Genomic DNA, 71,551 nt, shown 5'->3' on the forward strand with positions numbered 1-71,551 from the left:
CTGATACCAATTGTAGGTCCCAAAACCGCCGGATCCACAACGAACGGCTTTGTTCTTGACAAACGCTCGAGACGGGTGCGGTATAAACAAACGACCGAACATAAATAATATAACGATAATATAAAGGAACGATCTCGTAGCAGGTACAAAAGATTGATAACATTAAAACGGACCGATCCCACCCAAGGTGAGCTCCCCTTGGGTGGTTGTTTACACCATCAAAACACACACTCATAAGAACATACAAATGTCCTATATATAGCCAAATAAAAAACATTCTAGAAACATTCTCCCGTTGAAGTTAAACGCGCGTCCCGAAGCTCTCATCTCGTGTCTGGACCTCTCGTCGACATTATTTTCTTGACCATAAATATATAACGGGTTTCATACTTTGATATCGTAAGTCACATTTTTGGCCTTACAATCACCCCCTTGACTTGTGATCTCAAAACATCGTCGAACCGTGTCTCTCATTTTTGCAAATCAACCCGATAGCCGAGGCTTCTTCAATCACCCCATCAAGGTATGATCCACCTAATTCATTCATGAAGACGTTCCCGCTTCTTTATCCATCTCCGATTTTAAGCAATATAGGTTCAGAAGAGCTTGACGAAATACCGAGGACAACGATCAAATGGCAAAGCTTATTATTTCCGTGAATGAAATTATTTAAGTAACTCACCCCTAATAAATAAGTATCCCAGATACTGGTATCCCACATTTTCAGGGTGAGAACTTAAACAATTTAATTCCCTATTAAATCCAACTTGTTCAAAAATTATCACCTTAATAAATAAGCATCTCGGATGCTCGTAGCCCGCATTTTCAGGATTCAATTCTCAAACGCTTTGAAAATAATATATAAATAATATGCTTTGAACACGGTCAAATAATGACGAAAAAGCCAAACTAGTTTGACTTTCTTCAGATTGGTCAACACGAAAAATAATACTTTCTCGCCCTAAAAAAATTCTCATAGCCGGCCCAACTTTCAGCTCATAAGCCCAATTAGATTAGTAAGTAACCCAAATTCAACTAAGCCCATATCCCATAACTAAAAATAGGCCTAACCCAACTTTCATCATAAGTTTGGATCAATATTCAACCTTAAAACATACCCGGAAGGCTGAAATGGCTTGAATGTAATGTAAATTAGTTAAGCATGAGTGGAATTAAAAGAAACATCATCTGAGCCCAATTAACATTAACAGCCCAAAACTCATGCTCCATTACACCAAATGTTAAGCCCAAAACTCACATTCATGTAAAGTAGGCCCATCAAGAAAAATTATGTGATGCACGTAATACCCTAGCCATCATCAAGTCTCAGCAGCCACCATGTTCACAACATTCAGCCAGTAACCACTATACCGGAAAGTCATCTGACCCACCAACTGTATTCCGACGAAGCTGTCATCCTTCACCACCGAAAACATGCTACAACGGGGAACAATCAAACATCATCATCACTACGTATCCGGAGACCAACCTACCAGAAAATGCCAACCGTCGCGGTCTCCACCGCCGGAAAACGAGCTCCGAGCAGTCACTCCTCAAACACCACCGCCACTTACGGTCACTGGTCAACTGTTGCCGGAAATCTGAGTCTCATCACCACCGCCGACCACATCGGTCGCATCGGTCGCCATTCATAACCACCCGGCCACCAACCCTTAACGAAATACCGAAATACCGACCTCCTTTGAACAAGAGATAACCGACACTCATGTCGGAGTTTGATGTACATCTTCAATCTCTAGATTCGTCGCCAGAGAAGAACCCGGTTCGCCGGAATTTCGGCGTATGGCAGAACGGTTCCCGAAACGCCCAAATCTGGCACTTGTAGATCCCGAACATCCCGATCTACATGGAGAAGCTTCAAACACGCTTATTTCCCACTTTATTTCCAACTTTATTTTCAAACTTCAACGAGTCTTTAACGTCTCGGTTCGGGTAATAGCGGAAATAGAATCCGAATATCAAGAACAAAGTTGAATCATAAGATTCGACCCGCTCTGATACCAATTGTAGGTCCCGGAGTGGATGGATCTAACAACGTGTCTTGGATCAACCAAACTTAGTGCTAGTGGAAATCACACTAAGTCACCTAAGAGGTCTCGGATCTTGAAATTGTTATTTGCGGGTGAAAAAGAAAGAGAAAGAGAAAGAGTTTGAGGAATTGCCAAAAGTCTTAGTTTCTCATGGCATGCACCCTATTTATAGGGATGCATGCATGAGAAGCATATTTCATATACACCAAGGCCCAATGGGCTTCTTTACAATAGACCGTGGCCCAACTACGTACAAAATGACCTATTGACCCAAATACATAACCGGATCAATACAAAAAACTAAATATACAAGACGGGGCCTAACACTTAGCTCATCGTCTTTGTCGTTGTCTCAAAATCTCAAGTCCAGATCGGTAATCAAACAAGAATTAAACGACTAACTCTCGTTTATATTAATCAGAAAACATAACTTAAAAAACTGATTGCAAACTCTCAAAACCTATCTTAGTTTGACTCTTGATGAACCCTAACTCGATCGGTTGCATCTCATGTGTTTTCTCTTGATAAACTCTAACTCGATTGCATTTCGCATATTCTATAATCTAACAATAACTCAGTTTATATAGACTAGCCTAGCTTGTTAGCCAAGACATTACCGATTATAATTACAAAACAATTAAGAAACATAACCAACTATGACCGGCTTGTTAACATTAGTCCCTCAAGTTCACCGACTTATGACTTGGAGTCTGATATTATGGGCAATAGAATCTACACGACCTTTGTATAGTTTCATCATCTTGTTTAGATCTATTAGAATGATGTTGTTCATCTAGTTTCATTCTATTTTATTGTATTTGTCTTTGTTTGGATCTATTAGGATTGGCGAATCTGTCTTGCATGCAACAACTGCATACAAATTGTACACAATTCTAAAACCGTCTAATCTAAAAATATAATACAAATTTGATAATCGAATAGATTACTCGCACAGAGATTCAAACAATCCTGATATCACACGCCTTGTTTCTTAAACTATGTAGCAGTAAGCTAGGAATAAACACATTGAAACCATTTGCTTTGTGAGTGACTGCTCTTTAAGTGTTCTATCAAGTGAGGGTTTGAACACTGGTAGTGCTGATATATTATCCTTATTAAATTTCTTAACATCTTCAAGTGATCCTCTTCATTATCATCGTCAAGCAAATCCATGAAAAGCTTTCTCCAAATGTCAACTTTTTGGTATCTAGAAAACAACCAAAGTTTCAAGTCCAAATTCATTATTTTGGACCACTTTTTTCCAGCCCAAAAAATTTCAATCCCAAACGGCAAAACCGTATAAACAAAACCAAACCCATTGTGAAAACAGAAAACTTAAGCCAGTGTAGGTTTTTGGCTTGATATGAGCCTAAAACTTGTGTCGTGTTCGGGCGAACTGGAACCTTTGCACATAGTGATGTATGTATAGTAGCTGTGTCCATAAATTGCTGAAACCATCCAAACCGAAGACATCGGCCGGTTTGAAATATGGGATCCGATTCATGGTTCAGTTTAACAACTTTATGAGTTACAGTCCGGTTTACGATTTGGAACTTGAAACCGGCCGTTTAACATTTAGTATCTGATTAATTGTTTTAGGAACATATAGTTAGTTATGTACATGTATTAGACTAGATTAGAAACATATGCATTAAATGGGTTGAATAAAGAAAATATTAAAAAGTTAGTAATGAACATTTACGAATTATAAAACGTAAAAGTGTGTAAGTGAGATGGAAATCAACGCTCTTTTTTAACTCAATTTGTTTCAAAATCAAATTTCTTTAACTTTGTGAGTAGTAATTTATATATTACGAAGAAGTGAATGGTGAAATTAGATGAGCGCGAAAAAGTAAGTTGGGCTCACAGAACTGTGACATGTGGCAGTGGATAGTTACTTAGCTATCAGGTATATAGTCATGGACAATCCTCATCACTTTTTAACATTTAATACAAAGTTATTCTTAAAAAACTTGTATAAAACCACCAACTCGTGAAAACCGGCCAGCTCGGTTTGTCTTTCCCAAAACTGTAGTTAGTCGTCAAGCCCAAAATTTTCATCAAAACCTTTCAAACCAGACTAGGAACATCCCTAATTTGTACAGTTACTTTAAAAATAAGACAGATTCAGAATATATGAGATATTGGTAGTAGAGCAGCTATTTTAGAACATATTTTAAGCGTTATGAGCATCTCAATTGTGTAATATATACCCAGAACTTTGTCTATGAAGGTTCCGATACTGTCACAAAAACACATTGAAATTGAAATAGATAGAGACAGAAAGTTGATATTATTCTTATATGAAAATTAGTATTCACTCCATTAAAAGTATATATATACAGAAACAATTGAATAGATGCCAGTGGTATATAAGATCCATTATTTTGAGTTTTTCTTACCTAAGGCAACATAAAGGCATAAGATGCAGTGAATGTCAAAGAAAATACCAAGTCTCTGCAGATTATCAAGTAGTAGTAGCAAGTTGTCTAGATTTATTATTATTAGTCTCCTGTTACTATAAATAGGTGCTACATGTTAAGAGTTTGATTTGAGAAATACCAAATAAATTATTCTCCATGTCTAGAATCTGAATACCACTTTACATGGTATCAGAGCCAACACCGTCTAAATCAATCGGTTCAAATCCAGGTAAATAGTTCTCCCTGCTTTAACCAGTCACGGGGCCGCCCGTTATGCAAGGCATAATATAAAAATTGTTGCAACCTACAACTCAGATTTTCCACCAGCAGCAATAGCAGTTGAAAGCAGATACCACAACCTATCAACAAGCACTTGCAGGGCCGGCTTCGAGAATTTAAATGCCTCGGCCGAGCCAAAATAAAAAGGCCTATATGTCCTATAAGAAATAACGAAATATATAAGCTAATTTTTTTTATGACGATTAATGTTAAGGATAAAAAAAAGTTTGGGCCCAATATACCTTATCCTTTTCACGGTATAACCGGCCGGTACGTACCGGTTTTTAAAACATTGCTCTTCGGTCACCGGAAAATTTTCCAACTTGTCTTTTTCATTTTTTTTCTCTTAGTTCTGCTACTTTGTCAACAATAGATTGAAAGATCAAACTACCATAACGATGTTAAATCTCCGGTGGTTCCAACGTACCCTCGAAAAAGCCGTGCCCCAGCCGGGTGTCCGGCTTGCACCACCCTAGAGCCGGCCATGAGCACTTGTATAACATTCTCTCAATAACCTACTAAATCTATAAGTTAGAATATTGCATAACTCACCCAATGTAACTATGTGAAGCCAATAGTTGAATCACATATATCATTATGTGTAGTTCCTGTAACTAATCATATTGGGTTGAGAACATAAGAAATTAAGCTAAAGCAACAATATTCCTAGCAGAATTCATAATTACCGGTAAATGTGAGACTAAAATTGAAACTACTAAGTTCATACAAGATAATATTCATTAAAAACTATCAATTGTACACAAGTTTTCAAAATTAACCTTATTAATGTAAGAGCATCTTCAAATCCTCCAGTTAGAGTTATATTTGTGCCGAAGAGACGAAGTACGAAACTGAAATTGTCCCCATAAGAAGAAATAATTAACCAAAAACGATAAGTAGTAACCACGGCAAAAAGGGCAAGAAAAATGTTTTTGGACCATTTCTCGATTTGTGCATGTCATCCTTGCGCAAGGACCTAACTAATGTTCTCTATATCGTTCCAATTTAATCGGATGTCCCCGAAGGGACAATAATGTATCCTCAGGCAGTAGTGTATCTAAAGTACCCAACTTACGCCCCGTTGGACACTCTTAATTTGAGATTAAAATTGAAACAACCAAGTTTAACTCAAAAAAATTGTACACAATAGATGATTTATGAAAGCGAACACGAAACAGAAACTATGGCTCCGGCAAAAAGGATAGGAAATAGTGTATCTAAAGTACCCAACTTACGCCCCGTTGGACACTCTTAATTTGAGATTAAAATTGAAACAACCAAGTTTAACTCAAAAAAATTGTACACAATATATGATTTATGAAAGCGAACACGAAACAGAAACTATGGCTCCGGCAAAAAGGATAGGAAAAAAATTTGGACCATTTCTTGATTTGTGCATGTCATCCTTGTGCAGGGGCCATGCTAATCTTCTCTGTATCATTCCAATTTTATCGGATGTCCCCGAAGGGACAATGTTGATTGCCGAGCCGTGCTATATAAACTAGGAGAGGCTTTGGCTTCTGGTCGATGTGGGAGAATTTGATTTGACATATTTAGTTAGATGAACTAGTTTCTTAAGTATTCTAGTTCTTTTAACTTTATTTATCCGACTAGTGTAAATGTAGGTGCCTAAAGCTGAGTTATATTCTGTATAATGGGTTTTTTAAGTTAGTTTGTTTGCTTCAGTAGGAGTCAAACGACCTTGATCGCAAGATAACACGTTTTGGAACTGAAGAAACACTAATTGACCCCGGGCAGATTACGGATAATCTGGGGGTTAAATAGATGTTTCCCACGAGGGGTTAGGTCCCGGCAAAGATGGTTCTTCTGATGACCTGCAAAACAGGCACCGTGAGCTCGTCACTGAGAAGGGGGGGTACCTCCTTGTGACCACCCTCCGGTTGAAGAAACACTAATTGACCCCGGGCAGATTACGGATAATCTGGGGGTTAAATAGATGTTTCCCACGAGGGGTTAGGTCCGGAAAAGATGGTTCTTCTGATGACCTGCAAAACAGACACCGTGAGCTCGTCACTGAGAAGGGGGGGTACCTCCTTGTGACCACCCTTCGGCGTGAGAATCAGACTAGATTGCTCTTGAATATAAGTGTATATTAAGAGATTGCTAGAAAAGATAAGATGTGATAAGGTAATGTAATCTGTCCATACCATTCCAAGGTGTTGGAGTATTTATAGCCGAAGGTAGGTTTCCAAGAAGGTACAGCCGGCTGAATAGTATTCCTGTTCTGCCAACTGTGGACTACGCACGTGCCATGCTGGTGGTTGGTGGGTAGGCAGCGGCTGATAGGGACCAGGCCGGCTGTGTACTATTCCTGTTCCACCAACTGCAGGCTACGCACGTCCTCCGACAGGTTGGTGAGTAGGCAGCGGCTGATAGTGACATACAGTACAAGAGCGTGCTGCTCGTCATACTGTTGTCAGTGAGCTGTCGTATCTTTGGTCAGATCTTTTGTCCATACCTCGTCAGGTACGGTACAAAAGATCCTCCAGTATCGTACGGACTGGCTCATTTGTGCGGGAGTGTCCCCGGCTTTGTGCGGGAGTGTTCCCGGCTTTGTGCGGGAGTGTTCCCGGCTTGCTCACTCCTTCCTCAGGTGACATTACTGAATTATTTAAGAGTTAAGTGCCTTGTGCGTGTAGCCTTGCTGCGCGGGTAGCCTTCCCTGATGGCTAGTATCCGTTGCTGCGGGAACAGGCGGAGTACGTCGACCATTGGGAGGCTTTTCCTGCGGGACAGCTTGCGTACTGCGCGTAAGGACGTCACGTCTCTGAGCATGGTGGGTCCTGCGGATCCAGTTGGTTTCTGCGCAGACTTCTCTTCAAGGTGAGTCTTGCGAGTTTAGCCTTTGCGCAGACGTCCCTGTTGAAGGTGAGTCCTGCGGGTTCAACTGCGCAGACGTCCCTCTTTGAGATGAGTCTTGCGGGTCCAACTGGGCTCTGCTGGGACCTACCTCTTCAAGTCCCCCCAGTCCAATGTTCTTCTCATGAATTGTTAATAAGTGAGGTGAACTTTTGGACTTAAGCAAAGGGTTTTGAAAAAGGTTTTAGTTTTAAGGTTTTCCATGGGGATTCTTCCCGCGGAAGTCCTAATGTCACGTGCAGAAATTCCTGACTTTTCTGCTTGATCTTTGGGTATGATGCGGGTAGGTCTGTAACCTCCTCGCAAGTCAGGAGCGTTGAGTTCCACTTGTATAGATTCTCCCTGAGGTTTTGGTAGTTTTGAACATAGTGATCAATTATGTTAAAACAACCAATTCCATCTTGGAGCTTCAAACAATCTATTTCTCGACATTCCCGCTATGCGGGGATGTTATTCCCGTTTCCGCAAGCATGGCCCAGAAGATCCTTCTTGGTTTCAATTCCCTGCGGAGTGCTAGGTATGTGAAGGGTTTCGCCTTGACACTGTACCCGCACTCGTCTTATAGTTACTTTACTTCCAAGATATTCCTGGCTTCAATTCCCTGCGGGTGCTAAGTATGTGAAGGGTTTTGCCTTGACACTGTACCCGCACCCGTCTTATAGTTACTTGGTTGCCGAGGTATTCTTGGCTTCAATTCCCTGCAGGTGCTAAGTATGTGAAGGGTTTTGCCTTAACACTGTACTCGCACCTGTCTTATAGTTACTTGGTTGCCAAGGTAAGGGGCATAGTCCCGCTTACTTTTGAATCTTTTTGAATCTTTTTGAAATTCGAAGAGTTGGTGAAAGGATAAGAACAGTCCAAACTGTTGAAACGTCGTCCGACGGTTTCTTCTGGCAGTGTCAGGACGTGCAGGAAGTTATGACGACGTGACAGTATATGGTCATTCCAGACGCTTTTTCAGGCGCGTGGGCGCGAGTTTTCGGGCGCGCGGCCGCGAAGTTTACGGCACGCGTCCTGTCAACAGCTATTGCCAACTTGCTTTTTCCACGTGTCATAGTTTCATTGCACCAGTATTTTCCTCTCTCTTCCGCATTAAATTCATCGCATTCATTGCGATGAGTATATAAAGGGAGGAGAGGTTGCATCTCAACTCACAGTTTCACCTCTCTTCTTCTTCTAAACGATTTCCGGCGAATACTCTAACTTTTCTGTCGAGCATTCTCCTGAAATCGTTCTTTACATCCAAAACATGTCTTCTGTTCATGATCTTGAGGCTACCGCCGAGGAGTCTGACGTGTATGCCGAGAATCCGTCGTCCACGTCGGACAAGGATGACAAGAGTACTGCTGGCGAGTGCCAGTATGCTCTTCCGGCCGACCTCTATCAGTACGTCGTCAGGAAGTTCATGCTCGAGCCTTTCGAGCCTGAGTTTCCTGCACCTCATCAGACGGTGTACGATGCCCCCAAGGGCAAGATAGGGGTGTACGCTGCATTCTTCGTCTATGGGAATCTCAGGTTCCCATTGACGAAGTTTGTATACCGTGTTCTGGAGAGACACGGTGTGCATCTGACTGAGGTACACCCAATGGCGATCGCCAAGATCCGCCATTTCGAGTGGGTGTGTCTCATTCTGGGTGTGGAGCCCCATGTTGACCGCCTGATGACCTTCTATTCCTGGAGGTGCATCCAGGGGTGGTATACCTTGGTCAATCGGATCAAGGGTTTGAAGATCTGCGCTACCGAGCGCAGTCTTCGATCTTGGAAGCGGGAGTTCTTCTATATCTCCGCTCGCGTCGTCCCTATTGCGATGACATTCAAGAACGGGAGAGCACTCCCTAGCCTTCACGCCTCCAACTACCAGGAGGCGGAATGGTTCTCCAAGGTTTCCCGGATCCAGTCTCCGGTTTACCGCTTTGCGGAGTCCGGGATGGTGATGCTCGGGATGAGCCGGGTGTGGAAGGAGGCGTCACAGATTCCCATCGTCCTCGAATACGGTTTGAACTCTGTCCCTTACGGTATACTTCATATTATCCGTTAATTTAGGGTTTTTGTTCTAACCGTTTTTTCTTTTTGTTTTCAGAGGGAAACGACTTGCAGTCTCTCCTGCAGCCGCGGGAGAGTGATGGTCCCGCTCGGATGGGTACTCGTGCTCTAGATGAGAACGAGTTGCCCATCCTTGAGCAAACGGCGGATCGGTTCGTGGAGGTCTACCCGCCGGGCCACCCGATTCTAAGCGTCACGCGGCCAGGTAAGGAGTTGTTTAACCCTCGACCTGTCAATGCTCAAACCTCTGCTGGAATTCCTCTAATCTTGTCATCTTCTGATGAGGAATCCGCAGATGGTCCATTCTTCGTGAGGAAGAAGAAGGCTGCTGGCGGGAAGGGGAAGGCGAAGGTTGCCTCCACTGCTGATCCGGTGCATCGGTCTGACTCAGAGACCGAAAGCGAGGAGGTGGCGGGGAACCCTGGTGGTGTTGAGACCACTGCTCCGGAGGTTGAGACGGCTGTCACCTCCGGGCAGCCCAGTACAGCGACGGTGACCGGCGTAAAGAGGCCGGTTCCATCGGGTTCGTCCCCGCCTGTTCGTACCTTCAAGCTCAAGAGGACTCGTAAGTACAAACTTCCTTTACTTTTAACTTCATATCTTTCCGCCATTATACTTATCTTGTCTTCGTGTAGGCGTGGATGCTACCGCATTCCAGGGTGGAGCGAGGAGGAGCACCTCCGGACCCATGATGGTAGGTTTGGTCAACCTACCTGAGGCGATGACCCAGGCGGCTGCGCCTGCTTCAGTTGGTTCAGTTGCTCACTCGGTTGAGGCAACTGCTCCAACTGTGACAACGTCTCCGCCGGTTGTCAGTGCCATATTCACTGATTCTTTCACTGAGCCGGCGGTGAGTTTTTCTGTGGTCTCTTCCGCAGCAACGACCGCGGTTGTGAGTTCACCTCCGTTGGTCTCTACCACGGCGGCCTCCGCCATGCCTCCTCCGGCGCCGACGACTACGGCCGGTCCTTCAGGTATGTCCGGGGTTGCGGCGTCTAGCCAATCTCTGCCTCCTTCCCATCTGCCTGACCTCTTGGATGGATATCCGTTAGGTTCGGGCGATGGGTTTGGCGGCTACAGGCCTGCCGTCGACCCTACAGGTGCGTAGGGTTATTTTGGCCTTTTTATATATATTTTTATTTTTTATCATATTTTCCTAACTGCTTTTTGTTTTTGCAGTGTCGGATTCAAATGAGGTGTTTGTTCCGCGGTGGAACATCCGCCGGGGAACCACCCTTCGGACGGCTGTGGATTGCGTCGAGTGGGCGCGCCACGCCGCCCCAAGTGGGGCGCTGGGGGAAGCAATGTCAAGCTACCAGGAGGGTAGGCTGACAAATGAGCTCCGGATTCTCCTAGCTCGGATGCAGCCGCGCGTCGAGCTGCTTTGTCGTGAAAACGACAAGTTAAAGGAAGCTCGTATCCAAGAAGTAGCTCAGGCGCGGGCTGTCCGAGAGGAGAACAGGAGGCTCTCCGCTGTTGCTGTGGAGAAGGAGAAGGCCTTCAAGGCCTTCGAGGTTGAAGTTCAGGCCCGTCTCGAGGCCCGTTCCAAGGCTGCCCAAGCTGTTAACGAACAGCTTCGGCTGGCTAAGGAAACTGCACGGAACGCAACTGAGAGGGCCACCAAGACTGAAGCTGTTGCTGAGCCTCTACGCCTCGAGAATGAGGAACTTAAAGCCAAACTAGAGAGGCTCCAACAGGCTCATGATGCCTTGGCCATGGAAGACGCCAAGAAGCTCCAAGAGATCTTGGACCAGAGGGGCGTGCTTGACCATACTGAGCGTAAGCTAAAGGGCGTCGAAGAGGCTGCGGCTAAAGAAGTGTTGTTTGCCAACCTTAACAAAAGTGAAGCCGAACGCGCCCGTAACCAAGCTCAAGCTGCCCTCCAGGAGGCTCTGGTTACCAAGGAATGGCTTCTACGAGAAGCGTTGTCGCAGGTAAGCTTAGCTTCATAACGTCTTTACGCTTTTCTTTGTACTAAGAAAAGGTTTTGATACTTGTATTTTTTCTTGTAGGTTGTGCATCGGGTTTTCACGGACACATCATATGACGATGCCATGAGCGCAGCCCTCAACGCTTCTCATGAGGATGGGGAAAAGGCTGGCTTCCTGCTTGGTCTAGGGTTCGTTGAGAAGGGCATCCCGCCTTCCAACTTCCCTTTATATGATGTGGATACTGAAGCTGCTTATGACCAAGCAGTGAACCAGTATGCTGCCTTCCCGCATCCAGTGGTAGAGAAGGTGAACGAAGTTGCTGCTGCTGATGATGGGTTAACCATTCTCAAGACCTTCCTTGAACCGCCACAGCCAACTGATGGTGCGGGTACAAGTGGGTTTGGAGTAAGTGGTCCTGAAGCTTGAACCTTTAGATCCCTTCCCACTGTTAGGATAGGTTTATGTTTTTGTATAGATTTACACTCTTGTAGGCGGGTAGATACCCGGCCATTCTTATAACACTTGAATTTTTATGGAATGTAAATCTTTTGTGCGGGTAGGACCGTCACTCTTGCTTTATAAACGTTATACGACATGCTCATGCATATTATAGTTTAATTTGGCACTTGTTTTGCCGCATAAACAATATATGATTCGCTTGTGCATATTTTAGTTTAACTTAGCAATTTCTTAAGTACTTTGGATAAGTTAACCTATCAACGTGGCAGATAATAGGTTAAAGTTTTGCTTCCTCTTTCGTGATTGTGCGGGTAAGACCGTCACTTGCACTTAGTAGGATGGCTAAACTTTACCTATATCTGACCTGCGTGGAGGTTTTCCTCATTTTTTCCTTGAAGATATTTTCTAAGTGTTCTGAATAAGTTAACCGTTCGACGCGCGGTTGTCAATAGGTTAAAGTTCCGTTTCCTCTATCATGATTGTGCGGGTAAGACCGTCACTTGCATTTAGTAGGATGACCAAACTTTACCTATGACTGACCTGCGTGAAGGTTTTCCTCATCTTTTCCTTAGAAATTGTTGCCGTTTTTTGTGTTTATGCGGGTTTTGCCGCCTTCCACACGCAACGACTTCTCTTCACATTTATGCGGTGAAAACCGGCATCAGTGTTTTGAATAATTAACCGTTCGACGCGCGGTTGTCAATAGGTTAGTTCGGTTTCCTCTATCATGATTTGTGCGGGTAGGACCGACACTTTCATTTAGTGGGATGACCCAACTTTACCTTTGACTGACCTGCGTGAAGGTTTGCCGTTTTTTGTGTTTATGCAGGTTTTGCCGCCTTCCACACGCAACGACTTGTTTTCCCACTTATGTATGCGGTGAAGACCGGCATATCAGTGCGGAAAGTTCATTAAGTATAAATGTAAGACCATCAGCGTCAATGTGATAAGGAGAATCATTTCCATTAGAAGTGGCTCTGGGCCTTTTCTTTTACAAGTTTGGAATTGATCTACATGCAGACTGTGTAATTGAGCTCCCTTCCATGTTCTTGGGAGTGTCATCGAGCCTTTCGAGCCGATATGCACTTGGTTCGGAATCTCGTTGTTTACACAGTATGTAGTCTCCGACATTGAAGCTGCAGTTTTATTCGTGTTTTCCCCAACTGGGGTTCTACACGCATTAGCCTGCTCAGCGTTCATTACGCCACGAGGTGCGTGAGCGTCCCATCTCTGACAAATGCTTCGACGATGTCCTTCAAGTCTACGCATTCCTCGGTGTTGTGGCCTCTTGTCCTGTGGAAGTCACAGAATTTGCTCTGATCAGCGTTGTGACGCTCTCGGATTATTGGAGCCTTTGGCCATGGGAGTCTCTCGGTGTCGAATATCTCGGTGACGCTTTTGGTGAGTGGCGTCCATCTGGAGTTCCGGTTTGACGACGGCATGTTGTCCTTTCCGCCTAACCGAGGGTGCGAGCAGGATGAGGTGTCGAAGTTTACCCTTGACTGCCAAATACATAGCTTCCTCTTTTTGTTTAGTCGGGCGGTAAGGACGTTATTTTCTCTTGTTTTATGGTGTAAAGGTTTGTGCTTTGGGGAAGATCTCTACCCAGTTGCTTTTCCGTTTCCGCGAAGCGTTTAGCTGTTGTCATGATGGCATCCCATGTGGATGGCATGCCATCTTTACCCGTTAAGGTGCGGATGAGCTCTGGGTCTTTCGCGCCCTGGATGAAAGCAGCGCGAACAAGATCTTCGCTAATACTACCCAGACTTAGCTTTTTTGAGTTGAAGCGAGTGATGAAGTCTAGCAAGGATTCATCTTCCTCTCGAATGCAATTGAGGATTGTCCGTTGCTCTTCGGTATACTTTCTTTGTTGGCTGAAGTGTTGGCTAAACTTCTGTTGGAAGTCTGCCCAATCGTAGATGTGGTGGACCGGTAGACGGTCGAACCACGCTCTGGCTGCTCCAACCAGCGTCATCTGGAACATATAACACCACGTGGGTTCCGTCCAGTTGCTGACGGTTGCCCCCGCTATGAATCTGTTCAAATGATCGTCTGTGTCAGATATACCATCATAAGTGCCGATGTTGGACATCTGTTTGGCACTTCTTGGGGCGATTGCTTCCGCAATGTCCCTTGCAAACTTGGAGGTTCCCGCATTTGCAGCGGTTGGTCTGAAGGTTTTATAGAAGTCACGTGGGTTTCCACCCGCGTTTTTTGGTTTGAAGGTTTCTCCAAAATTCCTTCTCGGTTTGAAGTCCGTTTCCTTACGCTTCCCTTTCGCCCTATGGCAAGGGTTTACGTCAGTGTCGGATTTCTCCGAATCATCGTCCAAGTACTCGCACTCATTGCTCATGTTGAGTTGTTGTCGAGTGCTTCCGAATTCGTCAGCCTGCTGGAGTGAACGTAAGCGTTCATCCAACTCAGCTTGGAATTCCCTTTGACGTTTTTCCGCCCACGCTTTAACTTGTTCAAGAGTTTGGCGGGGGGGCCTCGTCTGTTGTCTTTCCACCTGGGTATCAATGAATCCCAGGGGAGGATTGTTTACTGCACTTGCCCCGGCTCGGGTAACCGGGGGTAGTGTTCGTAAAATTTACTGCACTTGCCCCGGTTTGAGTAACCGGGGTAGTGTTCGTAAAATTTATGTGCTCGCCGGTGTTCCTCCCAGTAGCTGGGGTTGTGGTTACCGGGATTTCTTGGTTACTCCCTGGCCTGGGGACCTGAGTAACGTTAACCATCTTTTCAGAGGTTTTGAAAAAAACTGAGAATTAGTTTTAGCTTTTATGCACGGATGGCGCCAATGATGAAACACTAATTGACCCCGGGCAGATTACGGATAATCTGGGGGTTAAATAGATGTTTCCCACGAGGGGTTAGGTCCGGCAAAGATGGTTCTTCTGATGACCTGCAAAACAGACACCGTGAGCTCGTCACTGAGAAGGGGGGTACCTCCTTGTGACCACCCTCCGGTTGAAGAAACACTAATTGACCCCGGGCAGATTATGGATAATCTGGGGGTTAAATATATGTTTCTCACGAGGGGTTAGGTCCGGCAAAGATGGTTCTTCTGATGACCTGCAAAACAGACACCGTGAGCTCGTCACTGAGAATGGGAAGTACCTCCTTGTGACCACCCTCCGGCGTGAGAATCAGACTAGATTGCTCTTGAATATAAGTGTATATTAAGAGATTGCTAGAAAAGATAAGATGTGATAAGGTAATGTAATCTGTCCATACCATTCCAAGGTGTTGGAGTATTTATAGCCGAAGGTAGGTTTCCAAGAAGGTACAGCCGGCTAAATAGTATTCCTGTTCTGCCAACTGTGGACTACGCACGTGCCATGCTGGTGGTTGGTGGGTAGGCAGCGGCTGATAGGGACCAGGCCGGCTGTGTACTATTCCTGTTCCACCAACTGCAGGCTACGCACGTCCTCCGACAGGTTGGTGAGTAGGCAGCGGCTGATAGTGACATACAGTACAAGAGCGTGCTGCTTGTCATACTGTTGTCAGTGAGCTGTCGTATCTTTGGTCAGATCTTTTGTCCATACCTCGTCAGGTACAGTACAAAAGATCCTCCAGTATCGTACGGACTGGCTCATTTGTGCGGGAGTGTCCCCGGCTTTGTGCGGGAGTGTTCCCGGCTTTGTGCGGCAGTGTTCCCGGCTTGCTCACTCCTTCTTCAGGTGACATTACTGAATTATTTAAGAGTTAAGTGCCTTGTGCGTGTAGCCTTGCTGCGCGGGTAGCCTTCCCTGATGGCTAGTATCCGTTGCTGCGGGAACAGGCGGAGTACGTCTACCATTGGGAGGCTTTTCCTGCGGGACAGCTTGCGTACTGCGCGTAAGGACGTCACGTTTCTGAGCATGGTGGGTCCTGCGGATCCAGTTGGTTTCTGCGCAGACGTCTCTTCAAGGTGAGTCTTGCGAGTTTAGCCTTTGCGCAGACGTCCCTATTGAAGGTGAGTCTTGCGGGTTCAACTGCGCAGACGTCCCTCTTTGAGGTGAGTCTTGCGGGTCCAACTGGGCTTTGCTGGGACCTACCTCTTCAGGAACCTACACAAGCAGCATTGCAACTTGCGTATGCTTTAGTTCAAATGTCTAAGTACTTCAGTTTTCAAAGGCAAACACTGAAAATCATCATCCATCGCAACTTCAAAAAATCTAGCGTGAACATCTGACCCTTGACATCTGGAATTCTTACTTGGTAAGTTTTGCAAAATTACAACTTAATTGAAGTTCTAAATTGTTTCTCTTTTATCCGAAGTGTTCACCGAAAGACTAGTTGTAAGATTAAATATATAATTATATATATTTATGTGTGGCCATCATTATCATTTATATTATAATGGATTAAAACAATTAACTATACCTTATCATATATTAGTTGAGTAATTGTTGATGGACCATATTACTCTTAATTAACTAATAAAGGGTTTCCTCTTAGATGTATATAAAGAGAGATAAAAATTAACATCATAACCTAACCTAATAAAAATCACACACACATACAATTTTGTGTGCCTCCTCTCTCCTAAACCGGGTTCCTCTCAAGAACCCTAACACCATCCTTAACTATACATCCTAAAGGGAAACTCAATCAAGATGACAAACATGTCGACTACATCATACTCCGTATACGGTTACCACTCTCTCTGCTGTAACAGGTACTCATAAAAATATAGGTTTATTATATTATCATGTTTTTTCATTACTAACATGAAGAATTGATCAAGACTACTATATTGCATCATCTTCTTTTCTAGTGATAAAATGAGTTAATTCGTTTCAATATTCAGAAATTAACCATGTACACATTTTTGGCTATTTGGATTAAGATTAAAAACCAAAAAAAAAAATACTATTACAGATTGACGATTCATATATAGTATGTACAATAACCATTGTTTCATGTTGTATACAATGAAGCCGTCAACATTTTCTGTGATAAGAGATTTTGTTTCACTCAACGTCTTTGTTCCGTTCACTCTGTTTATACTTGCTTATTTTCAAAAATAAAATCATCTATCTTTTTACTGCCATTGTGAAGCTCTGCTAGAAGAACTTAGAGATAAAAAATGGCCTACAGGAAAACCCGTGTTGTTTTCAACTTCGTTCTCTTGCTTTCATTTACTCTCCTTATCTCTATGGGAGAAAGTAGAATGACCTTTAGCAATAGTAAGTTTCATGATTATTTTGTATTAATAATGACGTGTACTTACTATTATTTTGGTCGTTGCGTTATGGCTTATTGTGTTTGTGTTATGTTATAACTTATAGGGAATGGGACACAAGATCTATGGGACACAAGACGGGGACACATGCTTCAGTATCATAGAGGCGTTCCACCTCGCTACTAGTGCCTTTGAGACGTTTAATCCCAATTTGAACTGCGACAAGGTCTTTGTTGGAGAATGGTTGTGTCTCGATGCATCGCGATTTGAGTGCAGACTTATGGAAAACATTTTCTCTCAGTGTCGCATTTTCATTGGCTATCTCATAGTAATTTCTTAAATAAAAAGGTTTGGTGAATTATGAAGTTTTCTTCCAATGATTATGTTATGGACATGCATCATCATTTTTCATTTTGGGTTATTTTTTATTTCCTATGGGCCTATGGTGGATGATAATAGAAATTTATTGTATGCCCATGCATTCTAACTAGAGAAATCTAATATCAAAGATTCAAAGCATATGTACTTGTTTTAGATAACAAGATTGATTGAAAGTAATATATTCTTATAATTTTTTAGTGTTATTACAAAAAGAAACGAAGGGACCTTAGAATGATCTCTTTACTCAAAACCAAACAACTGAAAGCTTATTAGAAAACACAAACTCAAAGCATAGGTGGTAATTAATTTAGACGGTGTCAATGATTTAACCGAAATACAAGCGACCCATGATAATGAAAATGATATAGGTAGTGTTAGTAGCAATAGCAGCAACAATAACAATAATAACAACACCACCATCACTAGTGTCCTTAGGGATATATCATAGGTATTCAAGTGCAAAAGAGTTACGCTACATTTGATACAAATACTTACTAAAACATTCTGGGTATAAAGTCTCGTAGTCACTATCACTTTTGAAGGGAAGTGATAAACCTTAAATTGCTTCAAAGTGCTTACGAGTTAAAACAATTGATGTTAGACTATACCTACATGAATACATCTTTTTAATAATGTAATATTTAAAAAAATAATTAATAGAGTTAACAGATCGTAAAAGACGTGTTAGAGGCTAACAGATCGTAAAAGGCGCACGTTGTAAGTTAACAAGTCGTTAAAGACGCATTGAGGCCTAACGCGTCGTCAAATACGTGTTTGCGGGAACACTTCTGGAAACTTTTATTTATAGAGAAAAAATTAAATCTCTCTACATTAATGAAACATTTTAAGAATTTTCTCTTAATTTTAAACTATAGAAAAGTATCAAGACACACCATAATTTGTCAAACAAACCAGTGTTTTAAAAAACGGTATGAACCGGCAGGTTCAACCGGTATTACCGGATTTTGTATGGATGCCCGGTATTTTAAGCCCGGTTTTATTGGGCAGTTTACTAGATCTTTGAACCGCCGGTTTTTTCCAAAATACCGGTTTGAACCATCAAACCAGTTTTAGCCCAATATTTTTGTATTATTTTAGAATATGGATTTATTCTTGGATTATATTTTATAATGGAATCGTATATTTTTGGGTTATATTTGAGTTAAAGTTGCATTTATATAAAATTATAGGGTAAACTATACAACCCGGTTAAACCTTCCGGTACAACCCGGTTCAACCGGTTGTACCATTTTTTAGTCAAATCCGGTACGCATAAAATACCGGTTTTTAAAACATCGAAACAAACCAACTTTATGTAATCACTTTTAACATGAGTTACTTGAGGACTAATATTGCAATTTATAAAACCCGAAGGGTCCAACAAGACCAAAACTTAACAATATTACAAACCCTGTATGTAATTTAACCCTTTAAATCTCATTGGAGCGTATGATTGTGGAGCGCATAAACCCAAACGTCTAATTTTCTCCAACGGTCATAAAATCAATACATTCCAATTTAACCTCCACCATTCACCAAACCCTAATCATAATCAAAAGCCCCAATTCTCCCAATCCCCTGTCTCAATTTCAATTCTTGAGTAACAATGAGTGTTCTTAACGAATACCCAGAAGTAATCAGCAACAACAAAGATCTCCAGATATGGAACAACTCTGCTTTCGACGATGGCGGTGAGTCCAAGACCTTCAATTCGTGTAGTAATCAGACCAAGTCACCATCTTGGTTGACCAAGAAACCGGTTTCTTCTGATTCTTTGGATTCTTCATTTTCCAGTAAGGAAAATCAAAGCCCGATTGGGTATTCGAAACCCAAATCCTCTGTTCTTGTTAACCCGCTTCACGAATCGAAGCTTTTTAACAATTGTTCGGTCAAGATCGGTTCTTTGAAACCCGGTTTGGAAGATGGTGACAAGACTAATGAGGAGGTAGAGATTGAGAATGAGATTAGAAGATTGGTTGCTAAATTGGAGTTGATTTGGGCCGAAAGAGCCGAGAAGAATGAGAAAGTTGTTGAAAAACCGGGGAAATTAGTGGTTAAAAAGATTCAAGAATCAAGAAACAAGATTCAAGAATCAAGCTTTTCAGGAAACAAGATTCAGAGAAGAGGGTTTAGTCTGGGCCCGGGCGAGATCATGTCGGCCACAAATTCGAAATCAAAGCAATCGGGTACGACTCCAATGACACAAAACCGAAGGAAGTCTTGTTTTTGGAAATTAGATGATATTGAAGAAGAAAAGTCTAGGGTTTCAAGAGGGAAGAATTCTAATCTGAGGCAAGCGGTTACGACCATTGGATCACGAAAGATGATCAAAAAGGACAATTCGATTATGGGAAGTATTCAACCGAAGAAGTTGTTTGGTGACCAATCGGTTCCTGCCAAGAAGCCTGTAAAACCGGGTCGGGTTGTTCCAAGTCGGTACAACCAGGCTACGGTCAACTCATCGATGAAGAAAAAGTCGTTCACCGAGAATGTTGACCGGAAACCGTGTGGTGGGACCGAGGGTCGAGTGAAGAAGAAGTGGGACATCCCGAGTGTGATTGTGATTCCTAAAAGATTGAATCTTGATGATAATATGGATGAGGGTGAGAATGTGGATGAGGAATGTGTGGATCATGTTGTTGATGTGGTGAAGCCTGAGGTGACATTGCCTCGGATTCGGGTGGTTCGGTATGTGGAAGAGGCGGGTCGGGATTCGGGTCCTGCGAAACGGGTGGCTGAGTTAGTTGGGAAGAAGTCTTACTTTGGTGAAGCAGCAGATTGTCAAAAGTTGAGTTTTGATGAGGATTGAGATTTTGTTAGTAAATGTTTTGTTGGTTTTTTTGGTTTATTTGTGAATTGTGACGAATTGGTTGATGAAGAAAGCAAAGCTTGATTTTGCTTTCCTGAATGTTAATGATGATAATAAGGTGAGTATATACCCTCACTACTTGTGTCAACTTTGAAGTTACTTTGCTGCTTGTTGAGTTATTGCATAAATTTTTAAAAGTTTCCTTAAAGTTCTAGAAATCTTTGACAAAATTTGTATAAAGTAATAAACTTTGTTTTGTAAAAATATATAAAGCTTTGGATAAAATATTAAGTTTTGTTTTTGTAAATTGCATTATCATGTGGACTTGTCTTGTTCTAAGCCCATTAATAAAGCATCTATGAACAAATAGATAATATTTTGTTGTATAATGTGCGTGTCTTGATGATGAATTCGATCAAATATTCAAACCTACGATTTTGTTTTTAATCTTAATGAATAATAAATTATCAATGGCCTAGATAAATCTTTGAATCTTTGCGAACTTTCAGATAAGTCTATTTCACAAGTTACATCCGATTGATTTATCGGATAAGACAAAAATTTCTCTTTATTGGGAGCGAGGGCCGTGTATGGCCTCCATCCTCTTAATTAAGATTGATATGATGGGTTTTAAACCAAAACCCAATTAATTAGTAGCCCACTATATAATATTAAGGCCCAAGTTATTATTTTAATAACAAAACCCAAATAACATTTAGAATTAAATCGAGTCCGCACTCCCGTGTCACCAAACTCGTTTAATCTCTAATATTACTAGATCGAAAATTTAATCCAATATACTAAAATACACGTTAAAAACACTAAAATTACCAGCACATTAAGAGTTGTGATTAGGATATGTTTCAGACTGTTAACATGATGATAAAAGATCCTTGCACGGAAATAGATTGATTTAATATTTAGTTGTTGTACGTGTTATGGACCGGGATAGTAGCAAAATGAGCACACGTGAAATGCAACTGATTATTTTACGTGTCTTATTTTGATGCTTATTTAGTATTTAGTTTTTATTAGAACGGCGACTTTCTTACATTTAGGCTACCGCACCCTCTAAATTTGGAGAGCCCCGATGCCCCACTCTGACCAAGCCCGGGCCCACGCTGGCTTCAGAGTTTGGCTTGGGCGTTCCCCTGGGAAACCATACCGCCGACTGCCACTTGATAGCCATTGTGCCACCAGAATAGCAGAACTCTCTGGCGTAACACACGGTGGGACGAAAACTCGGGTGGGCTCAGGATTCGAACTGACAACCTTTGCACAATGCCTAGCTCAAATCTATCATTACCAATATCCACCCAAATATGACACAAGTGGGATTTAAACTTGAGTCTCCATTGAAGAACCGGCACCGATTTGGTACCGTTGGTATCGAATCGGTGTTAAGGTTTTGAGTTTTCGGGACCGGTACGATACTGGACCGATTTGGTACCGTATGGTACGGTACCGGTATTTTCTGAATTTTACCTTAAATATCGGTACCGTTACGGTAAGATATCGGTACTGAACCGAACATTTCGGTTCCGGTACTGTTACCAAAAATTTGCGATTTTCGGGATCGGGATTTTCGGTACCGTACCGAACTCTCAGTCTCAGAAAATAAATAAAATAAATAAATAAAATCAGTCAAATAAAATAAGTATGCAGGCAAACAGGGAGGCAATTGGTTTGGCAATGTAATGTTGTTGTTAAACCCTCCTCCTCCTCCTCCATAAACCCTAAATTAATTAGAATCGAAATCGAAATCGAAATAGATGCTTTCCAATCAATTCCGATGGAAAACCCCCAATTTATTATTATTATTATTATTTTGCATTTTCAATCGAAGAAATTCGGACTTGGGATCAATCTCTCAACTCTTAAACACTGTAAGTCGCCGTTCTTTGCATTTACCATTTCAATCTAGGCTTTCTATTCATTCAATTTAGGGTTTCATTGTATCTATTATATTCATTTCCACCAAATACAAATCTTCATATCTCTATAATTAGTTAGGGCTCTAAGTAAGCGAACCGAAGGTCTTGTTCATGCTCATTCGTTAAGCTTTTATTATTATCAGACAAGCGAACGGTTCACTTCTTATTAATTCGTTATGCAACTTATATTTGCAGAAACACATGACAACAACCGCGCTAACACTTCAAGTTTCATCGATACATTCACCATATTCCATATTCGAAACCCGATCATTTGTAACAAAACCGTCAACCAAGGATGAAGAAGCCGCCCGTCAAGCATTCGATGAAATCAGTTTTCAGTTACTAAAATATCCCGCTTCCATCAAAGACCTATGCACCAACCGCATCAATAAGCTCTGTCAAAACAGAAATCTACACGCAGCGGTTATCCTACTACAGTTAATACGCGATAAGCACGCCATCAACAGTCTTCCAGCTTATAACCTTCTTCTAGCTGCAGCGTACGAAAACAATAATACGCAAATTGCGTTACGTGTGTTTAAAGACATGTTAGTAAACCACCTACCGATGAACTCAACGACCTTTTTCAATATTGCAAAAGCTGTTTCCAAGAGCAATGATTTAACGTTGGTTCAGTCTTTCATCAAGGAAGTCTCGCAACTGGTTAATGAAGCAAGTGTTATTATTATTGTTAACCGAATCATCTATGCGTTTGCAGACTGTGGGCATGTTCATAACGCTTTGCTTGTATTTGATCTTATGAAGAGATTTAAACTAACCCCGGATTTGGTTACGTATAATACCGTGTTGGGGATATTGGGAAAAAGTGGACGGGTGGATGAGATGGTCAATGTGTTTGGGTCAATGGAAAAGGCGGGTCAACACCCTGACATCTTTTCTTATAATACTTTATTGCATAGTTTGAGGAGGGTCGGTAGATTTGATTTGTGTGTCGAGGTTGTTAAAGAAATGGGGGAAGTAGGGTTGCAGGCGGATTTGATAACTTACACTGCATTGATCGAGTGTTTTTTTAAATCGGGTAATATTGAAGAGTCGTTGAGATTGTTTGAACATATGAAGAGTGTGGATGTTCGCCCTTCGGTTTATGTTTATCGGTCGGTAGTTAATAATTTGAAGAAGTTGGGTAAGTCGGATTTAGCACTAAAGTTCTTGGAAGAGATGAATGAATGTAAGGAGGATCTTGTCGGTCCAAAAGATTTTAAAAAGAAAAACAGATAATAGAAAAAGAAAATGTATATTTTCTTGTTAACGGGTCTTGGTTTTTCATCAATGGAAGGAGTATTTATTTGACTTTGTAAGGTTTTATTCATTCTTTGGTTGTACCTGTGTCTTTATACAGTGACAAGTTTTTGTAGGTTGAATCCGACACTGCAGCAAGAAATGTTGGTGCAGTGCTAATAGATGATGGCCAGCAAGAAATGTTGTATGTAGATCCCAACGATATCTATTCTTTTCTTTATTAGTTTCAACCTTGTTGCTTTCGCATTTTGTGATTTTGCATCATCATATCTTTGTAGACAAACTATGTGAAATGTTCTGCATATAAAGTTAAATTGTTTAGTTTGATCATATATATATAGGGTCCCATTTAGGCCCATTATAGTTGATGGTTGGTAATTGTTTGATGAATGTGATTTGATTTCTTTATATGCTTGATTTAAATTTATGCGGCGTTTTAGGTCTCAAAAGCCAAGCTGCACACCCCACATACGCGAGGAATTGCTGTACAAACCGGTTATATGGTCTTTAGAAGAGGGTTATATGATCTCCAACTAAACACACTAGTCGTTTAGATAGTTTAAGTAGGCATAAGCCTTGTGAGTTGCAACGAGTTTCTACTGAAATCAGCACAGCTGGTGCAGAACTTAATACTTTATATAAACATTTTAAACCACAGTTCTTAATTGATTTTGTATATGACTTTGCTATATGAGAACACGCAAAATAATACTTTATATAAACATTTTAAACCACAGTTCTTAATTGATTTTGTATATGACTTGCTATATGAGAACACGCAAAATGCCTCAATTTTACACGCCAATATTTGAGTTAAAAACATGACAAATAACCAAATATAATTGTGAACTGGTCTCTACTTGAATATCTACTTGTTAAGTTTAGATCACGGATAGTGTGAAACATTACTTATCACAGAATATTTCAGGGGCACATAACTAACTAGTAAATTACAATCAACATGGTAAAAGTCGGGTGGTTTTAGTTTTGACCAAAGCAATTAACATGGTTAAAGGCGCATTTGTTGCCCGTTTGTCCTTTACAGTTCTCTCTATTTAAATGTAAAAAATTCTTTTACTTATGTAGTCAATGTTCATATGGTTTTGCATCAAGAGTGGCTTATAATTTGTAGCTAAGAGTTGGTGTAGAGAATGAGAAACCTTATAGAAGGTGCTAGTTTTATAACCACCCGTGGTAGTACAAGGAACTCGGGATGGTACCGGTGCCGTACCAGTACCGATCCCGAAAATTCGAAATATTTGGTACGGTACCAGTATTTTGTGTAAAATTCGGGAAATACCGGTACCGTAGCGGTACCATACGGATACCGACAACTAAAAAGTAGGTACCGATTCGGAATTCGGTACCGATACCGAAAATACTCATCCCTAATTAGTTCTAACTCTTAACAACCAAGTATTTAACAACTTAAGCAAATATATATTCTATCAACTTAGAGAGATTTGTCACTTATATTCTCTTTTGTTAACTTTAGTTTGATTCATATAATAAACTTTGGCAACCTCTTCATAAAAGAAACATCTATAAATTATAAAATCGAGTATTGAAAATCAATAGAATAACTATAATACTTTATAATCATTTAACCTCAGGTTGATACTGAATTTCATAAACAAACTATTGTTTTACCCCGCGTATTGCGTCAGGGCAGGGCAGGTCCGTAAACACAGGCGGTGATAAACCCAAGCGTTGTCACACCTGGGCGGTGAGTCGACGCGAATTCAGACATTATCGGTTACGCTACCGTTGGTTAAACCTAAACGTTAAAACCCAAAAAATAAATTCGTCAAAGTAAAATAAAAAAAGATTAACATATCAACAAATATAATATCAGACGCTTATTTGGTCGGTAAACCCAGGTGGTGGGAAAACCCAAGCGTTGCCGGTCCCCGGCATTGAGGCGGTAACCCAATATGAGTTCGGTTACTTTCGTTATGATACCCGAGCTAACAAGACGGAAAAATATAAAAATTGAAGTGGAACAACGAGGTTGATGGGCGTTAGTTGAGTTGAGGGTATTATAATTGTATAGTTGAAATATTTTGAAGACGAAAGTTATATGGGCTAAAACGTAATGGGCTGGGCCTCCTAAACAGAAAATAAACCCTAGCTAGCTAGCGCCATTTAACGATAAAGCTTTACGTTGCGGCGGACGGCCTTTCATCGTTTGTTTCTGCAATCAACCACAATGGTAATCATTCTAAGATTTGTTTTATTTGTATGTGGTTTATATTATATGATGATTTTGTGGTAAAATGTAGGCTTCAGACAGGAAACAGGGGAACCCAATGAGGGAAATCAAGGTTCAGAAGCTCGTTTTGAACATTTCTGTCGGAGAAAGTGGTGATCGTCTCACACGTGCTGCTAAGGTCTTTATTTCTTTCATTATTTGTTGTTATTTTTATTAAGTTTTGATTTTGGTGGGTTGTGTTTGTTGAATATGATTTATTTAGGTTTTGGAGCAATTGAGCGGCCAATCTCCTGTCTTCTCCAAGGGTAATTATTTTTATTATTATTATTATTATTATTATTATTATTTTGTTTTGGTTAATTTTTACTGTATGCTGCTTTTTTTAAATTGATTGGATGAATGGCAAATTATAGAATAATAAATGATGGTTTTCTTTAGTTTTAGGAAAAAAAACAAAATATTGGATTTGGTTGTTTGATTATTTGATGTTCAATACCTGAGTCTAGCTAGGTGGTTCATGCCCGGATTGGTTTGTAAACAAGTCGAGTCAGCTTGCTTGATAACTGTTCTGAACCAAGCTAGCTAGGTTTGTAAATGAGCTGATTTTAAGCTAGTTTTTTCCTAGCCACGAGCTATTTAAACATATCTAGACTTAGCAATAGCAAGCAGGCTGTATGTGTCTGTGCGTGCGTGTGTGTGTGTTTATAATTATATATATATTGGAAATAAATATTTGAGCTGAGCCGAGCTGGCTTGGTTTGTGAACGAGCCGATTTTTAGCTAGCTTCAGGCTATTTGAACATCTTTTATTATTAATATTATCTCACTTTAATACCGTCTTTCATTTAAGAACACTATTCCGAGTTTTATGTTCTGGGATTCCCTTTACCAGGGTACCTAAATGGCCAAATGCATAAAATCTTATATTATGGATGATACTGCATAAAATAATACCCTTTTAATTTCCTATGGCTATTATGTATAAATATTTGTATGCTTGGTAATATCGTGTTCTTCGTGTCTGCTGTGTGCTTTTCTTGTGTCTTGTGACTTTGACTACTATGGATAACTTTTTAGGATTTAGGAATGTTAAGTTAAAGGTTTATCCAACATGGGTACACTTGATGCAACAATTGTTTTGGTAATGGTTGTATAATATGTTTGTAACTGTTATTGTTTTGATAAAACAGCAAGGTACACCGTGAGATCTTTTGGTATCAGGCGTAATGAGAAGATCGCGTGCTATGTCACCGTCAGAGGAGACAAGGCCATGCAGCTTTTGGAGAGCGGTTTGAAGGTTAAGGAATATGAGTTGTTGAGGCGCAACTTTAGTGACACCGGATGCTTTGGATTCGGTATTCAGGAGCACATTGATCTTGGGATCAAGTAAGTCGTTATTTTAACCTGAATTCTTTGCAAGTTAGAACATTTGCAGCCCAACCGAACTGGATTTTGACTATTGTAGCGTTAGATATTACTAAAAGTTGTATTAACACTTTCAACATACGAATATTCATTTTTTTCTTTTTGATAACCATTAATGTGTTTGTAGGTATGACCCGTCAACTGGCATTTACGGTATGGATTTCTTTGTGGTTCTAGAACGCCCGGGTTACCGTGTGGGGCGTCGCCGTCGATGCAAGGCTCGTGTCGGGATTCAGCACAGGGTAACCAAGGAAGATGCTATGAAGTGGTTTCAAGTGAAGTATGAGGGTGTCATCCTTAACAAGTCTCAGCAAATTGGGGCTTAGATTATTGTTGGTTTTGTAAAAGTTTCTACTTGAAAACAGGGTTTTATAGTTTTATCATTAAGGTTATCTGGCAGACTTGTGCTTTTGGTTAGACTCTTGAAACCCAGTACCATTAGTTTTATTCAAGTTGTAATGCAAAATATGGTGAGTTATTAGTTGATCCCATTAAGATACTAAGCTTTCTATTAACGGTTTGGAATGATTTTAAATAACCGTTTGGAAAGATTTTAAATAGTTGGCTTATATTCAGTCAAAGCAAATTAACATAAGGGAATTCCACGTCAGTTATTTATTTTTTTAAAATAATAATACCAGTTAAAAACTCTATAATTTGGCAGCACTTAGCATCAATTATAGTATTGAAGGCTCCCCTTTGTTGTATGTTTACATAAAATCTTACTACATTTATAATAGGCCTATAATCGCAATACATTTATATATTATTGGAGAAACGATCAACTTATCTTCGAACGACAGTGGCATGAATACAAGACGATCCAAACCCAAAAGAGTAGAACCAGGAAACAAAAACCAACTTTAGGCTAGAGTCGACTCATATTTAGTGAAAAGTATTTATCATCTAACACCTACTATAATACCTTTTCCAAGTCATTATTTTATAAGTATGTGCATAAGTATTTGACTTGTTTGCAAGTCAAGGATAAACACCAAAAGCTTTGTCGCAATATTCAACCATTGAATATTCTGTCATGGAGATGGGAACACGTTAACATGGATCATAGCCCCTTGTTTAGAACAACAAATGTCATCCCACGTGACCCGAGCTTTACCGGAAAGAGTTAAACTAGGAAACCGATAAGTATAATGTCACACCCCCCCCCCGGCTGAAGGCGGAAACGCCGGGGCGTGCATAGATTGAAATCATGCACATGGTATTAAATGTAAAAACTCCTATTAAAAGATCAACGAATTATTCAAATATAATCCAAATAGAAAATATGACATAACACTTTATTCATTCAACTTCTAAGTCTGACTCATGCCCTATATGAAACTTCAAGAATCTTCATAACTTAATTTCCATCACCTGAAAAACATGCGAGAGTGTCAACTAAAAATAGTTGGTGAGAACATAGGTTTTGAAAAAAATAAGTTTTATGTTGAAAACATTCCATATGTGTTAAGTTACTTTGTATACTTTGTGATTACAACCAAACCTCTGACACGTTTAGCGAGTCGTCTAATCCACGATTAGACTATTATGTTTAATGTTTAACGATCGTCGGATTCTGAACACACAAGCCTCTACCTAAGGCCTGCGTGGGCGGGTCGGGCCAATAGATCTATCATCATACTACCACGTGCTTAACAAGTTAATGGTTGTACATGCGATTAAGTATACACTTGTAATGATCACACATAACGAATATTATGAAATAAAGCTTGAATCAAATAGCATGTATAAAACAAATTGATTATGCATGTTTCCACCCCGAATTATAAAACGTTTAAAAGCATGTAAAAGGGGCTATGAACTCACCTTGCTTGACGGATGAACACGAGCAAGAGTTTGTTGAACCGGTTACGGGATGCCCTAGATTAAGTTTGATTTTTAAATTAGTTAGAGTGTCGCATACTAGAATGTTCTAAACCAAGAGCATGACCTCCAGCAAGTTGATTCCCAGGTAAGAGTCACGGGTCCAATGGGATTATTTACTCCACTCTTGCCTTAGACAGAACCGTTTGCTTGTCAGATACATACATACCCGGTTTATACTCTATTTGTATACTAACTCAAAATGTTTTAGAATGGTTTTCATAAATAATAAAGTACGAGGTTAAAAGTGTAATATCATATAGTTTGGGTGTTTATTGGCATTTAAGAAAGTGTAGGGTTCAAAGTGTAAATATTATAGTTTAGGATATTTATTAACATTTATGAAAGTATAGGGTTTAAAGTGTAAATATTATAATTTAGGATATTTATTAACATTTATGAAAGTATAAGGACTAATTATGTAAATATAATTTTTAGTTATGATAACTTTATGAGTTTTTTTGAAGATCATAAGAATATTCATAGTTGTTCATGGAAAAATTATAATTTAATCCAAGATTATGAGAAAACAATTATGATTTATTGGAATAACATGATCATTATAATCTTTTAGAGAAAAAAGGGTTTATTAACAATTTATGATGATCATGGTGAGAGTATATGAACAATTATGAAGATTCAAAAGAAAACTCAAGAACATAGGAACAAACTAAAAGAAATTCAAAAGAACAAGATCAAAATCAAAGATATATGAAGAACAACAAAGAAAAATATGTAAAACTTACTTGATTATGCTTAGAAAGAAAAGAGAGAATGAGATTTGGTGTGAAAAATAATGAGAACGAGAGGCTCTATTTATAGTGAAGGATGGAAGGTTTGAATACAATTGAGATAGAGATAAAGATAAAACTTGTTTGAAACTTAAGAGATACCTTAAAGATAATGATAATAACAACAACAATAATAATATATACCATAATAATAGTAAAAAAAATATGTGTGTTTGCATGTGTTAAAAAAATGCACGGCACTTTTGCATTTATTATTTTTTCTTTTTTTTTTCAAAATTAAAAGAACTAGATAAATTAATTTGAGAAACAAGGTTAAGATACAAGGTTCTAGAATGCTCCAGTTTTTTTATCACATGATTAATTTAATTACTTAGGATAAAATTAATAATAACAAAATATTTTGTTACATGTTATAAAATATTAATCTAGGCATTCCGGTTCAACGTGTTATATTAATGATTAAGCATGGTTATGATGAAATGAACATAGGATCATATAATTACGCATATAAAGAAAATGTTATTCAATAAATGACACATAATTCAACACTAATAAATGTAGACGATGAAATTAATACGAGCACAAAAGACTAGCTTTTTTGCAAGAAAAATTCATAGATGTTACATATAATAATTACAAGATAATATATATGCAATATATATTACAGGTTGCCTAGTTTAACACTTTCCAGATTTGTTTCATCTTGTATATATAGTTTTATACACCTATATGAGAAGTAGAAAACGACAAAGTCTTGCTCGGTCATCAAGAATGTGACGACGTCATTCAAAGCGTACGACAATGGTGACCGAATAAAGTGGTGGCAACTAGGATGGCAGGAACACCTATATTGTCATACAATAGGCCTATAATCGCAACATTCAAATGTGTCCCTTGTAAAGTATTGGAGAATTAAGCGATCAACTTATCTTCAAACAATATAGGCGTAAATAAAAGACTACAAACCCAAGAGAGTTAAAGTTGAAAGCCGATAAGTACAGTAATTACAAAATAATATATATAACAAAATATATACGTATCATCCGTTTCTTAGTTTAACTTTTTTGGGTTTGTATCATCTTGCATTTATACACCTATATGCGAAGTTGAAAACGACCTAGTCTTCCTCGGCGATCAAGAATGCAACGGCAGGTCAAAGAGTACGATGGCGGTGATCGAATAATGTGGTGGCGAGACTATAGTCGACATCTTTTAAAGAAGTCTTAAACCGCCTCCACAAGCATCATTTATATACCGGCCACATTTATAATAACTTTGAATGATTTGTAGCATCCGAAGATCTTTAGGTTGGATTTTAATATTAATTTTAAATGATGTCACAGCATGCGAAAATCTTTTAAGTTTAAATTTCAAAATTTAAATTTAATTTATTTAATCACTTTTAGTTGATGTTATGCTCATGTTTATAGTTGTTATGATTTTATATCTTTGATAATCATAAAAGTATTAATTTATAAATATGATATTTCGATTGTTATAGATTTGTCTTTTAAATTCATTGGTGTATTTATTCTATACATACAACTTAAGAAAGGAAGAAACTAGGGGTGTTCAAAATTTGATTTGAATTTGAAACATTTGAAATTCGATTATTAAGATTCGAATTCGGTTTTAAAAAATTCGAATCCGATTCGATTTGTTTCGAGTATAGTAATCGAATACAAATATCAATTTATTATTTATTATTTGATTTGATTCGAAATTCGAATTCATATTAATATATGTTAATATTTATTTAATTTTTTTTATCATGAGTCAAATTCAAAAATAATAAATGTACATTACAAACTATTCAAACCCAATAGCCCATACCATTATTTCTTATCCCATACTATTTGTATTCTAATTTTGAACTTATTATCATGTGATATTGTAACTAAATTAAAATTATATTTGTGTGTTCTACAATTATGAAGTTTTTGACATAGGTAAACTTGAATCAAATTAAATTTATTCGAATTCGGGTCGTATTCGAATCAAATTCGAGTTTCAAATATGAATTGAATTTGAATTTCGAATATGACATATAATACGAATACGAATTCAAATCGAACAATTCAACTTTTAATCGATTACGAATACTAGCAAAAACAAATAAATTATTCGGATTATTCGATTCGATTAACTTAAAAATTATTATTCAAGTAGATGAACACCCTAGAAGGAACTATAACAATGAATTGAGTGGAACAAAAGATGGAGCCGTACCGAAGGCAATGCCATCTCTAGCGGGCTGATGATGGTGGTGACTCCATGAAAGAAGAAAGAAGAAATGGGTCCCGGTTGGTTGGAGGATCAGGAAGAATGGTGTTCCCGCCCATCTTGTGTCATTCATCTCGATCTTCCAACCTGCTAGGACAGGGGACCTATTTTCTCTCAATTCTTTCTTGGAGTTGGCATCACAAACCCACTAGAAATGAAATTGGCGTCCATACCACCTAGGGCGGACGGAATGGTGCTCCCACCAGTACGATTAGTACTGGCTCCATCTTTTCTTCCACTTACTTCACCCTAATTATGAAAACTTCTATAGGCATGTATAAACATTTTCACACGTATGAAATATTATGTTATATATACAACATTGCCATTTAGATGACCTAAGATACGAGATATGATAACATATCTACGACAGATTTGCCGACTTTATTACCATCAACGATGCCGTTATGTAATGTTCAAGATGAACCAACAACGACAATAAATCAATACCATCATATTTTAATCAAAGTAAGCAATTTTGGTGACTTTTGCATCAATATAAACCTCGCGAAAGAAGTTCCCGTCTAAATGTTAATAAAAATAAGTAGCTAGCGACGGGTCAATATTGAACAAAGTTTAGTGGAAACAAGAGGATAAAAACCAATATATTAGTATAATTTAAAAAAAAAAATACTTGTTACAAAAATTAAAACAGTTTATTTGGTTCAAAATATTGATTTAATGATCATACATGATCTAACAGTAGGGTTCAACCATGGTATAATATAATGTTAAACAATACAACAGTACAACATTACCATATAAATAACATATATCTGAGACATACATACAAAGTGATACAACATATCTAACGACTGATCTAACAATTTTGTCACCTGCTACATAATTTTAGCATGAGAACCCATAATGTCAACTCCAATTTTGTCACCTGCTACACAATGATTTTAGCATGAGAACCCATAATGTCAACTCTTATTTCACCAGGAATACAACATAACCAAACCACAACTCCCATCAATGATGACAATAAAATCTTACTAATGCATTTGTAAAGAATTTTACATATAATAGGCCTATAATGGCAACATTCAAATGTGTCCCTTGTAAAGTATTGGAGAAACGATCAACTTATCTTCAAACAGTATAGGCGTAAATAAAAGACTATACAAACCCAAGAGAGTTAAAGTTGAAAACCCGATAAGTACAATAATTATAACCATAAAAAATATATGCTATCCGTTTCTTACTTTAACTCGTTTGGGTTTGTATCATCTTGCATTTATACACCTATATGAGAATTAAGTTGAAAACGACCAAGTCTTCCTCGGCGATCAAGAATGCAACAGAGGGCCAAAGAGTACAATGGCGGTGATCGAATAATGTGGTGGCGAGACTGTAGTCGACATCTTTCAAAGAAGTCGTAAACCGCCTCCACAAACATCATTTCTTCGTTTTGTTTAACTCGAGTATACCGGCAACATTTATAATAAGTGATACTACATATAGTCCATCTTTGTTATTTTAAAGTACTTAAGTATTCAAATGATGTTGTAGCATCCGAATATCTTTAAGTTTGAATTTAAATATTAATTTTAAATGATGTCACAGCATGCGAAAATCTTTTTAAGTTTAAATTTCAAAATTTAAATTTAATTTATTTAATCACTTTAAATGCTTATATTTGTTTTGATTTTATATCTTTGATAATCATGAAAGTATTAATTTATAAATACGATATTTCGATTGTTATAGATTTGTCTTTTAAATTCATTAGCGCATTAATTCTATACAATACAACTTAAGGAGGGAAGAAACGGGCATGGGGTGTTCAGAATTTGATTTGAATTCGAAACATTGGAAATTCAATTATTAAGATTCGAATTCGGTTTTAAAAAACTCAAATTCAATTCGATTCGTATTCGAGTATAGTAATCGAATATGAATTTATTATTTGATTCGGTTCAAAATTCAAATTCAATTTAATATATGTTAATATTTATTTAGTTTTTTTATCTTGGGCCAAATTCATAAATAATAAATGTTCATTACAAACTATTCAAACCTCCCATACCATTATTTTTTATCCCATGCTATTTGTATTTTAATTTTGAACTTATTATCATATGGTATTGTAGCTAATTTAAACTTATATTTGTGTGTTTCACAATTATGAATTCGGTTTTTGAAGTTTTTGACATAGATGAACTTGAATCAAATCAAATTTATTCGAATTCGGGTCGTATTCGAATCGAAATCGAGTTTCAAATACGAATTGAATCGAATTTCGAATATGACATATAGTACGAATACGAATCAAATAATTCAACTTTTAATCGAATGCGAATACTAGCAAAAAAAAAAGTATTCGGATTATTTGATTCGATTAACTTGAAAATTCATTATTCGATTCAATTAACTTGAAAATTCATTATTCGATCCGATGAACACCCCTAGAAGGAACTATAACAGTGAACTGAGTGTAACAAAAGATGGAGCCGGTACCGAAGCCAATGTCATCTCTAGCGGGTTGATGATGGTGATGACTCCATGAAAGAAGAAAAAGGAAATGGTTCCCGGTTGGTTGGAGAATCGGGAAGAATGGTGTTCCCGCCCAGTGGCGGACATATAGTATTAGGAGGGGTTGCCTCCACTACCCCTCAATGTCTTACGGCTAGTGTAAAAAAAAAATGTTAGGTTGATTTTTCGTGTTTCGTTACCCCTGAACAAAAAATAACGTTACCCCTGAACAAAAATAAGCCGAATCAATTTAATTATTAAACAACAAATTGACAAAAACCCAATCCCAAAACAAAAAACCCAAATAATACAATAATAATAAAAAATAAAAAAAAAAAGAAACAGACGCACCGTAGGCCTTGTAGGAGCCAAAGCAGATCAATCGCCACTGTAGCGCCCGACCCAGACGCCCAGACCAGGCGACCGCCGACCAGCCACCAGTCAGCCTCCGCCGCCGCCCGCCAATCCACCGCCATCGCCCACCAATCCGCGGTCCGCCACTCTGTCACCTCTCCATATTTGGTTCTTCCCGGTAAGAACTAAGATAACTAAGATTTATTGTATATATATAGGGTTTATGTTTGGAATTAATATTTGAAATTAATTTGGGATTTAGGGTTTATATTTAAATTGGAATTTATTAGGTATTTAGCTTTTAGCTATATGTCTATATTGGAATTGATATTAGGTTTTTGGTTCAAATTTTGTTTACGGAACTTTGTAGAATTGAAGATGAGTAAACAATATCTTATTAGCAACATTTTTAAACGTCAAAGAAAGAAAACGATGACATCGGTTCCCCACCAACTTTAAATATTCCAACTTCAAGCTCAAATATGGTTAATGATTTGCAAGAAAATGAAGATATCGATCCAAGTTCAAATATTCCTTCGGCTTCAAGTCCTTCAATACGTTCCAAAATCAATTTGGATGATCTTCCTTTGGATCCCGCTGATAGACCGCCTATTGCTAGTTATCACCCTAATCAAATAGATGACATAAGAAGAGCATATCTTGTTAAAAAGGCTTTTCAACCACGAGGTCATAGCTTTAAATGGACAAAATATTCTAGTGGCTGGAGACGTTTTAGTGTTGAATGGTTTGATACATATGATTGGTTGGAGTATAAAATTAGCGTACCGAACATACAAATAATTAGAGTAATTACAGTTTTGAACTAGAGTAATTATGTTATAAAAAACATAATAGTGCAATAATAATTACTCTAGTTTAAAAGTAATAGTATAAAAATAATTATTGTAGTGTTAACATAATTAGTTATTTGTACACTTCTTACAATAAAAATCATTTGTATTTTATTCAAACATCAAGTATCTATAACAAAACCTAAAAGTTGAAACTAAAAGAAAATAATATAATATATTATAACTAAAATGTAAGTGCTTTATATAAATTTGTAAAAAAAAATGTTGTAAGATGTAATATTTAAGTGTCATATATTAAAAAAAATTAAAAATTAAAAAAACTTTCAGGTCAAACACGTCATTATAACCCGTGAATATAACCCGTGAATATGCGGTTTGTGTTAACGAATATTCTGGTCAAACCGGTCATATTCGGGTTCACATTGAACAAAAAATGGGGCGTGTAATTTATGACTCTAAATATGCTTAGAAATCAAACCCAAAAACCATAAAACGAGAGAAAAAAACGAACCAGTAGCAGGATTATAAAGGGACCAAATTTTGTTTCTGAACTCCAAATCAGCAAGAAGAATACGGACCCAAACACGGGTCGTGAACCCGAACCAGCTCTTTGGCTTGGAGTTCACAATAGACCCACCGACGCCGGTGACCAGAACTACCGGGTCAAGGTTCGCAGCACCACCATTTCACCATGTTGTTCCTCTGATCTGGGAATTGATTGTAGCACGTGTTGTTGGTGAGAAGTTACACAGTGTAATTATTATATGTATATCCGTATTTATGTATTTATAGTTGATGAGAGTAGAAGAAAGATGTAGAAAAGTGTGGGGATTTGCGATGATGACTCATTGGGTGATGATGTTACTTGAAATAATATTATATTATATTATTGTGTCTGGATTCTACCTACTTCCACGTTTTGCTGATTTATTATAAGGGACGTATTATATGTGTTTTTTTAGCAAAAAGATGTGAGTGTTCACAGAATCCCCATTTTAAACATAAATTATTTAAAATAAAATTTGATCGGCCAACCAAAATAATATTACCGAGGAAAACATCATTACAACCACCTACCCAATGGCCACTACTACTACCATCTACCCTTCAAATGCAATGACTACACCCCACTCAATTACATAACAAATGAGAAACCGCACCACCTATCTCATGTTAAAGCCGGATGCTTGCCACGGTTTCAAACTCACAATTTAATTAAAACTTATAGGTTATTATATATTTTTTAAATAAAATAAGAGCTTTTAAATGTAAGTTTTCATGAGAAAAAAATTATTCTAACGCAATTTTCGTCTATTAAAGTCCTTAAGCATGCTAGAAATACATAAGTAAAATTTTCGACACAATTTTATTACGTTAGAATCATGAAACCTATTTTGTTACGTTAGAATCACTTAACTTATCTACGGATTATTATTTACATGATCTATGTATTTGTGAAAAATACTTAACGTAATAACTAGTTGCCTCTTTAATTAATTAAATTTTGATGAAATGATATTCATTTATTTTTAAATAATTTATACAATATCATGAAATAACTAAGGTTTTTTTAATCACAAATATATGCATTCTAGATAACTTTATGCGCTTTAAAATAGCAACGTTGAGCCTGCAAGATTTTTATGCTTTTTAAGATGTTTTGAGACATTAATATAAAAAACATGGTTGGGTTTTTTTTTCCTGATACAAAAACGTGGTTGGATTTTTTTTCCTAGAAAACAACAAAGTATATTGCTTTTTATAATATTAACCCTTTAAATAAAACGCAATTTTAATATTTTTTTATAATTATAAATTACTGAAACAAAATTATGCAATACAAGCTAGTTACCCCTAAATCATTTAATCATAAATCTTTTCTTTTTGAAAGTTTAGTCAATCATGAGTAAGAAGTAGTGAATCAAATTGCATAGGTGAGATACTCTAATCACATGATAATAACGATTATTTTTTTATATCATTAAATTACTTAATAACTATTAAAATTAAAAGTGTATATTAAATAATTCTAAGAATTTAGAGACTTTCATGTCTATATGATTTATTGGTATCTTGTGTACATAATTTGCTTTATGATAAAAAGTACATATTCTGACTTGCACAGATAAAAACGTTTGAACGTATGCGTATGGACTATGGACCACTAGTTAAGTAACAACATTTTTTGACTTTGTTTGCCAAAAGTGTGTTTATCGGATGTAAGTGGACCAATAGTTGTTGGTGTTATTTTAGGACGAAAAAGATGTGGAGTGATAACATTCAAATTAATCTTATACATATCATGTACTTTAGAGTTTAGATTATTCAATGTTATGGTGAGTTGGTGACAGAGAAGACACTAGGCGAGTAGGCGGTGTAAGGAAGGAATGATTACATTCATTCTTTGGGCTTTTTGGTGGGCCAAAATTCCAATATAAGTGGGGATCCAGAAGATTTATCGGCCGGGCCTCAAATGATCATTCCATTTTCTGATTCTATATTGCATACTGGTGCACAAATCGGGTTTTTTAAATACTCGGTTTCGGTATGGAATTGGGTTCGGATATGATCGGGCATTGGAAATACCCGGGCCAGGTTCGGGTCCGGGTATTCTCTAAAAACCATAGGGGATACCCTATGCATCGGGTTCGGGTCGGGTATATAACTGGGTAATTAAATACCCTATTTCCGGGTATTAAAAAAACCCTATTTTTGGATATTTTCAGGCTTTTTTCCATGTATTTTTTTAGGTATAAATTGGACCTTTTAAGGAGTTGCACTTTTTAGGAGTATTTTTCAGGTATTTTTCGGGTAATTTCGGGTATAGGTCGGGTATTTGAAAAACCCGGTTCCGGGAATGAAACCGGTTCCGGTTTTCGGGTATTACCGGGTACAAATTGGGTCCGATTCGGTACGGGTTTTGGTACTGAAATGCATACATTATCCGTACACTACGGGTTCGGTCGGGTACGGGTTTGGGTATTAAAAACCCGGGTATAAAAAATCTGGTTTCGGGTCTTTTTCGGATCCGGTTCCGGTTTCGGTTTTTTGTTCACCTCTAAAGTCTAAATTATTGCATACCTTACATGTTTGAATTTGATGATGATTCTTGTAGAAACTTGTAACAATGTCAATACAGGCTTCCTCTGTTTGGATTTGTGTCAAATTAATGTTCTACCGTGCTTATAAAAGTAATTTGATCTATGACGGGTTTTCTTTTGGGAGTGAAATGGAGATGATTAAGTAGGTCTGAGGTTTGAAACCAGACTCAAGGGGTTTTCACACAATGGTGGGTTTTCATTCTTGATGGTGTTTTTGGATGAGTCAGGTTTGAAGTATTAAAATTAGTATGATCGGTTATCAAACTAGCACACTCGGGTATTGAGAATAGTTCAAAATGTTGTTAAAAAAATTACCAGAGACTTGTTGGCTTTACATTATTATACTATATATTAAAGGAAATGGGTGGTGCTACTGTAACAGTCTACAGTAACTTTATATGGAGGTCCAATCAGGGGCTGCCACATGGTAGCGTGGCAGCCATTGAATTCCTTTTTTTTAATATTTCGAAATTAGTAAATGCATATATATTAATTAGAAGTAAATTAATTTTATAAAATTTATGTAAGTAATATGGACATAGATTCATTAAGTAAAATCCTTGGAAGTAAATTCAGCTGTGTTTGTTTCATTTGTTATGTGTTTTAAGATACAAATTACAATCATATATACTTATTTGGATCATGTATTTAGCCTTTTAACGATTTATACTTTGGTTATACGCGTTTTAAATCGGTCAGTGCCCATACCTTTAAACTAAATCAGTAAATACATTACAATATTAGGGACAAAAGTTGTAATCCAGTCCAGAATATAAATTAGACGGTCATTTAACGGAAAACAGTTAGTTGTTGACAGTTGATAAACCACCACCGTTACCGTCTCTACCAGCACGCCGTGTTCCACCGTCGCCACCACCACCACTTCAGCCTTATTAAGACACCACCGTAAACCATCACCACTCTCCTACATATCAGCAATGAATTCTACTTGTTGTATCACTCGTCATAATCATAATTATACTCATTTTCCCACTCAATTTCGTTTTCTCCGTCGGACTCATCCTCTCTCTTTAGTTTCTCTCTCTAAATCTAAATCACCACCACTCCTCCGTCGCTTCTTTTCCGTTCGTTGCAATTCCTCTAATCCTATTCCAAACAGTTTAAATGCTACTGCTAAAGATGATGCTGTTGCGACGGAGAATTTTGTGCTTGAAGTTAGAAACCCTAGGTTTCCGTTGCCGGTGAAATTAAGCTTAAGCTTAAACGATCAGGCCTTCTTCCTTTTAACATTCATCGCCTGCACGGTATGATTCTGTTATCTATAATATTATTTAGTTTCTATTAGGCTATCAATTAGGCTTGAAACTAATTATTATTATTAGTATTAAATTAATTGGATTTTGTTTTCAGCTTAATTGATGTTGATGTATGCAGGCTACGGCGTCGTTTGTTGGCTTTGTCATGGCAGCTGTTCCAGCACTATACGTAAGTTGTTTTTCGATATTCAGTTATTCGTTTTATCAAGTGCATCTTAAATATGTTGTTTGTATGGATGAATGGAATTAGTTTCTGATACGTGTCTAAACCATAACCCCACGCAGCCTTCGTGCAGCCCTCTCATAGCGTGGCCTTGCATGTTTTCATCTTCCGTGTTATTATTTTTCTTCTTATTCTTTGGAGTCTGATCCACTCTACGGATTTACTATGTTGTAGCCTAACCAACTCTACGGGTCCCTGTCAGTTTTGCACATATGTTACTCATTAATGACAGTAAGAATATGGTTGATTGCACCTTATTAATATAGGTAGAATGTTAAGTAGTTTTTAAGGGTTCATTCATGTTACAATCTTTTGTTATGAAGAGATATGTAAATCGCTATACGGACTTGGTTTGCCTTGTCACAAAAATAACTTCTTTTTTTTTTTTGCTGGACTTTGTCAGCAGAGCATGATTTTATTGGTTTAGACTGAACATATGCAATGCAAAGTTCATTGACCAAACATCCCTCATTAATGACCTTTCTTTGATGATGTAATATGTTAACCGTTGTTTTCTGGAGAAATGAGGAAGAGTTAAGTATTTGCCCCTGTGCTAGGTGTTAATAACAGCGCATGGTTTTTTTAACAACGCTTGGAATTACACCCAAACATGAGTGAGCCTTCCTAAGACGGGATGTCAACCGCCCATAGTGATTTTGATGCTCTGGTTCTGACTCACTCAAGAACACCAACTAGGAGGAAACCCACCACTGGGGGAAAACCCCCTTGAGTCAAGTTTTGAACCTGAGACCTTAGAGATCCCAATCCTTATCCATCAGCCCCATGACATTGAACTAGAAGGCCAATTGCAATAGTGCATGTGATCATGAAACTTTAAGGTGACAATGCTAAGCAACATATGTTTGTGATGCTTAAGTTTTGATTTAAAAAATTATTGAAATGGTCTTCTACATAGATCTGAGTTAGTTATATCAGAAATATACTTTTAACACCTTGTTACAATTAGGAAGGCTCCCTTTAGGTGTGGAAAGTGATAACACATATATAAATGTGCCTACACCTGTATGGATTCTGTTAGGATTAAACGCACACACGAAACTGAACACACACACGAAAGCAGTAAACGAACACGAGGATTTAACGTGGTTCGGTCTAAACTGACCTACGTCCACGGGTGGCAACTAGGTATATCTTTATTGAGTGACAAATATTACAAGTACATAATGTTGTTTATATAGAGACTGAACTAGGGTTAGTAAATTATTATGCAAGAAATCTAAACCGGGCCGGGCTTGGGCCCGACCGCCCACACCCGTCTCCTCTTTTGACTTCATATAATAAACCGGGCCAACAAGGCCTACGAACCCAACAATCTCCCACTCGGAGGCCTTGAGTACTCTCGTCTGCACTCCTGATTGTACTTCTGTAATCTGAACATTAAACTTCTTCTAGTTGCCACCGCCTTCTCATCAATTAACCTGAAGGCCCGTTGAAGCTCCCCGGAGCTCCAACACGTCAGTCACGGCTGAAACTGCCCCTGACCCATTCTCTGTCCCTACCGGCTCCCACTGTAACGAACTACCGGATCCTGAGATAACCTGAGAACAAACACTCTCCATATTCAGCAAGTAATTCATTGGAGAGACTTTTACAGCTGGAATACTGGTTTTCTTAATCCACTGTCGACCTGGAACTGTAACTGAAGCACGACCTGTGCTCCCACTGTCACGATGTCCCCCAACTGATTTAACCTTCCTAGCTCGTTCATCCTGAATCTTCACTTTGGCTCTGGGTTTGTTACTTGCAAAACGAACCTTCTTCTGCCCACGAGATTCTGTGAACCGGACTTTGTCTTTCACCAAAACTGGATCAACTCCTTTCGGTGACATGCCGACCATATACAATGAACCCATTTTCTTTCCACGAGCAACAACGAGATTCCCTTTGACTACTTTCCACTGCCCATTCCCGAACTTAACATCGTGCCCTTGGTCATCCAACTGCCCAACTGAAATCAAACGTTTCTTCAAACTTGGAATAACCCTCACGTCTTTCAAAGTCCAAGAAGTACCGGCTGAAGTTATCAAATCAACGTCTCCCATACCCGTAACCTCTAAAATATCATCATTTGCTAGTCGAACCTTTCCAAAATCTCCAATTTTAAGATTCTTCATCGTTTCACTACAGTGAGTGGCATGAAACGATGCACCAGAATCCATCACCCAAGCATCAACGCTACTCTCAACACTACAAACCAAAGCCTCATCACTACTGACCCCGTCATCTGTGTCGTCTTCTGTAACGTTCACCTCTTTCTTACCATTCGGACACTGATTCCTGAAGTGTCCTTTCTCTTTACAACCCCAACATTCAATATCCTTACGAGTCTTAGACTGACTCCTCTTCCTGCTCCCACTGCCTCGCTGTTTTCCCCTACCTCTACCTTCTGTGACTAGCATATTGCCTGATGATTCACCTGAACTTCTGCGTTTTGAATCTTCTCCCAGAATCAGATCTCGAATCCCATCGAAAGTAATATTTGTAGACGAACTACAAACTGCAGTCACTGTTTGCGACCAACTGTCGGGCAAAGAGGATAATAACAAGAGTCCTTGAACTTCATCATCAAACTTAATGTCAACTGACACTAAGCGGGACAAGATCGAATTAAGATTATTGATATGAGTTGTAACTGACCCACCCTCTTTCATTCTTGTTGTCACTAGCTCTCGGATAAGATAGACTTTATTCGCTGCCGAAGGCTTCTCATACATGTTGGATAGTGCGTCCATCATACCACGGGCTGTGGTTTCTTTCATGATGTTAAACGCCACATCTTCCGACAACGACAAAGTAATACAAGCCCTAGCTTTCTTGTCTAACTTCTTCCAATCTGCTTCTGACAACTTTTCTGGTTTTTCATCCTCAAACACTACATCCAAGTCATTCTGACAAAGTAGTGCCTCAATCTGCATCTTCCACCAACCGAACTTCTGTCCGTCAAACTTCTGTATCGAAACCTTTCCGTCTTCTGCCATAACAATGACTAAAACGAAAAACTGGATAAAAAAACAGAGACAGACACAGCAACACGAGCCTGAACTTAACGACTGTTCTACTGAACTCTGTTAAAAAAAATCAACCTATTTTAAACGTGCAGCGGAATAACGAGCTGTAAATCAGAAACCGAAACTTTAAACTGAAACGATAAACCTGACAAACGCGGTTGGCACTGATTCTCCGTTTCTTTAAACGACTTCAACTGTTCTTCAACAAAAATAGGATCTTGATTGGCTCGTTCTTGACTCGTTGAAACTGTTAAAAAATATCTTGTCCTTGTGCCTCGGCTAAACTGCCCGATAAAACTTTCGAACCTAAATAGAGAAAACTTGGCCCACACAAAAAATTGATCTTTTAAAACAAAAAAAAATCAAGAATTTTGGTCAAATCTGGCTATTGGTCAAAAGGTATGCTGCAACTTGAACAAATATAATTAACCATGGTGACGTCTCTCTCTACCAAGCACACGCTCTTAGTGAGAAAATATCGATTAAGCTTCTGCCTCAAAATCAATATCTTACAAAAAACTCCGGCGTCTGACCCACAACTAAACAACGGTACACGGTGGTTATGCGGTGGTAAAATGCTTTCGAAAAATAAAACCAAACCTGAACAACTCCGGCGACTGGGTATGGCGGAACCCTACCGGAGATCACCCCTTTCTTCCCTGCGGCTGAGTCGGTAAGACTCTAGCGGTGTTGCGACAGCAACAGCAAGGTTTTCTCGCGGCGAAAAAACGATGACGGCGGAACCCTAGCGCAGCAGGGTGGCGGCGGCGGAAGGTTGGTTCCCGTGTTCTTCGTGTGATCCGAACCTAAGCTCTAGATACCACTTGTTAGGATTAAACGCACACACGAAACTGAACACACACACGAAAGCAGTAAACGAACACGAGGATTTAACGTGGTTCGGTCTAAACTGACCTACGTCCACGGGTGGCAACTAGGTATATCTTTATTGAGTGACAAATATTACAAGTACATAATGTTGTTTATATAGAGACTGAACTAGGGTTAGTAAATTATTATGCAAGAAATCTAAACCGGGCCGGGCTTGGGCCCGACCGCCCACACCCGTCTCCTCTTTTGACTTCATATAATAAACCGGGCCAACAAGGCCTACGAACCCAACAGATTCAATACATGCGTCTTTAAGAACAATATGTAGTGATGAGTGAGATTGAATTTTACTTCAATATGTATCGTTCTTTTCATGGAAAGTTTGATTCTTGATTACATGGATTGTGGACATCATATCATTCATTGGATTGTCTCGTCAGTTTATCGAAGCTGCCAAAATCATCTCGTAGATGATCTTGGTCATGGATAAATACACCTTAGGTACCCATTAGCCACAAGTTGGGTTTTAATACATTAATTTATATCATGAAGCTGAATTAACTATTTGCATCCAACAGGCCATTCTCTGATACAGTTTTAGGCTTTTAGATGTCCACGTGTCATTTTTTAATATCTTACTTTTCCTCATATATTTGAGTCATCATGAAGTGCCCTATAACAATCTTTAGCCCATTTGTAGTATTCTAGCTTTATGTCAAAACAAAAATTATTTGCAGCTATGTTTGGTGATAGCATTGTTTTCATTTCTGTATACTGATGTTGCATGAAAGTATGCCATTTCTTGCCCACTTAATTTTGCCTAATCACCACTTCACCATAGCAAAATACACCACATATGCCATTTCTTGCTGACTTAATTTTGCTTAATCACCATAGAAAAATGCACCACATAGTTATGTTTGTGCAACCACATTATATTAGGAACTAGAATAACAGTCAGGGGTATTTTTGTCAAAACTAACATAATTGTGATTTTGCGACAGGCAATGAGTAGAACTGCAATTGCTGTTGCGAAGTTAGCAGATACCGCTCGTGAGGAGCTTCCTAGTACCATGGCTGCAATCAGGCTTTCTGGCATGGAAATCAGTGATCTTACCCTCGAGCTTAGTGACTTGAGGTTATCATTCTCTCTTTGTTTATGGGTATTTTACATATTTCAATAACAGTCAAACACATGTTTCATTTTAACCTTGAGAGCCTGATTTGATGCATCATCTTAACTTATAAACTCAGCCAGGAGATCTCTGATGGTGTAAACAAGTCGGCTCAAGCTGTGCAAGCAGCAGAAGCTGGAGTCAAACAAATTGGTTCATTGGCTCGACAAAAAACTATGTGTATGCATTCAACTCATATTTTTAATTTGTGCATAATATTATTGCAATAAACATTCGATAACTTTTGACGTGTGCTGTATTTAGCAATGATCGAGGAACGAGCAAATCTTCCTGTGATCTCAATACAACCAGTTGTTGCTGACGTGGCCAAGAAGACTTCCCGGGCCGTTGGTCATGCTGGTAAAACGTTTATGAATATGATATCTGGAGGCGACTCCACGAGTTTAGGAGATGAAAGAATCGACATCTAACAATTTCAATATACATGTTCTGCTTTGCAAGCTATAATGCATAAACCTTAATCCGTGATGGAAATGTTTGTTAAAATAAACAAGTCAGAATGCTTTTGTAGCTGTAACAAACCACATTTTTGTAGCTGACGTTCTATCGTTCCAATGGATTTCATAACAATGAAGACTTAATCTCGTATCTTTTGGTTATAGTACAAAAACAATAAACGGTCTTTTAATCTTTTAATCTAAATTAGAGTAAACTTTCATTTTCGTCCATGTTATTTGATCATTATTGCTACTTTCATGATTTCATCCAAAATATATATATTTTTTCTCCTGAATACGGAGTACACTATGGTTTCATTTTAAATTATGACAGTTTACTCTTAAAATTATGTGAAAGAATTTTTTGGAAAAACAATTCGATGAACTTTAGGAATTGACCAACTCTAAAGGGCACAAACTTTAGTTTTAGTTGTAACTAGTAAATTACCCACGCAACGCGCGGGAAATTGTTCAATAAAACCCAGCCGTAGTAGCGGAGAGTTAACACGAGTACTGTGAATATTTGCAACGTTCGGTACGACATTGGAACTAATCCAAAAAAAAGTTCGTTACATTAGCGTGTATAAAATAAAAAACAAACAAAAAAGTAGTGGCAAAACCCAGCTATTGGTACCCGTACGTTGGTAAAACCCGAGTGTTACGACGGTATGTTGACGTGAATTCGGTCAGTGTTAGTTACGTTCATTAAGGTATAAGCAACGTTAGTAAAACACGGACGTTGTATGTTTTGGACGTTGAGGCGGCAAGTCTACGTGAATTCGACCAGTTTCCGTCATGTATGTTACGGTTTCTGTTGCGTTCATTACGGTACGAAGGCTAAAACAAAAGATAAAATAAAAATTGAGGTGGACCAATGGGTGGCATCGATCGTTAAAATCGGGCGTTGGTAAAACCCAAGTGGTTGCGGTCGTTGAGGTTGCGAGCTATAGGAATTTGGTCTGTTTACATCATGCTCGTTACGTTGCCGGGACCAAAAAAAAAAATTGTTCGGTTACATTCGTCACGATACCGGAACCAGAGTGAAAATTATATATAAATTGAGGTGGACCAATGGTTTGGCGTTGTGTCTAAATCCAGGCGTTGTTCAAACCCGAGCATTGCCGGTCTCGGCCGTTGAGAGTACGCAAACTCGATCGGTTAAAACCAAAAAAAAAGGTAAAAAAAACAAATTTGACATTCAATTTACCATTACCAAAACAAAGGTAAAAAAAACAAATTTGACATTCAATTTACCATTACCAAAACAAAGGTAAAAAAAACAAATTTGACATTCAATTTACCATTACCAAAACAAAGGTAAAAAAAACAAATTTGACGTTCAGTTTACCATTACCAAAACTTAAGAAAACAAAAATAAACAAAATGGTTGGATGAATGTGAAATTTAAGGTAAAAAAAAGGGGAAGAAAACAACTTCTTGTAGCAAGAATCGAACCCGGGTGAATACCAACTCAGGAAATGACGATCAAAGCCAACGGACCAAAACCAAGCAAGTTGTTTATTTGCACAAATATCTAATATATATTAAAATCCTAGAGCCTATTTTAGTTTGTGGCACCAAGTTTCTCTTTTACTTTATATAGATAATGCTAAAAGGTTTTGGTTGGCCTTCTCTTATTTCTAGCAACTTGCAAGGTTAGTCGGCTTCAACCAGTTTTGACGAAAATTTTAGAACAAACAGCTAATTACTATACAAACCGAGATGAGAAAACCAGTTTGGTTTTATTGGCCTTGGTCTCACATATTTGTAAGTTTACATCATTTTGTCCACAATTGAACTTGGACGCTCACCACTTTAAAGATACTTTACCTTCTCACAATTCACAACACCTTGGTAGCCTATTTTTCAAGTTAGCTACCATTTACAGAACTAGTCACACACGTTAGGCCAAAACATGAACTTTTCATCCAACTTCAGTACAATCACTCCCACTAAAATTTATATGAGAACATACTCAACTCCGATCTACAAGATTCATTCTAAATTCCCAATTTAAGACTCAAATCATTTAGACATTCATGAACCTCAACATGCACCCACTTAATCAGCATCAAATGAAATTTAACAATCATAAACATGAATCTTATCATATACAAGCATGATTGCATGAACACTCAATTTCATTTATGGCTACACATTCAATCGACAAAACATCAAGAACAAGGGCTTTTTGGTTGATGTTATCATGCTTTTTAAATCATAATCGATGATCATAGACCTTCAATTTCTCTCTCTTTCACTACAAAATTGATGGGTTAAACCCCCCACAATCCTTTTTTCCTTCACTCCCGTCATTACCATCACTCGTGCGCACACAAACTTAGTTATTTGACCAAATGGGTGGGTTTTTCCATCTTTAACTCTTGTAATTCAACCATCAAGGAATGACTAAGCAGTAAATTTCACTAGTCAAGAAATTATATTTTCATTATTAACATATAAAGTCCTGTCCCTAGACTTTATTTATTCCAAGCTAAACCCATATCTTAACAAAGTAAACTAAAGCTCCTGAAGAAACACTAAGTGACCCAGTACAGATTATAGATAATCTGGGGGTTAAGTAATGTTTCCCACGAATGAGGTCTAGCTGAGAAGGCTGTTCTTCAGGAGACCTGCAAAACAAACACCGTAAGCTCGTCACTGAGAAGGGGGGGGGGGGTTCCTCCTTGTGACCACCCTCCGGCGTGAGAATCAGACTAGGTTGCTCTGAATATAAGTGTATATTAAGAGATTGCTAGATAACTGGATAGCAGATGATCTTACCATTCCAAGATGTTGGAGTATTTATAGCCGAAGGTAGGTTTTCTAGAAGGTACAGCCGACTGAATAGTATTCCTGTTCAACCAACAGTGGATTACGCACAGGCCATACTGGTTGGTGGGTAGGTTACGGCCAACAGTAACAAAGTCGGCTGCACTATTCCACCAATTGTAGGCTATGCACGTCCCACTTACTGTGGATTGTACGCAGGCCATGCTGGTTGGTGAATAGGTTACGGCCAACAGTAACACTATTCCACCAACTGTAGGCTGCGCATGCTCCACAGTAAGGGTTGGTGAGTAGGCAGCGGCTAATAGTGACAAACAGTACTAGAGGGTGCTCCTCCTCGCACTGTTGTCGGTGAGCTGTCACCCTGTGATTGGCTCATGGGCTGTTCTGGTCAGATCGTCTGTCCTATCCATACCTTGGTAGGTATGGTACAAAAGATCTTTCAGAATCAGACTGGCTCATTTGGGCGGGATTGTTCCCGCCTTGCTCATTCCTTCACGTGACTGCTGAAGTAGCTAGTGTCTTGTGCGTGTAGCCCTGCTGTCTGCGGGTAGCCTTCCCTGATGGCTTGTATCCGCAACTGCGGGAACAGGCGGGGTACTTCACCATTGGGAGGCTTTCCCTGCGTGTACAGCTTGCGTACTGCGCGTAAGATTCTATGAGCATGGTGGGTCCTGCGGGAGCAGATGGCCTTTGCGCAGACGTCCCTGTTTAAGGTGAGTCTTGCGGGACCAACTGGTCTCTGCTGGGACCTACCTCTTCAAGTCCCCCCAGTCCAATGTTCTTCTCACGAATGTTTAATAAAGTGAGGTGAACTTTTGGACTTTAAGCAAGGGGTTTTGAAAAGGGTTTAGTTTTAAGGTTCTCCGTGGGGATTCTTCCCGCGGGTTTCCTAATGTCACTTGCAAAAATTCCCGATTTTTTTTTTTTTTTGCTTGATCTTTGGGTATGATGCGGGTAGGTATGTAACCTTCTCGCAAGTCAGGAGCGTTGAGTCTCACTTGTGTGGATTCTCCTTGAGGTTTTAGTGGTTTTGAACATAGTGATCAATTATGTTTAAACCACCAATTCCATCCTGGAGCCTCAAACAATGTAGTTCTCGACGTTCCCGCTATGCGGGGATGTTATTTCCGTTTCCGCAAGCATTGCCCAGAAGATCCTTCTTGGTTTCAATTCCCTGCGGAGCGCTAGGTACGTGAAGGGTTTTGCCTGAACACTGTACCCGCGCTCGTCTTACGGTTACTTTACTTTCAAGGTGCCCCTGGCATCAATTCCCTGCGGGTGCTAGGTATGTGAAGGGTTTTGCCTTAACACTGCACCCGCACCCGTCTTATAGTTACTTTGTTGCCGGGGTATTTTTGGCTTCAATTCCCTGCGGGTGCAAGGTATGTGAAGGGTTTTGCCTTAACACTGTACCCGCGTCCGTCTTATGGTTACTTGGTTGCCAAGGTAATGGGTGTTTTCCCGCTTACTTTTGAATCTTTTTGAATTTTGAAATTCAAAAGGTTGGTAAGGATAAGAACAATCCAAACATCTGAAACGTCGTGCGACAGTTTCTTCTGACTGTGTCAGGACGTGCAGGAAGTTATGGTGACGTGACAGAACATGGTCATTCCAGTCGCTTTTTCAGGCGCGTAGGCGTGTTTTTTCGGGCGCGTGGCCGCGAAGTTACTGGCACGTCCTTTCAACAGCTGTTGCCAGCTTGCTTTTTGCCACGTGTCATAGTTTCATTGCACTGTCGATTTCTCTCTCCTCCGCATTAAATTCACCGCATTAATTGCGATTACTATATAAAGGGGAAGAGGGTTATTTGCAATTCACACTTTCACCTCTCTTCTTCTTCTTCTTAGTGATTTCCGGCAAATACTCCCCTTTTTCAGGCAAGCATTTTCCCGAAATCACTCTTCTTTCTGCAAAAATGTCTTCTCATGATGCTGAAGCTGTAGCCGACGATAGGAGTACTGCTGGCGAGTGCCAGTGTGCTCTACCTGTCGATCAGTACCTGTACATCGTCAGGAAGTTCATGCTCGAGTCTCTCGAGCCTGAGTTTCCTGAATCTCACCAGACTGTGTACGATGCCCCCAGTGGCAAGATCGGGGTATATGCTGCATTCTTTGTTTATGGAAACCTTAGGTTCCCATTGACAAAGTTTATGTACCGTGTCCTGGAGAGGCACGGGGTGCACCTGACCGAGGTGCATCCGATGGCGATTGCCAAGGTCCGGCACTTCGAGTGGGTGTGCCGGATTCTGGGTATTGAGCCCTACGTGGACCGCCTGATGACCTTCTATACTTGGAGGTGCGTCCAAGGGTGGTACACCCTGACAACCCGTATTAAGGGTTTAAAGATCTGCGTGACCGAGCGCAGTCTCCGATCGTGGAAGCGGGAGTTCTTCTACATCTCTGCCCGCGCCATCCCCATTGCCATGAAGTTCAAGAAGGGTCAAGCGCTTCCGAGCCTTCACGCTTCCAGCTACCAGGAGGCGGAATGGTTCGCGAAGATATCCCGGGTCCAATCTCCGGTTTACCGGTTTGCGGAGTCCGGGATGGTGCTGCTGGGGATGAGCCGGGTATGGAAGGATGCGTCTCGGTTTCCTATCCTTCTCGAATACGGTTTGAACTCTATTCCTTATGGTATGTCTTGTCTTTCTTGCTGATATTAGTTTATTTTCTAACTGTTTCTTTTCTTTCAGAGGGGAATAATTTGGAGTCGCTCCTGTTCCCGCGGGAAGCTGACAGTCCCGTGCGGGTGGGCACTCGTGCTCTGGACGACAATGAGTTGCCCATCCTGGAGCAAACGGCGGATAGGTTTGTGGAGGTCTATCCGCCGGGCCAAGAGATCCTGAGCCACCGGCGGCCAGGTAAGGAGATATTTTATCCCGAACCCCTCAATGCTGTACCCGCTGTTGGAAATCCTTACATCCTATCTTCTTCTGAGGAATCCGCAGATGGTCCTCCCCTTGTGCGGAAGAAGAAGACTGCTGCCGGCATGAAGGGGAAGGAGAAGGCCTCCACAGCTGATCCAGTGGTTCTATCTGACACGGAGTCAGATAGTGAAGAGGTGGCGGGGAAGCCCGGTGGTGAGAAGACCACTGCTCCGGAGGCTACGACCGTTACCTCCGGAGAACCAACGAAGACGACGGTGACCGGTACCAAGAGGCCGGCTCCATCGGGTTCCTCCCCGCCCGTCCGTACGTTCAGGGTCAAGAAAACCCGTAAGTATAATCATAATGCCTTTGTAGATTTGTCACTTCATAATTTTCTTTTAACACTTTCTTCTTTGTGCAGGCGTGGATGTTGACGCAATCCGGGGTGAAACGCAGGGGAGTACCTCCTCGCCAATGACGGTAGGCTCGGTCAGCCTTCCTGAGGCGTCGACCCAGTCGCCTGCGCCTGCATCCGCTGGTCCAGTTGCTCGTTCCGTCGAGCCAACTGTTCCGGCCGAGATGACGTCACCGCCGGCCGTGAGTGCGATTTTTACAGCATCCTTCACGGAACCGGCGGTTACTGCTGCTTTTAAGGAGGCGGCGACCGCGGCGGAGACCACGACGGCGACCACGGCGGCTGCCACCATGCCCGCGCCACCGGCACCGACAGCCGGACCATCAGGTACGCGCAGGGCTTCCCGCCGATCTTTGCCACCTTCCCATCTGCCTGACCTGTTGGATGGATTTCCTTTAGGTTCAGGTGATGGGTTTGGCGGATATCGGCCTGTCATTGACCCTACAGGTGCGTAGGGTTCCTTTGTTTTTCCCCTTTTTTTTTTTTTTTTTTTTTTATCATCTTTTCCTTACTGTCTTTGTTTCTTTTGCAGTGTCGGATTCCAATGAAGTGCATGTTCCACGATGGAACATACGCCGAGGAACAACCCTTCGTACCCCTGTGGAGTGCGTGGACTGGGCTCGCCACGCTGCTCCTCATGGTGCGTTGGGGGAAGCCATGGCTAGCTACCAGGAGGGTAGGCTAACCAATGAGCTTCGGGTTCTCCAGGCCCGGATGCAGCCGCGCATCGAGCTGCTTTGTCGTGAAAACGACAAGTTGAAAGCAGCTCGCGCCAAAGACGTATCTGAAGCGCGTGCTCTCCGGGAGGAGAACCAACAGCTGGCGGCAGCTGCCGCCGCCAAGGAGAAGGCCTTCAAGGCCCTCGAGGTTGAAGTTCAGGCGCGACTCGAGGCCCGTTCCAAGGCTGCCCAAGCTGTGAATGAACAGCTTCGGCTGGCCAGGGAAACTGCGCGAAACGCAACCGAGAGGGCTGCCCAGGCTGAAGCCGTTGCTGAGCCTCTGCGTTTGGAGAATGAGGAGCTGAAAGGCAAATTAGAGGCTCTCCAACGCGCTCATGATGCCTTGGCAATGGAAGATGCCAAGAAACTCCAGGAAATCCTGGACCAGAGGGGGGTGCTTGACCAAACCGAGCGGAAGCTTAAGGGCGTCGAAGAGGCTGCCGCTAAGGAAGTTTTACTTGCCAACCTTAACAAGAGCGAAGCCGAACGCGCCCATACCGAAGCTCAAGCTGCCCTCCAATGGCTTCTTCGAGAAGCGTTGCCTCAGGTATGTTTAGATTTATCTTCACGCATTTCTTTTGTAAGAAAAGGTTCTAATACTTGTATTTTTTTCTTTGTAGGTTGTGCGTCGGGTCTTTTCAGAGACCTCCTACGATGATGCTATGACCGCAGCCCTCAACGCTTCTCATGATGATGGGGAAAAGGCCGGCTTCATGCTTGGTCTAGGGTTTGTTGAGAAAGGCGTCCCGCCTTCCAACTTCCCTTTGTTCGATGTGGATACCGAAGCCATTTACGACCAAGCATTGAACCAATACGCCGCCTTCCCGCATCCAGTGGTGGAAAAGGTGGATGAAGTAGCTGTTGCTGATGATGGGTTAGCTGTCCTCAAAGCTTTCCTCGAACCACCCCGTTCTTCTGACGGAGCGGGTCCTAGTGGAGGCGGCCCTGAAGCTTGACCCCGAAGATCCCTTTCCATTGCTTAAACTTGTATAGATTCTCTTCTAGGCGGGTAGTAACCCGGCCATTCTTGTAATATATTATTGAAATATAAATCTTTTTTGCGTATAAGATTGTTATTTCCTTCTTTGGATTCCTTGCTTTATAAACTCATGACTTGCATACTTAGTTTAAGTTAGCAATTTTCCAAGTGTTCTAGAATAAGTTAACCTCTTGAACGTGGTTGATGATGGGTTAAAGTTTCGCTTCCTCTTTCGTGATTGTGCGGGTAGAACCGTCACTTGCACTTGGTAGGATGGCTAAACTTTAACCTTTATCTGACCTGCGTGCAGGTTTTCCTCATTTCTAAGTATTTAGGATAAGTTAACCTTTGAACGTGGTTGATAGTGGGTTAAAGTTTCGCTTCCTCCTTCGTGATTGTGCGGATAGAACCGTCACTTGCACTTGGTAGGATGGCTAAACTTTACCCATACCTGACCTGCGTGTAGGGTTTCCTTTTTTCCTTGTATTTTTTTTTTTTTTTTTTTTTTTTTTTTAGGATAACCTTTGAACGTGGTAAATGATAGTTTAAAGTTTTGCTTCCTTATTTGTGATTGTGCGGATAAGACCGTCACTTGCACTTACAAGGATGGCTAAACTTTACTTACATCATACCTGCGTGTAGGTTTCCCTTATTTTTAACGTTGTGTTTATGCGGGTTTTGCCGCCTTCCACACGTAACGACTTACTTCTCCCCCTTTATGTGGTAAACACCGGCACCAGTGGGGAGTTCATAAGAATAAAGGTAAACACATTATGAAAGGAGAATCATTTCCATTAGAAGTGGCTCTTGGCCTTTTCTTTACAAGTTTTGGAATTGATCTACATATAACATTTGCGTAATTGAGCTCCATTCCATGTTCTTGGGATGGGAGTGCCATCGAGCCTTTCGAGCCGGTATGCGCCCTTTCCCAGAACTTGTTTGATAACAAATGGCCCTTCCCAGACTGGGGCCAACTTTCCTGGGCGTTCTTGGTTCGAAGCCTCGTTGTTACGCAGTATGTAGTCTCCTTCCTTGAAGTTGCAGAGTTTTACCCGCGTGTTGTAGTACTTTTGCATTTGTCGTTTGTAATTCTCTTCACGCACTGCGGCTAAGTCTCTGCGTTCCTCGGTTAGCATAAGATCCAACCGTCTTTCCGCATCATTGTCTTCTGGCTGACTCAAGACCCTTGGTGAGGGTAGATCAATTTCGACCGGGACCATGGCTTCCGTGCCATAAGTGAGGCTGAACGGGGTTTCCCCCGTACTGGCCTTCTTCAGCGTTCTGTTTGCCCAAAGGACGTGCGGAAGCTCGTCCACCCAGCCGGATCTGTGTTTCAAAAGTCTTTTCTTGATGCCTTCGACGATGCTCTTGTTTGCTCTCTCCACCTCACCATTACCTTGCGGGTGTGCCACTGAGGTAAAGGTGTGGGTGATTTGAAGTTCTTTCAGCCACTGTTGTAGCTTCTTGTCAGCAAAGTTGGTGTCGTTATCGCTCACCAAATTCTGTGGAAGTCCAAAATGACAAATTATAAATTCCCAAATAAATTTTTTGATATGCTTTGCGGTTGTTTGGGCTAAAGGTTTTGCTTCTATCCACTTGGTGAAGTAGTCGATGGCTACCACTAGGAACTGAACATTTCCTGCTGCTGTAGGAAATGGGCCTGTCACATCGATGGCCCACTTCTGAAATGGCCACGAAGAAGTGACTGGAACCAGTTCGTTTTTTGGGCGATGCGTGTTAGGTGCGTAAAGCTGGCAAGACCTGCATTTTCTGATGTATGCCAGTGCATCCGTATGCATCCCCGGCCAAAAGTATCCCGCGTTGTTTAGCTTGGCTACAACAGCGCGGGGGCCTGCGTGTACCCTACAGATGCCTTCGTGTACTTCCCTTAGGAGGTAGTCGGCATCTTGGTTGTCCACGCATCTCAAGAGTGGGCCAAGAAAGTTACGCTTGTAAAGGATGTCATTGACGAGTTGATAATTCAGTGCTTTACAGCGTAGTTTTCTTGCCTGTGTTTTTGACTCTGGTAATATTCCTGCTGCAAGGTAATTTATTATTGGTGTCATCCATGTTTCTGTATTGTTCTGGATGACACAAATTTCCTTGTGCGGGACTGATGGTGCTTCGAGGAGTTCAATGCGGATGTCCTTTCCCAAGTGGGTGAAGGCTAGTGATGCAAGCTTGCTTAACGCATCCGCAGATTTGTTTTCGCTGCGCTTGACGTGTATGACTTTACAATCACTAAAATCACGCATAAGGGTTTTTGCCTGGGCGAGGTACAGGGCCATGGTGTCATTCACAGCCGTGTATGTTCCATTTATTTGGTTGGCCACCAGCATGGAATCCACGTGGGCTTCTAAGTTTTTCACTCCCATCTTACGCGCAATTCTCAAACCGGCCAAGAATGCTTCATATTCGGCTTCGTTATTCGTACTTGGAAAGTCCAGCCGAATAGCGTAAGTATATTCTTGGCCTGCTGGGTTGGTTAATTTTAACCCTGCGCCTGAACCCTCGTTACTGGCTGCTCCATCAGTGTAGAGTCGCTAGACATCATTGACGTCCTGTGCTGGGGAGGGTTGAGCCTCCTCCTGGCACTCTTTTTCCCTCGAAACGGGGACTTCTGCAATAAAATCGGCCAAGACCTGGCCTTTTATGGCTGGTCTTGGCTTGTACTTAATTGCATATTCTCCCAATTCAATTGCCCATTTGGCTAGACGTCCCGATAATTCGGGTTTGCCTAGAACATTTGAGAGTTTGAAGTTGGTGAGAATGGTGATTGGGTGGCCCTGGAAATATCGTCTTAACCTGCGTGAAGCGTGTATAAGTGCTAAGACCAATTTTTCGAGGGTAGAGTACCGGGTTTCTACGTCTGTTAGTACACGGCTAACATAATAGATTGGCATCTGGATGCCCTTTCGTTCTACTAGCAAGACTGCCCCGGTTGCTCTATCTGTTGCGGAAAGGTATAGGATTAACTCCTCTCCCGCTTGTGGTGCTGTAAGCGTTGGGAGTTCGATCAGGCGTGACCGAATCTCCTGAAAAGCTGCTTCCGCTTCTGGTGTCCAGCGGAAGTGCGTTTTCTTCAAGCAGTTTCTCAGTGTTGACACGAAAGGAAACGACTTATCCGCATGGTTTGCCAAGAAGCGATTAAGTGCGACTAGTCGCCCATTCAGTGTCTGAGCCTGTTTGATGGTGGTAGGTGATTCCATTTTAACAATGGCTTCGACCTTTTCAGGGTTCGCTCTAAAGCCATCTTTAGTAACAATGACTCCCAAGAACTTCCCTTCTTCCATCCCAAATGAACACTTGCTCGGGTTGAGCTTCATGTTTATCTTTCGGAGCGTGTTGAAAGTTTCTTCAATGTCTTTCAACATCGCCTCAGGCTCGAGGCTTTTGATGACCAAATCATCCATATAGACTTCCAAGTTTCTCCCGATTTGGGCATGAAACTCTTTGTCCATTAGTCGTTGGTACGTGGACCCTGCATTCTTAAGTCCGAATGGCATCATTTTATAACAAAATGTACCATCGGGCGTCCGAAATGCGGTTTTGTCCTGGTCATCAATGGCCATGTGGATTTGGTGGTACCCTTTATACGCATCCAAGAAGCATTTAAGGCGAAATGGCGCCAACGAATCCACTTTGAGATCAATTTCTGGTAACGGATAACAATCTTTGGGGCATGCTTTGTTCAAATCTTTGAAATCTATGCACATGCGCCATTGTTTGTCATTCTTCGGTACCATTACGGGATTTGCAACCCATGTTTGATATCTACTAACGCGTACGATGCCTGCGTCAAGGAGTTCCTTGACTTGGGTTCTACACGCGTTAGTTTGTTCAGGCCCCATTACCCTGCGCTTTTGTACGATTGGCGTAACAGCCGGATCGCATTTGAGCTTATGCTCCGCCTTACTTCGGGGTACACCAGTCATGTCAGCTGGTGTCCACGCAAAGATGTCAGCGTTTTTCTGCAGTAAGCGCTTGAGTAAGGTGCGGGTGGGATCAACAATTGTTGGTCCAATGGTAACGGCCTGGTCGGGGTATTTGCCATTGAAGGCCCATTTTTCCGGTTCAGTGACGGTTGGTTTAGCCTTCTTCGGTTTGGGTTTAGATGAGACAGATGCAATGCATACCTGGGGAATGCCAGAGATCATTGCTACACCCTCAACTGTTGGCCATCCCATCATGCCGTGGACTGAAGATACCACGGCGTTGAATCTTGCCATCCCATCTCTTCCGAATAGGATGTCGTATGTGTGGTGTGGCTTTTTCATCACGACAAAATCCACGTCTTCTGTGCGTGAATGATTCCCATCAGTAAGAGTAACGGGGAAAGATAGGATACCCAGGGGTGTTTCTGTACTGCCATCAAACCCTTCCATTGAAGCGTAGACCGTTTCCAAGCGTTCCTTGTCTTCATCATCCAGCTTATCAAAGAACTGCCTGTACATCACTGTCAACGAAGCGCCGTTGTCAGCAAGAGTGCGGGAGGTGATGTAGTGCCCCAGCTGGCTTCTGATGACGATGGGGCCTTCTTTGCTGGGGCCTCCTGGCACTCGCGGGAAGCGCACCTCAGCTTCCTTCCACGCGCATGGTTCTATCACCCGTCTTTTTCTTCCTCTGACCTTGCCATGAACCATGTTGATGCTGATGTCGACGGGCTTTCGTCCGTTACCTCTGTACCGGTTGTCATTCCTTCCTCCCTTCCTGATCGATGCCACGAGATGTGCGAGCCTTCCATCCTTAACAAATGTTTCAATAATATCCTTCAAGGATGTGCACTCTTCAGTACCATGACCCTTTGTCCCGTGGAAATCACAGGATTTGCTTTGATCCGCATTAGGTTTCTGCCGGATCGATGGGGCTTTGGGCCATGGCAATTTTTCCGTGGCAAATATCTCCGTGACGCTCTTTGTGAGTGGCGTCCACCGGTGTTTTCGATTTGAAGGGTGTGTGTTGTCCCTTCCGCCAATAAGAGGGCGAGAGCTGGATGAGGTGTCAAAGTTTACCCTTGACTGCCAAATACCTAGCCTCCTCTTTTTGTTCTGCCGGGCGATCCGGACATTGTTCTCTCTTGTCCTCTGCGTGTAGAGGTGCGTACTCTGGGGAAGGTCCCTTCCCAGTTGCTTTTCCGTCTCGGCAAAGCGCTTTGCCGCCGTCATGATGGCATCCCATGTGGATGGCATGCCATCCTTACCCGTCAACGTGCGGATAAGTTCTGGGTATTCGGCGCCTTGGATGAAGGCGGCGCGAACCAGATCCTCACTTATGTTGCCGAGACTAAGCTTTTTGGAGTTGAAGCGAGTGATGAAGTCTAGTAAAGATTCATCCTCCTCTCTCACGCAGTTGAGGATCGTCCACTGCTCTTCAGTGTACTTCCTCTGTTGGCTGAAGTGCTGGCTGAACTTGTTCTGAAAGTCCGCCCAGTCATATATGTGGTGGATCGGTAAACGATCGAACCATGCCCTGGCTGCTCCGACCAGAGTCATCTGGAACATGTAGCACCACGTGGGTTCCGTCCAGTTGCTGACGGTAGCCCCCGCAATGAACCTGTTCAGATGGTCGTCTGGGTCGGATAGACCATCATAAGTGCCAATGTTTGACATTTGTTTGGCACTTCTCGGGGCGATTGCCTCCGCAATGTCTCTTGCGAATTTTGACCTTCCTGCATTTGTAGCAGTTGGTCTAAAGGTTTTGGAGAAGTCACGCGGGTTTCTCTCCGCGATTGGTTTAAAAGCTTCCCCAAAATTCCTTTTTGGTTGGACGTCCGTGTCCTTACGCTTCCCTTTCGCCTTATGGCGAGGGTTCGCGTCGGTATCAGACTCCAACTCGTCTTCTGAGTACTCGCAGTCACTGCTCATATTGAGGTGTTGGCGAGTACTGGTGAATTCGTCAGCCTGTTGAGCTGAACGCAAGCGTTCATCCAATTCGGCTTGGAATTCTCTTTGCCGTGCTTCGGCCCACGCCTTCACTTGATCTAGTGTTTGGCGAGGGACCTTCGTTCGTTTTTCCAGTTGGGTATCGGTGAACCCCAATGGAATATTTACTCCACTTGCCCCGGCTTGGGTAGTCGGGGTAGTGTTCGTAAGGATTGTATAACCGCCGGTGTTCCCCCCAGTTGCTGGGGTGGTTACCGGGGTTTCTTGGTCAGTTACTGGCCTTTGGACCGGAGTAACGTTAACCATTTCTTCAGAAATTGTGAAAACTAAAATAGTTCTAGCTTTTATGCACGGATGGCGCCAATGAAGAAACACTAAGTGACCCAGTACAGATTATAGATAATCTGGGGGTTAAGTAATGTTTCCCACGAATGAGGTCTAGCTGAGAAGGCTGTTCTTCAGGAGACCTGCAAAACAAACACCGTAAGCTCGTCACTGAGAAGGGGGGGTTCCTCCTTGTGACCACCCTCCGGCGTGAGAATCAGACTAGGTTGCTCTGAATATAAGTGTATATTAAGAGATTGCTAGATAACTGGATAGCAGATGATCTTACCATTCCAAGATGTTGGAGTATTTATAGCCGAAGGTAGGTTTTCTAGAAGGTACAGCCGACTGAATAGTATTCCTGTTCAACCAACAGTGGATTACGCACAGGCCATACTGGTTGGTGGGTAGGTTACGGCCAACAGTAACAAAGTCGGCTGCACTATTCCACCAACTGTAGGCTATGCACGTCCCACTTACTGTGGATTGTACGCAGGCCATGCTGGTTGGTGAATAGGTTACGGCCAACAGTAACACTATTCCACCAACTGTAGGCTGCGCATGCTCCACAGTAAGGGTTGGTGAGTAGGCAGCGGCTAATAGTGACAAACAGTACTAGAGGGTGCTCCTCCTCGCACTGTTGTCGGTGAGCTGTCACCCTGTGATTGGCTCATGGGCTGTTCTGGTCAGATCGTCTGTCCTATCCATACCTTGGTAGGTATGGTACAAAAGATCTTTCAGAATCAGACTGGCTCATTTGGGCGGGATTGTTCCCGCCTAGCTCATTCCTTCACGTGACTGCTGAAGTAGCTAGTGTCTTGTGCGTGTAGCCCTGCTGTCTGCGGGTAGCCTTCCCTGATGGCTTGTATCCGCAACTGCGGGAACAGGCGGGGTACTTCACCATTGGGAGGCTTTCCCTGCGTGTACAGCTTGCGTACTGCGCGTAAGATTCTATGAGCATGGTGGGTTCTGCGGGAGCAGATGGCCTTTGCGCAGACGTCCCTGTTTAAGGTGAGTCTTGCGGGACCAACTGGTCTCTGCTGGGACCTACCTCTTCAGCTCCTAATATATCATTTCTACACAAGTATCTTATTAACCCTTCACAACATCACCAACACACTTATTAGTCGTACTTAAAAAAGGAGAAAGTAAAAACTAGTGTAAAAGTCAAACCTTTCGTGTATTTTTAATATTTTACGAGATATCCCAAAAAATGGGATGTTGCATATCCCTCAACATTTGAAAAAAAATAAAATAATAAATACTCGAAACTGAGGGAGATAGCCGAAATATTATAGGAGAAAAATTCGGGAGTGGGACCGCGCATGTTGATGATGTAAAAATGAAGAAAACAAACATTATTTGGAGATGCGGGGGATCGAACCCCGTGCCTCTCGCATGCAAAGCGAGCGCTCTACCATTTGAGCTACATCCCCTGTCTTGATTAGCATGCTCTTGCATATTTGTTATAGTAATTTTAATGTTATAATAATAAAATTCAAAGACTCCAATATTTGACATTTTGCCAACTAGACAAAACGATTTAAAGTTTTAAAGCAAGAAATCGATCTTGATATTATCATCATATGTGATGATATTTCATACACTCTTAAGTTTTTGTAAAATCATACACCTTAAAATATGTTAAAACATTTCATGGTGATGATATACATGTAAATTGTAAGCTGTATGTATTCTAACTAGTTACAAGTTGCCAAAATAGGTATGACAAGAAAATGTTTGTACTTGAAAATCCTAAAGCTTATTTCCTAAAAGTTAATATACGGGTAATTACCTGATAATTGTAATAAATACCGTAAGCAACCTACCGCCTTTCAATACTCGGTTGCATCGAGTTCGACTTCGTTCTCGGATTTCGAGTATTTCACACCATGATCCATCGGGACTTGAGACAGATTACAGTTTTGCATACCGGTCTCCTTCAGAATTCGTTTGGCATATCCTTCTTGTGTAATTACTATCCCGTCCTCTCGTTGAAATACTTCGATTCCGATATATTTCAACGTTAACTTCCCGAGATCCGACATCTCAAACTTGGTCGCCATACCCTTCTTGAAATCGGAAATTATACTCGAGCTTGTACCTGTCACAAATAAGTCATACATACACAGCTACGATCAAAAAATGTTTCCCATCCGTCTTTCGGTAAACCGATTGTTCCTTGGAACATTTTTGAAACTTCATGTCTCGTAGGATGTTATCAAGCTTTGTATTCCAAGCTCGGGGAGCTTGCCTTAACCCGTACAAGGCCTTTGACAACTTGTAAACTTTTGCCTCACTTTTTTTCTAGTATCCTTTGGGTTGTGAAACAAACACAACTTCTTTCAATTCACTATGCAAGAAAGCCGTTTTTACATCAAGATGGTGGATTTCCCACCCGTTAGATGCGGCTAATGCGATTAGTAGACGAACAGTCTAAATTCGGGCTACCGGAGCGAAAACATCATCAAAATCGATCTCGGTATTCATAGCACGAACCCATTCTTGGTTCGACTTAGCCTCAAAATAGCTACTCGGTTCACCACTTGCTGTAAGAAGTAATTGCTCATAGTCAGAGTCAACATGTAACACATAATCTTCTTGTAATCTTCTTGGTAAAACCGAGACTCGGGTTGAACGTCTTAGACCCGTTTGGGTCTCATTTTCAACCGAATGGACCTGTGACCCATTACTCATCGACTGAACTTGAGTGTGGGCTGAGGAATTAGGCCCGATATGACTCTGTTCGGTTGAGTCGTTGGACTCAGGTTGAACTGATGATGCAGGTTCAAAGCTTGGGCTACCCGGGTCGCTTCCCGAAGTTTCTTCAATAGTGGGCTCGATTTGACCAGTTCCATTATCAACCGCACCCCCCAAACAATAGAAAACATACCCGGCTCGTAGTCATTCTTCTCGACTTTCTTTACCCAATTCCACCCTTTGTTTTCGTCAAACACAACGTCCCAGCTAACAACTATTTTTTGGGTGTTCGGATCGAAGAGACGGTGTGCTTTTGAACCCATCTCTGACCCGAGATAAACGAGTTGTCTTGACCTGTCATCAAGTTTCTTTAGATGTACACTATCAACTTTAGCATTCGCCACGCATCCAAATACTCGAACGTGTTCAATAATCGGTTTCTTTTTCTTGAACCGTTCATATGGAGTTTGATCAACCAAGGCCCGGGTTGGGACCCGATTGATTAAAAATGTTGAATGTCGGACCGCTTCTCCCCACATATAATTCGGTACATGCATCGCCTTTAGAATACTCCGCACCATCCCCATTAAAGTTCGGTTTCGCCTTTCTACCACGCCATTTTGTTGTGGCGTGTACGGGGCGGTTAAATGCCGAATAATTCCACTTTCATCGCAGAACCGATTGAAATCACGTGAAGTGAATTCTCCGCCCCTATCGGTTCGGAGAGTTTTCATTGGTAAACCCGCCTCCGTCTCGATTAGGGCTTTAAACCTCTTAAAACTTTCGAACGCTTCACCCTTTTCTTTCAATAAAAACGTCCACATATATCGTGAGTAATCGTCTATTACAACAAAGACATACCTATTACCCGAGATAGTGGATGGGGTTATTGGACCGCACAAATCACCATGAACTAACTCCAAAGGTTGGGATGCTCTAAACGAGGCGGAAACGAACGCCTCGTTTGTTTACCCACCAAACACGATTCACACAACTGATTTTCGTGTTAAACATGAGGTAAATCTCGTACAAGATCCTTCTTAGCCATCGATTTCATTAACTCGAAATTGATGTGCCCAAGCCTTGCATGCCAACGCCATGCATCATCTTGGATCTTTGAGTGCAAACACACCAGAACTCCAATCTTCATCCGTATATTACAGGTCGGTTTGCGGATCTTGTGACCTTCATGAGTAACCTCTTGTTCTCATCGTACATGGTCAGAAGATCGTGCTTCATCCGAATGTCGCATCCGGACTCCGTTGCTTGACCGAGACTTATTATATTATTTTTTAACTCCGGAATGTAATAAACCTCGGTTAGCAAGTCTTGGTCACCTGATTTTCCTTGGAAAAGAATTGAGCCTTTTCCCTTGATTTGAACAAATGACCCATCTCCGAACTTAACCCTCCCGGTTATGTTCTCGTTTAATTCTAAAAAATATGACCGGTTTCCTGTCATATGATTACTTGCCCCATTATCCAAATACCACACATCATTTTCGACCCATTCGGTCTCATATTTCTTTGATATTAGGTTTTGTTCATTTAAGAACACAACTTGATGCATATACGCCGCATCATCAAAATTTTCACGGGCTTCGGTTTTGTTTGCTTCTTGACCCTTTTGAACTCGGTCTGGGCAACCGGATGCAAAGTGACCAAATTGGTCACATCGGTAACATACAATCTTTGATCGATCTTTCTTCATCTTTATTTTCCCTCGATTTGATGACCCTTGTTCGGTACTAGGGGTTCGGTCTTGGCCATTAAATCGGCCTTGACCGCGACCTCGACCTCCTCGTCCTCGTCCCCTATTAGATTCAAAACTCCTTTGACTTGATGAGTCATATTTACCGAATAAAAGTTTACCTTGGTCACCCACTTGAATTTCTTCTTCTCGGAATTAGCTCGTCATAGGCTCGGAGTCGGCCTACAACATCTTCAAATCCCGTTTTATTGAGATCCAACACTTGCTCAAGCGAAGCAACCATCTGAATATACTTCGATCTTGGGAGACTTTTGAGAAACTTCTTTACCAACCTTGCTTCATCTATAACTTCGCCGAAAGCCGCGGATTTCGAGGCAACGCTCGATAACTTGCCCACAAACTTATCTATGGAATCTGACTCGTACATCTTCATATTGTCAAATTCCATTGACAAAGTTTGGAGACGTGTTTCTCTAACCCGTTCGGCACCTAAGTGTCGGGTTTTAATCAAATCCCGCATGGCTTTAGCAGTTTCTTGATCTCCAATTTGCATGATCAAGGTTTCGGGTATGGATTGAAACAACAAGGCCATAGCCATGTCATATTTGTCTTCATCAGAGACACCCGAGTTGATGGTGTCCCAAACTTTGTGAACTCTTAGGACTACTTTCATCCTCATGGCCCACACGGTATAGTTCGTTGTAGTTAAAATTGGACAATGAACGAAAGACGGCCCGTTCTCTTTCCCCTTTGGCGGCGGCGGTGGAGTCGTGTCACCCATGGCTATTCAAACCCAACTTGTTTGAACAAAGCAACAATTGAACGAACTATCCAATCGAAAATGACAATAACTTCTTCGGTAGATCAAACCAACTTGTTCGATCAACCACAGCAACAACTTCTTCGGGAGATCAAACCAACTTGTTCGATCGAAACACCTTCTTTGTTGGCCGTTAATTATCGCGTTCTTGAACCGGGCTTTGATACCAATTCAAGAATTATAAACGGTAATTAACGAACAACTTAGAAATAACCGACTTATATTATAACCAGAAAATATAGATCGTTGGTAGTGATGGTGGTGATTGTTGTGTTTGTTGTTGTGTTGTGATGTTTTTTTCTAATACTAACTTTGTACATGTATTTATACTAGTAACCCAACTTGGTCACCAAGTATAATATGTGGCCACCACTCAACTTGGCCACCAAAATGAACTTGGGCAACAAGGTCAACTTGGGTAACAAGGTGAACTTGGCCACCAAGCAAATGGAAGAATGTTTCATAATACCCCTTAGACTTTAACCGACTTGTTAAAACCTCTTAGGCCCAGTTCACCGACTTGTGACCCAGAATAGAAATTAATCCAACAATAATAATATAATAATAGGTGTTTATAATTATTTGAAACCGAATCCAAATCTGAAATCATAATAGCGGCCATGAACTTATCTACAACAAATGTACACGTGTAATTACATAAAATGATGAAGTCGATAGCCGGTACACTTTTTTGGAAATCTGGTGACATCAAACCTCTTAAATCCGCCAACACCGCTTCATATATTTCAACACCAAAAGCCTTAACCCCTAAGCTTTCTGCCACGTATATAACACACACACACACTTGCAACGATTCCCATAACCTTATTCTGAACCTTAAAAAACACTAGCAAATTATGAGAAGTCGCGGGTTGAAAATGGATCATGAACATGGGTTTGTTTATGACTTCTTTGGGTCCATACCCGAAGGCTTTGTGTCCAAGGTTGTGTCACTCACTAGCCCACGAGATGCATGTAGGTTGTCGTCGGTTTGTTCTATATTTAGGTCGGCGGCGGCTTGGGACGACGTCTGGGAGAGTTTCTTGCCGCCGGATTACCAGAAGATTGTTACGCAGACCGCGGAGGAAGACGGTGGTTGTTCTTCGAAGAAGCAGCTGTTTCTTCGTCTTTATGATCATCCCATCATTATTGACGGTGGCAATAAGGTTAAGTTCTGACTATTTCATTAATCATTCCTACATGTTTCTTAATATTAATTAGACGATTATAATTATTATTATTATTATTATTTTGTTATAATCAGTTATTATTATTGTTATTATGGTATAGTATTAGTATTGAGTTAATGAAATGGCTTCAAATAACTTAACATCTATTGAGATGTAAACAATTTCAATACTAATTATTAATAGTAAATAACTAAATACTATACTAATACTACAGCTACTACTACTGATAAAAACAATAATAATAATAATAATAATAATAATAACAATGATATAAAAATAGTAATAATAATTGTCTAATATTTAATTCTAGTAATTTACACTCATTTTCATATAAAAGATCGAAAATTTATGTGTTCTCTTGTTGGTTAATTTGTCTCTTTAAATCATTTAGTTTTTATTAAATTGATTGATGTTCTTGGTCATGGCATAAAAATTGGGATCCATTTAAGCAATATTTTAAATAGTAAATAACTAAATAATAATAATAATAATAATAATAATAATAATAATAATAATAATAATAATTCTCTAATATTTAATTCTAGTAATTAACAATCATTTTCATTGCTTAAAAAATTGGGATCCATAAGCAATATTTTATAACATGGTTTTCAACTTTCAAAGTTTAAATCTTCATGATCATGTGGTGTTTACTATGGAACTGACACTATTTTTGGAATTGACAAAGAGCTTCTTTCTGGACAAACACACCGGTAAGAAATGCTACATGTTAGCAGCAAGGGATTTATCGATCACGTGGGGCGATACTCCACGTTACTGGAGATGGATTTCATTACCCGAGTCACGGTAATCATTTAATGTCTCGATTCTTGTTCATGTATAGTCGCTTAAACAAATCGATGAAGTTAAGATTTCGGTTGCAAAATGTAGGTTTGCCGAGGTGGCGGAGCTCATAAGTGTTTGTTGGTTAGAGGTGCATGGTAGGATTAGTACTTTAATGCTATCACCAAACACGGTTTATGTAGCGTTCATGGTGTTCAAATCAACATCAGAAACTCACGGGTTTGATTCCCAGCCAGCCGAAGTTTTGGTTGGGTTAAGGGGACTCGAGAGCCAGACCCATACAGTGTTTCTCATAGCCCAAGGGGGTGAAGCAAGAAGGCGTTATCCAACCCGAATGGGAATGTTCCACCGGGTTCGTGAGGCAAACCCAATCCCAAGCCTGAATAGAAGCCGAAGCTTGAGCCTGGTCACGGTTGTGGGGAGTTCAAATGGTAATGTGCCTAAACAAAGGAAAGATGGGTGGATGGAGATTGAGCTTGGTGAGTATTTTGTAAAGGAAGGTGAAGAGGGTGGTGAACTTGTAATGAGCATGAAAGAAGTGAAAGGGAGGAATTGGAAGGGTGGGATTGTGATTCAAGGGATTGAGATTAGGCCTAAGCCTTTTATAACTTGAGTTGAGTGTGACTTTCTTTTCTTTTAATAAGTTTTGAGATTTAAGGAGAGTTCTATTTCATTTTTTATTTTATGGTTTTGGGATTTTGGTGTGTTATACTTGTGTAAAAGGATTGCATAATGATCATTTTAAAGTTAAAATGCTTGATGCACAAAAGTGGTGATGTTGGTTCCTCAAGTTTGCCGTGATTGCAACTACATATGTCATGGCTTGGGTGTGAAATCTATTTAATCGGACTGGCCATGAATAAAACTTTGTGTACATTTAGTTAGGAATGAACATGAACACCAGGTTGATTAGTTAATTTATGTTCGCTCATTTATTAAGTTCGTTTATGTTTGTTCTCATGTGTCAAAATGAATTTCAACCCGAGCTAGAGAGATTGACTGGCTAATGTTAGGCCCCTGGTGGAAATTTCAAAATGAATTTCAACCCGAACTAGAGAGATTGACTGGCTAATGTTAGGCCCCTAGTGGAAATCATAGCTGCCTCTTTCTATTCTGAGGCCGCGAAGCAAGAAGTGTTCATACCGTAGATGGTTCCGGATTATGCTTGTTTCCTCTCTCATTGTCTATTGGTTGATACATGCATATATGTCATGCTATAATGTTGACTAACAAGCCTAATGGATCCCTAATGGATCAAGGGCAGGCGACGCAAGGAGTGTTCAAGTCGTAGAAGGTTTCGGATTATGATTGTTTCCTTTTTTTCCTTTTTTCGTTGCTTTAAAACAAATACACAGGTAGTTATATTTATATGGGTTTAAACATAAAACATGGCTCCTTTAAATTATACATGTTTACTTGGTTTTTCATTTCCTCTTTGAAAAAAGTAAAATATTGTGATCATCCACTAGAGTTTGTCGTAACGAAGGAATATGGTGTATTAGATTAGAAGAAAATTTATAGTCCTAAATACTAATTCACTTGATATAAAGCTCCAGAGATATTTGCTTGTTTTTTAATCTTAGAAAAAAATAAAATATTGTGATCATCCACTGTGAGTTTGTATTAGAGAATCATAAATCCTATTCAATTGATACAAAGCTCCATAGACGACAATCGCCTCTCCTTCACAAGCTCTAGCTTGAAAGAAACGTGATGTGATAGATTTGTTTGTTTGCGTTCGTTAATGCTAACTTGTGTTTGTTTATATTTGGTCAATTATGTTCATTTTGTTTTCGTTTATGTTTGTTTGTTTATGCCCGTTTGTGTTTCGTTCGTTTAGGTTTTAAACGAACGAACATTCTCATTTTATTAATGGACGAACATGAATGAAAAAATGTGTTTTATTTTATGTTTAAGTTCGAACATACTCTTGTTTATGTTCATTTGTTTTGTTTACAACCCTACGTCCTTGCATACTATGTTTAGTATTTACCACCGCAACTAAATTTACGATGTAACTAACATGTACAAGTAAACATGTTTCACATACCATAGTCAGTACTATAGGGAAATCTTTAAACTTAATATTAATATTATATTCGCATAATCTATCACATAAAAACCTCAAAACTTGTATGATTAAATTAGTTAAACCAACAAAATTTTAAGAATCAAGCCATTTCTTACATAATTTTTGAAAACACTATTTTTCACACATCATTTTTTTTCATTCTAGTTTTGGCTGGGTGGTAAAGGCTTTGCCTTGCCCTTTAAAGGGTTCAAAGCATAACATGAGACTTGAGAATAGATTTTTTATTTGAATAGTTTAAGAGTATGAGTAGAAGTATATGGATGTGTTTGTGACCATAAAAAAAAAAATAATCTATTTAGTTTTATATAGATTTTACAACTTTTGCTACGAAGTATGACCTAACATAATACTTTTAAAGTCTTTTAAAATATTTCATCAATGATTTATTACATGTAAGTTAAGAAATCGAAAGTTTAACAATGAAGGTTGTTTCTAAATAACCAATCTTTGTTATTATAAATGGAACTAACAAGGAGCTAGATCCGAAGAAAGACAGTTCAAAGCTATTCAAGCTAAGAGCTTACAAAATGAGATTACATCATAAAGACCGATCAAGGTTTCGGATTTCGTCATATTTTTCATCCAATGTAAATTTTTTGGTCTTTATATTTTTCTAATAATAATAATAATAATAATAGTAATAATAATCTATAATATATATAAACGAACTCCTATTAACCTTTGCAAGCAGCCTCAAAAAGTTATCTGCAATAGAGAAGGAGCCGATTCAATCTTCTCCGGCTATGAGAGTGCTTCCTCTATTTTGGTTCCGACAGGGGCTGGTATTAGTTTTCATCTTTTTCGTTCAATTTTTTTGATCTTCTGCGTTTAATTTGAGGTTAGAGAAAGATGATGGGTATTGTACAAGAGCAATGCTCTGTTTTGTTTTTGTTAATTTTGTAATCCTATCGCTTTACTATTTTGCTTAACTCCTTCCTAGATATCGATTGTATAGAACACCGGTGTCGTATTGGTTTAGTTTTGAGGATTATTTTGGTTTTTGTGTTCAATTAGGGAAGATATGCATATCTGTAGCATTTGGAAGTCAACTAAGGTGTGTTTGTATACTTAAATTGATGCGAATATTGTTGTGTTATGTTTGGCGTTTAAATTGCATTTTGGTGTATGCTTTTACAATGATTTAGGACTGTGTACATGTTCTTTGTGTTTTACTTTTTGCTTCTCCAAACATGTTGTTTAATAGGCCATATCTGCTTAAAACCTTATACACTAGGAGATTTCCAATCTTTTGAAAAGGTCATTTTTTTTTTCTTTTTGGAGCGGCCAGACGTATAAAACCGCTCCATAAAATATTTCAAAATGATATAGACTTAAAAATGCTTCATAAAAACTTAACCACTTTATAAATATGTTAATATAAAAATGTGTTTGAGCTTATTATCGTGCTCTAGGCAAACGGGTTCTTAGCAAAATATAGAAACAGGTTACGGGTTCTAAGCAAAATTACAGGTTATGGTTTAATGGGCTACGGGCCAAAACTGGATGGGTCGGGATATGGGTCAAAACGGGTTTGTTTCGGACGGGTTACATGTCAGAACGGGTCAGAAATTGGTGGGTTCGGGTATGAAACATTTACACTTTTCTTGAAGTGTTAGTTAATGGACATAGCTGCATAAAAAGTTGTAACTAAGTTGAATGTTTTGTTTTTATTATGTCCTGATTGTTTGAAATATTTGAGTCTTTGTTTAAGCATTTGTCACAAAATGTTTGAAACAATTATGTTTTTGGTTTTGTTTGCTGGGTAAATAAATTATGTTTTTTGAACGAACACAAGACGATGAGTTAATTTTAACTATAAGCGGCCTTTGTCAATATTAATGAATTTCATTTCTTTGGCTTATTTACAGGTTCAGTAACTCATCTTTAAAACTCTGTTTGCAAGACGAATTGATGCGCATAGTGGGTATGCTTTAGTTTAAATTTAATATGAAAAATTACAATTATTTGTTCTGATATGTTTGCCCTGTTGACAACATAAGCATGTTTAGACGTAGTGGTTAGCTATTGTTGTGTGTGTGTTTGGATCAAAACTTATTCTAAATTGTATAAGAATCTTTTTTATTTAACAATCAAATGGTAGTCTTTTACATGCAGGTTTGTTAGCTTAGGGAAAAGTGCAGGTAATTGATAAGTGGATCAATGGTACTATTTGGAACTAGGGGTGGCAAATGGGTTGGGTTGGGTCGGGTCGAAACGGGTCATGGGTCGGAACGGGTTAGGGTCAGAATGGGTCAATTAAAAAGGGTTGTTTTGGTTCAGGTCGGAACGGGTTAGGGTCAACAGGTTCGGGTCAGAACGGGTCCAGGTTGGAATGGGTCAAGGTCG

The 71,551-nt window shown here is 40.2% G+C and overlaps 5 protein-coding genes and 3 non-coding genes across 9 annotated transcripts; 5 read left to right on the forward strand and 3 right to left on the reverse strand.

Annotated features, from left to right (window-relative positions):
- Window positions 1-5,675: 5,675 nt before the first annotated feature.
- On the reverse strand, window positions 5,676-5,782 carry LOC143556839 (U6 spliceosomal RNA). The gene has a single exon (XR_013139457.1). It is a non-coding gene; the product is annotated as a U6 spliceosomal RNA (small nuclear RNA).
- Window positions 5,783-6,121: 339 nt separating this feature from the next.
- Window positions 6,122-6,224, reverse strand: LOC143556773 (U6 spliceosomal RNA). The gene has a single exon (XR_013139448.1). It is a non-coding gene; the product is annotated as a U6 spliceosomal RNA (small nuclear RNA).
- Window positions 6,225-19,220: 12,996 nt separating this feature from the next.
- LOC143538608 (uncharacterized) lies at window positions 19,221-20,423 on the forward strand. Its single transcript, XM_077032153.1, has one exon. It carries the CDS (start codon window positions 19,221-19,223, stop codon window positions 20,421-20,423), a length of 1,203 nt encoding a protein of 400 aa, XP_076888268.1.
- Window positions 20,424-22,545: 2,122 nt separating this feature from the next.
- Window positions 22,546-23,702, forward strand: LOC143530711 (uncharacterized). The gene has a single exon (XM_077026198.1). It carries the CDS (start codon window positions 22,559-22,561, stop codon window positions 23,597-23,599), a length of 1,041 nt encoding a protein of 346 aa, XP_076882313.1. The 5' UTR covers window positions 22,546-22,558; the 3' UTR covers window positions 23,600-23,702.
- Window positions 23,703-25,886: 2,184 nt separating this feature from the next.
- On the forward strand, window positions 25,887-27,625 carry LOC143530808 (large ribosomal subunit protein uL5). The gene is made up of 4 exons (XM_077026273.1): window positions 25,887-26,010; window positions 26,095-26,137; window positions 27,023-27,218; window positions 27,385-27,625. The coding sequence occupies exons 1-4, from the start codon at window positions 25,930-25,932 to the stop codon at window positions 27,581-27,583; spliced, it is 519 nt and encodes a 172-aa protein (XP_076882388.1). The 5' UTR covers window positions 25,887-25,929; the 3' UTR covers window positions 27,584-27,625.
- Window positions 27,626-40,055: 12,430 nt separating this feature from the next.
- Window positions 40,056-45,994, forward strand: LOC143530908 (uncharacterized). Of its 2 annotated transcripts, XM_077026346.1 has the most exons (5): window positions 40,056-40,186; window positions 40,317-40,367; window positions 45,286-45,419; window positions 45,536-45,636; window positions 45,721-45,994. In XM_077026346.1, the coding sequence occupies exons 2-5, from the start codon at window positions 40,344-40,346 to the stop codon at window positions 45,885-45,887; spliced, it is 426 nt and encodes a 141-aa protein (XP_076882461.1). In that variant the 5' UTR covers window positions 40,056-40,186; window positions 40,317-40,343; the 3' UTR covers window positions 45,888-45,994. The 2 variants fall into 2 exon arrangements, with proteins under 2 accessions (XP_076882461.1, XP_076882517.1); XM_077026402.1 differs by lacking the exons at window positions 40,056-40,186; window positions 40,317-40,367 and adding an exon at window positions 41,126-41,260.
- A 15,258-nt stretch (window positions 45,995-61,252) lies between these two features.
- On the reverse strand, window positions 61,253-61,325 carry TRNAA-UGC (transfer RNA alanine (anticodon UGC)). Its single transcript has one exon. It is a non-coding gene; the product is annotated as a tRNA-Ala (tRNA).
- A 4,636-nt stretch (window positions 61,326-65,961) lies between these two features.
- On the forward strand, window positions 65,962-67,726 carry LOC143531061 (F-box protein PP2-B11-like). The gene is made up of 3 exons (XM_077026477.1): window positions 65,962-66,285; window positions 66,998-67,116; window positions 67,201-67,726. The coding sequence occupies exons 1-3, from the start codon at window positions 65,977-65,979 to the stop codon at window positions 67,724-67,726; spliced, it is 954 nt and encodes a 317-aa protein (XP_076882592.1). The 5' UTR covers window positions 65,962-65,976.
- The last annotated feature ends 3,825 nt before the right edge of the window (window positions 67,727-71,551 follow it).

This window comes from Bidens hawaiensis, unplaced genomic scaffold (assembly GCF_021521415.1).
Source record: "Bidens hawaiensis isolate Kalapana, Puna unplaced genomic scaffold, B.hawaiensis_p1.1 tig00000055_1, whole genome shotgun sequence".
Classification (NCBI taxonomy): domain Eukaryota; kingdom Viridiplantae; phylum Streptophyta; class Magnoliopsida; order Asterales; family Asteraceae; genus Bidens; species Bidens hawaiensis.

What these genes read in the sequence shown, in the direction of transcription:
- LOC143538608 (XM_077032153.1), top strand. Translation starts at nt 19,221, where the DNA reads ATGAGTGTTCTTAACGAATACCCAGAAGTAATCAGCAACAACAAAGAT.
- LOC143530711 (XM_077026198.1), top strand. Translation starts at nt 22,559, where the DNA reads ATGACAACAACCGCGCTAACACTTCAAGTTTCATCGATACATTCACCA.
- LOC143530808 (XM_077026273.1), top strand. Translation starts at nt 25,930, where the DNA reads ATGAGGGAAATCAAGGTTCAGAAGCTCGTTTTGAACATTTCTGTCGGA. An exon ending in GTCTCACACGTGCTGCTAAG is followed by an intron (nt 26,011 to 26,094) that starts GTCTTTATTTCT and finishes TGATTTATTTAG; the next exon opens with GTTTTGGAGCAATTGAGCGG. An exon ending in CACATTGATCTTGGGATCAA is followed by an intron (nt 27,219 to 27,384) that starts GTAAGTCGTTAT and finishes ATGTGTTTGTAG; the next exon opens with GTATGACCCGTCAACTGGCA.
- LOC143530908 (XM_077026346.1), top strand. Translation starts at nt 40,344, where the DNA reads ATGGCAGCTGTTCCAGCACTATAC. An exon ending in CTCGAGCTTAGTGACTTGAG is followed by an intron (nt 45,420 to 45,535) that starts GTTATCATTCTC and finishes TTATAAACTCAG; the next exon opens with CCAGGAGATCTCTGATGGTG. An exon ending in GGCTCGACAAAAAACTATGT is followed by an intron (nt 45,637 to 45,720) that starts GTATGCATTCAA and finishes TGCTGTATTTAG; the next exon opens with CAATGATCGAGGAACGAGCA.
- LOC143531061 (XM_077026477.1), top strand. Translation starts at nt 65,977, where the DNA reads ATGAGAAGTCGCGGGTTGAAAATGGATCATGAACATGGGTTTGTTTAT. An exon ending in TTATTGACGGTGGCAATAAG is followed by an intron (nt 66,286 to 66,997) that starts GTTAAGTTCTGA and finishes GAATTGACAAAG; the next exon opens with AGCTTCTTTCTGGACAAACA. An exon ending in ATTTCATTACCCGAGTCACG is followed by an intron (nt 67,117 to 67,200) that starts GTAATCATTTAA and finishes TGCAAAATGTAG; the next exon opens with GTTTGCCGAGGTGGCGGAGC.